The 62,053-nt window shown below is 44.6% G+C and overlaps 2 protein-coding genes and 1 non-coding gene across 7 annotated transcripts; all 3 read left to right on the top strand.

Moving 5' to 3' along the window:
- The first annotated feature begins 14,681 nt into the window (after window positions 1-14,681).
- Window positions 14,682-20,598, top strand: LOC129854914 (COP9 signalosome complex subunit 2). Of its 5 annotated transcripts, none has more exons than XM_055922086.1 (13): window positions 14,682-15,025; window positions 15,424-15,537; window positions 15,663-15,740; window positions 15,986-16,111; window positions 16,248-16,337; window positions 16,513-16,635; window positions 17,532-17,706; window positions 18,290-18,468; window positions 18,682-18,734; window positions 18,901-18,998; window positions 19,193-19,275; window positions 19,385-19,443; window positions 19,758-20,598. In XM_055922086.1, the coding sequence occupies exons 1-13, from the start codon at window positions 14,972-14,974 to the stop codon at window positions 19,900-19,902; spliced, it is 1,377 nt and encodes a 458-aa protein (XP_055778061.1). In that variant the 5' UTR covers window positions 14,682-14,971; the 3' UTR covers window positions 19,903-20,598. The 5 variants fall into 5 exon arrangements, with proteins under 5 accessions (XP_055778061.1, XP_055778060.1, XP_055778059.1 ...); XM_055922085.1 differs by having other exon boundaries at window positions 14,684-15,040; window positions 16,513-16,623; XM_055922084.1 differs by having other exon boundaries at window positions 14,684-15,040.
- Window positions 20,599-20,876: 278 nt separating this feature from the next.
- Window positions 20,877-57,778, top strand: LOC129854913 (centrosomal protein of 152 kDa-like). Its single transcript, XM_055922083.1, has 30 exons — window positions 20,877-21,248; window positions 21,485-21,600; window positions 31,243-31,352; window positions 32,803-32,875; window positions 33,027-33,188; window positions 33,444-33,668; window positions 33,881-34,037; window positions 34,246-34,386; window positions 34,711-34,850; window positions 35,741-35,941; window positions 36,297-36,444; window positions 37,014-37,105; window positions 37,457-37,626; window positions 38,078-38,246; window positions 38,436-38,603; window positions 39,306-39,436; window positions 40,003-40,131; window positions 40,487-40,625; window positions 41,365-41,550; window positions 45,108-45,286; window positions 45,485-45,611; window positions 48,534-48,665; window positions 49,148-49,852; window positions 50,049-50,124; window positions 50,887-51,051; window positions 53,299-53,389; window positions 53,510-53,592; window positions 55,377-55,533; window positions 55,665-55,768; window positions 55,925-57,778. The coding sequence occupies exons 2-30, from the start codon at window positions 21,514-21,516 to the stop codon at window positions 56,911-56,913; spliced, it is 5,436 nt and encodes a 1,811-aa protein (XP_055778058.1). The 5' UTR covers window positions 20,877-21,248; window positions 21,485-21,513; the 3' UTR covers window positions 56,914-57,778.
- trnat-ugu (transfer RNA threonine (anticodon UGU)) lies at window positions 37,894-37,968 on the top strand. The gene has a single exon. It is a non-coding gene; the product is annotated as a tRNA-Thr (tRNA).
- Window positions 57,779-62,053: the final 4,275 nt, after the last annotated feature.

Raw genomic sequence — 62,053 nt, 5'->3', positions numbered from 1 at the left:
TTTTAGTGGTGACATTTACATTAGTTATCTAAAATAAATGACGTTTAGCTAACATAATATAATTTAGAAGTATGCATTAAGGTGTCTGAAATAGAATAAATGTGGCAAAAACTAATGTAGACATTAATAAATACTTTTTTCAACGGTGGGAGGAGTGCCAAGAAAGTCAAAATGGGCTATATCGTCAAAATTCCTGAAAACAAAAATTTGCTTTAAAGTTAGGCATAAGATTAGCAGTGTGGATAAGGTTAGGTTTCCGTTTAAAATCTGATTTCACAAGAGAAATTGTAGAAATAGGCGGGGTTTATGACTTTCTGGCTGTGGCAACTAGTGACGACCGAAGTTAGTGTGTGTGTCGAATACAACAGGTGTAGTAGACCTTACAGTGAAATGCTTACTTACAAGCCCTTGACCAACAATGCAGTTTAAAAAATATGAATAAGAATAAGAAATAAAAGTTACAAATAGTTAAAGAGCAGCAGTAAAATAACAATAGTGAGACTATATAAAGGGGGTACCGGTACAGAGTCAATGTGCGGGGGCACCGGTTAGTTGAGGTAATTGAGGTAATATGTACATGTAGGTAGAGCTATTAAAGTGACTATGCATAGATGATAACAGGGAGTTGCAGTGGTGTAAAAGAGGGGTGGGGTGGGGGGGGCAATAGTCTGGGTAGCCTGGGTAGCCATTTAATTAGATGTTCAGGAGTCTTATGGCTTGGGGGGTAGAAGCTGTTTAGAAGCCTCTTGGACCTAGACTTGGCACTCCGGTACCGCTTGCCATGCGGTAGTAGAGAGAACAGTCTATGACTGGGGTGGCTGGGGTCTTTGACCATTTTTAGGGCCTTCTTCTGATACTGCCTGGTATCGAGGTCCTGGATGGCAGGAAGCTTGGCCCCAGTAATGTACTGGGCCGTACGCACTACCCTCTGTAGTGCCTTGCGGTCGCAAGTGCCTTGCGGTCGGAGGCCGAGTAGTTGCCGTACTGGGCAGTGATGCAACCAGTCAGGATGCTCTCGATGTTGCAGCTGTAGAACCTTTTGAGGATCTGAGGACCTATGCCAAATCTTTTTAGTTTCCTGAGGTGGAATAGGCTTTGTCGTGCCCTCTTCACGACTTTCTTGGTGTGTTTGGACCATTCTAGTTTGTTGTTGATGTGGACACCAAGGAACTTGAAGCTCTCAACCTGCTCCACTACAGCCCTGTCGATGAGAATGGGGGTGTGCTCGGTCCTCCTTTTCCTGTAGTTGACAATCATCTTCTTAGTTTTGGTTACGTTGAGGGATAGGTTGTTATTCTGGCACCACCCGGTCAGGTCTCTGACCTCCTCCCTATAGGCTGTCTCGTCGTTGTCGGTGATCAGGCCTACCACTGTTGTGTCGTCTGAAAACTTAATGATGGTGTTGGAGTCGTGCCTGTGTAACAGTATAACTTTAAACCGTCCCCTCGCCCGACACGGGCGCGAACCAGGGACCTTCTGCACATATCAACAACGGTCGCCCACGAAGCATCATTACCCATCGCACCACAAAGGCCGCGGCCCTTGCAGAAAGGGGAAACCGAAGCATCGTTACCCATCGCTCCACAAAGGCCACGGCCCTTGCAGAGCAAGGGGAAACCCTACTTCAGGTCTCAGAGCAAGTGACGTAACCGATTGAAATGCTATTAGCGCGTACCCGCTAACTAGCTAGCCATTTCACATCCGTTACACCTGGCCATGCAGTCGTGGGTGAACAGGGAGTACAGGAGGGGACTGAGCACGCACTCCTGAGGGGCTCCAGTGTTGAGGATCAGCGTGGCAGATGTGTTGCTACCTACCCTCACCACCTGGGGGCGGCCCGTCAGGAAGTCCAGAATCCAGTTGCAGAGGGAGGTGTTTAGCCCCAGGATCCTTAGCTTAGTGATGAGCTTTGAGGTTATTATGGTGTTGAACGCTGAGGTGTAGTCAATGAATAGTATTCTCACGTAGGTGTTCCTTTTGTACAGGTGGGAAAGGGCAGTGTGGAGTGCAATAGAGATTGCATCATCTGTGGATCTGTTTGGGTGGTATGCAAATTGGAGTGGGTCTAGGGTTTCTTGGATAATGGTGTTGATGTGAGCCATTACCAGCCTTTCAAAGCACTTCATGGCTATGGAAGCGAGTGCTACGGGTCTGTAGTCATTTAGGCAGGTTGCCTTTGTGTTCTTGGGCACAGGGACTATGGTGGTCTGCTTGAAACATGTTGGTATTACAGAATCAATCAGGGACATGTTGAGTCCCGCACCTTGAAAACGGCAGTTCTACCCTTTAGCTCAGTGAGAATGTTGCCTGTAATCCATGGCTTCTGGTTGGGGTATGTACGTACAGTCACTGTAGGGACGACGTCCTCTATGCACTTATTGATAAAGCCAGTGACTGATGTGGTGTACTCCTCAATGCCATCGGAAGAATCCCGGAACATGTTCCAGTCTGTGATAGCAAAACAGTCCTGTAGTTTAGCATCTGCTTCATCTGACCCACTTTTTTATAGACCGGGTCACTGGTGCTTCCCGCTTTAATTTTTTGCTTGTAAGCAGGAATCAGGAGGATAGAATTGTGGTCGGATTTACCAAATGTAGTGCGAGGGAGAGCTTTGTACGCGTCTCTGTGTGTGGAGTACAGGTGATCTAGAATTGTTTCCCCTCTGGTTGCACATTTAACATGTTGATAGAAATTAGGTAGAACTGATTTAAGTTTCCCTGCATTAAAGTCTCCGGCCACTAGGAGCGCCGCCTCAGGGTGATCGGTTTCCTGTTTGCTTATTTCCTTATACAGCTGACTGAGTGTGGTCTTAGTGCCAGCATCTGTCTGTGGTGGTAAATAAACAGCCACGAAAAGTATAGCTGAAAACTCTCTTGGCAAATAGTGTGGTCTACATTTTATCACAATATACTCTACTTCAGGCGAGCAAAATCTAGAGACTTCCGTAGATTTCGTGCACCAGCTGTTGTTTACAGATATGCACAGACCGCCCCCCCCCTCATCTTACCAGAGTGTGCTGTTCTATCTTGCCGGTGCAGCATATATCCCGCTAGCTGAATATCCATGTCATCATTCAGCCACGATTCCGTGAAACATAAGATTTTACAGTTTTTGATGTCCCATTGGTATGATATTCGCGATCGTACCTCGTCTAATTTATTGTCCAGTGATTGCACGTTGGCGAGTAATATTGACAGTAACGGCAGCTTTCCCACTCGCCTTCTGCGGATCCATAACGAGACACCCCGCTCTGTGTCCTCTGTACCTGCATCTCTTCCTCTTGCAAATAACTGGGATGTTGGCCTTGTCGGGCGTTCGGAGAATGTCCTGTGCATCCTGCTTGTTGAAGAAAAAATCTTCGTCAACATCCTTGAGATGTTGTAGAAACATCTCAAGGATGATCAATGCAAATAGGATTCACCTGAGCTTTATTTTAAGTCGCATAGCAAAGGGTCTGAATACTTATGTAAATAAGGTATTTCTGTTTTTACTTTTTATAAATTAGCAAAAATGTCTAAACCTGTCACGGTCGTCTTCTTGAATGACAGTGGACCAAGGCGCAGCGTATGCAAAATACATCTCTTTATTTTGTAAGAGAGGGAAAAAACACGAAACAAACACTATACACAAACTAACCAAAACAACAAACGACCGTGAAGCTACAAACGCAAGTGCACACACAAACTACTTACGTTCAACATAGACAATTACCCACAAATGCATGATGCCTATGGCTGCCTTAAGTATGGCTCCCAATCAGAGACAAATGAAAGACATCTGTCTCTGATTGAGACCCACTCAGGCAACCATAGACATACCTAGAAACATACACTCCACCATAGACACAGCTAGACTTCTATACTACACATAAACCGAACTACTCTAATAAACCCCCTAAACCTTACAACCACCCTAGACACTACAAAAAACACATACATTCCCCATGTCACACCCTGACCTAACTAAAATAATTAAGAAAACAAAGAATACTAAGGCCAGGGCGTGACAAAACCTGTTTTCGGCTTTGTCATTGTAGGGTGTAGATTGTTGAGGACATTTATTTTATTTTATACATTTTAGAATAAGGCTGTAACGTAACAAAATGTGGAAAAAGTGAAGGGGTCTGAATACATTCCGAAAATACTATACATTACTGTCACACTACATGGCCAAAAGTACGTGGACACCCATTCAAATGAGTTGATTTGTGTATTTCAGCCACACCCGTTGCTGACAGGTGTATAAAATCTAGCACACAGCCATGCAATCTCCATAGACAAACATTGGCAGTAGAATGGCCCGCACTGAAGAGCTTAGTGACTTTTAATGTGGCACTATCATAGGATGCCACCTTTCCAACAAAAGCTGTTATCGTGAAGTAGAAACGTCTTGGAGCAACAACGGCTCAGCCACAAAGTGGTAGGCCACACAAGCTCACAGAACGGGACCCTTTACAAAGACATGCTAAACCTTGGGGATATGGATTTTTTTTTGGTACTTTTGTGCAGTACAACTGTTTGCAACCACCTTTAAAAGAAGGTATAGATAATTGAACATATTTATATTTTTTATATTGTATTATTTATACCAGCATTTCTTTAGAAAATACACTTTATTGCAAATATATACTCTATAAAACGTACATTGGTCTATTGTGTTGGGCAACGGGTTTAATTAATACAGAGTGCTTGTGACTGTCACGATCATCTTCGTGAGAGAGAGTGGACCAAGGCGCAGCGTGTGCAAAATACATATCTTTATTTAGAAGAGGGAAAAACACGCAACGAACACTATTACAAAACGAAACAAACCATCGTGAAGCTAAAGACGTAAGTGCAAACACAAGCTACAAACGTACAACATAGACAACTACCCAATCAGAGACAATGAATGACAGCTGTCTCTGATTGAGAACCAATCTAGGCAGCCATAGACATAACTAGACAACTATACTCTACTCTGCCCCATACACATACAACACCCCTAGACACTACAAAACACATACATTCCCCATGTCACACCCTGACTTAACTAAAAAACATAAAGAAAACAAAGAATACTAAGGCCAGGGCGTGACAGTGACTCCTTACTCCACCCACTCCATTTCCTGCAATGCAATACACTGCATATGCATTGCATATTGGCTTACAGAAAAGGAGAGAAAAAAAAACGCATCTATGTGCCCGATGCCAGTCTACTCACTAAAATCCCTAGAATACTAAACAGATGAGGACAAAACGCTAGGTCATGTTTGCTACTGCCGCTTGAGGTTGACGTTTGAACAGTGGCACACATATCAGAACCATGGACAGCTGCCATTTTAGAATGGAACGTTGTCAGCCTATCTACAAATACGTTGCCCAAAAGCATATAAATGTGATTTCATCTTTTAGTCCACACACTGTTCCAGTAAGATCTTGGATAAAAATGTGAGAAGTGAGGGGTAATTAAGGTTTGAAATGTTCACTCGGAGGGTCTGGAGTCATTGTGCTCTTGTGTAGGGTGGCAGGTAGATTAGCTGTTAAGAGCTTTGGGCTAGTAACCGAAGGGCTGCTGTGTTCGAATCCCTAAACCGACTAGGTGAATAATGTGTCCATGTTTACTTGAGCAGGGCCCTGATTGCACCTGAAAGTACTAAAATGTAGTCTTGACCAAAATACCAATATCAACATGAGACGCAAAAACACAATGGACAAACCTGGTTTGTCATTACATGAAGTGCTAACAGACAGGCATACCTGTTTGAGGCCTGTGTCTAGATTAAAGTACTGCTGGCCTTTTGCTCTGTCCATTCCATTGGCACAAGTGCATTACACTGTAAATGCATTACTCTTGCACTAATCAAATCAAATCAAATGTATTTATGTAGCCCTTCTTACATCAGCTGATATCTCAAAGTGCTGTACAGAAACCCAGCCTAAAACCCCAAACAGCAAGCAATGCAGGTGTAGAAGCACGGGGGCTAGGAAAAACTCCCTAGAAAGGCCAAAACCTAGGAAGAAACCTAGAGAGGAACCAGGCTATGGAGATGCCAAATGGGCCTACAAGTAGCTGTTTAGTTGAGAAGCAAATTGCTTCAATGTAAACGATGATAGACCGTGCCTTAGCTTTATACATTTAAATCGCCCCTAGACCAGCCTTGACATGTGCAAAAATTTCTAATCAGGTCAACCACTTAACCTGACAAATACAATATTTGCCTCTAGGACTTGGGTTTTGGACTTGGAGAAATGTATCACTCTCAAATGAGTTATGGATGCAAGGACTGACCATCCATGATATTAAAATGATAATTTTAACCATGTTTTTGGGGGGCTTTACAGTATTTGTTTACATTTACTTTGTTTACAAAAATGTGTAGTTAAACAAGCTTACATGTTGGGTTTTGATAGGGTATCAACAGTTGAATTAAGCTCATGAAGACGCTACTGTGTAAGTAAACATCAGTTTGCTTTATCAGGTAATTCATTTGGAGAACATCTCACCATACCCAGTGATGGTGAGGAATCAAGTTTGGTGTGACAGGAACTCTCAAAGCAATTAACATACAAGTAGGACATGCATATGCTAATGATTAAAATGGTTCTTCAAGGTTGGGGCAGAGATCAAAGAGTTAAATCACTACCCAGAGCTGAGGGCAAACTCGGCTCTTGGTTCATTGTCCTCCACTGGAGCCAGAGTTAAGAACATGGTTACACTGCTTAATTGCTGCTGTTGTCTTCTGCTCTGCTGCCTGGACAGATACTAAAGTAAAGATCCCTCAAATCAATACGTTTTTGCTGTCCTTCATTATCTTACAACCGTATACGTCTGGAACAATATACTCTACAAGCGCTACACATTTCCAAAGAGGGCTCCTTTATTCATTTTGAAGTTATGATACATTTTATGAGCACCACCAACAGAGTGAATGGGAGAATGAATTGAAAAGCCAGCAACACTCTGTATTATTCAGTGCCCCATGAAATAACACCATATCTAGATTCTACAGGATCTACTGACTACTCCCAACCCCACTTTTACATCAGCACAAATAATAGTTGTATTTTTCCATATCTGATTTTTTGAAACAAAAATGACTTATTGTATTTGTTTATAAGCACCATACAAATTGACATTGATTAAAATGTAATATACTGTATTTTTGAATGCTTTATCCACCTTGCAATGTTTTGAAATGTGGGCTTTTATTTTGAAGGGCTCCTCATTACCATAGGAAAGTGACACTATCGTTAGTTCCGCTAGCAGTAGTGAGAGAAACGCACAGATTCTCCAGAGCTGCAGATGAGTCTACATCTACCTCCTTCACTTTAATGATGAGGAATGGTAAAAAAAACAGCTTGATTGCCATAGCAACATCAGGAAAACTGGGCTGTTGTGCTTCAAATACAGCAGTTTTGTAACATATTTTAATTGAGCCTCTCATTCTCCTTAATTGCCGGTGTGGTGAGATAAGTCGATCAGTTGGTATATGACGATACATGCGCTGCTCTGTAAGCCACGTCTATGTAGGAAGAGCAAGTCATGTTGCACTGGGACACGTTTTAATACAGTGAAAAAAGCCTCTAGTTTTACAACGGGTCCGCCATGGTTCTGTGTAGCCTAGTTATGCTAATATATTTGAGATCAATGTATAGACTACCACATTATGAGTAATAATACCCATAAAACCTAACGGTCAAACAAGGAAATGGTTCCAATAGTTTTTCCACCATTCATTTTCCCCATAGGGCATTTTAGAAATACTTAAGAAACTACACAAGACAAACAAAACGATTACAGATAACACAAAAAAATACAGAATATTGATCAAATATTGATCAATGTCATCTTGTCCAAGAGAGATTTACATGGTTATCAAAATGTCATGCCAGGGTAAGTCGACATGCAACACAGCCCTTATTTTGAGTGTTTATGAAATTCCCTATGGGGAAAAATGAATGGTGGAAAAATTATTAGAACCATATCTTTGTTTGACCGCTAGGTTTAATGGATATTATGACACCTCCACTGTGGGGCTCTATTGCAAGTTAATTTAGTCTTTGACTTAATAAGTAAAATATCTTTGAGTAGTAAACAGGGAAACAACGACGAGTCACAAACAGTTGGCAATAGAACATACCAGAGGGGGCGGGGGGGGGGGGGGGGGGGGGATCGTTTACTAGACAACCTAAATTATTGGGATCGGAATAGATTAAGCTTGTTGATAAAACAGACCATGGGATGCCTTTTTCACACAGAGATTTATTTGTCAAAGGTCCGCGGTAGATCAGTGTAAGCTATTCGATTATTAGAGACAGCGTTATCGTAGTGAATGTCATTTATTAATTTACTGTTATAGTATTTCTCAGTTGAAGCGATCATAGCTGCGGGAACTAGCGGTGCTGAGGGTGCTGCAGCACCCCCTGAAAAAATCAGAATAGAAAAAAACCTTTTTAACCCCCACAAAAGTAGTGCACTGGGCCTTTACTAGTCCTGCGTTAGAGGATCGAAAAAGCCTTCTGTAGAACAGCCAGTGGTGGAAAAAGTACTCAATTGTCCTACTTGAGTAAAAGTAAAGATGCCTTAATAGAAAATGACTCAAGTAAAAGTGAAAGTCACCCAGTAAAACACTACTTGAGTAAAAGTCTAAAAGTATTTGGTTTTAAATATATTTAAGTACCAAAAGTAAATGTAATTGCTAAAATATACTTAAGTATCAAAAGTAATACAAAATTCCTTATATTAAGTAAACCAGACGGTACAATTTTATTTTATTTACGGATAGCCAGGGTCACAGTCCAACACTCAGACACCATTTACAAACAAAGCATTTGTGTTTAGTGAGTCTGCCAGATCAGAGGACATGCTGTTTCCACAATGAAAAGAGGAAATATGTTTTTTCCCCATTAGGCCGATACTTTATGCGCTATAATTCTATTCAATAATTTGTCATGTACATTTGTTAACATTGAAAATAATTAATTGGAATGTTTTATTTTATTTTTGAGTTAAATAAATTCATTGTGTTCTTGTATTGCTGATGTATCGTTTTATTTTACATTTGTTTCTACCGACAAACTGAAACACCGTCATTTTATTTATTAATGTCCGCTGCTTTGGAAACAATGTTTTTCAATGGCAGTGCATTTTTATACAACTATACAGCTGTTCATATTGTGTTCATGGTCTGTTTCTGTGGAAACAAGGCAAATAGAACAGCCAGACAAAGTAAACAACATCCCTTCTTTGTAACGGCTCTCTTTCGGTGAGTGAGTTGACCAAGGCGCAGCGGGTTGTGAATACATAATTAACTTTATTTAACAAGACGAAACTAAACACACGAAGAACACTTGAATAATTTTAAAAAACGAACTAGACAGACCTAAACTATGAACTTACATGAAACGAGGAACACATACACAGGAACGAACGAGACAGTACCGTGTGGTGCAACAAACACAGACACAGTGACAATCACCCACAAACAAACAGTGAGAACACCCTACCTTAATATGACTCTCAATTAGAGGAAAACGCAAAACACCTGCCTCTAATCAAGAGCCATACCAGGCAACCCAAAACCAACATAGAAACGGAAAACATAGACTGCCCACCCAAAACTCACGCCCTGACCATCACACACATAAAAACCAACAGAAAACAGGTCAGGAACATCCCTTCTTAATCCTTTCAAACATACAACACACACAGCAATGTGCGTAGTGGGTAATACTTGTATGTCTCTATAGCACAGTCCCTTACTAAATGAAAACATCCGCACACTCACAGTACAAAGCAAATTCCCCTTCTTGTAAAAAAGTTAGTTCCTTGTTACAACCCTCTATTTTTTCTGTTTTCAAAATAGAAGGCTTTGATTTAGCCTGAGTGCCAGACTGTTTGTACTATCATGCCAACTCCTCATGTTTGGCTTGATAATGAAGCTGGCAAGAGCACAAACAGATCTGGGACCAGGCTATAGAAGGAGACAACAGATCTGAGACCAGGCTATAGAAGGAGACAATAGATCTGAGACCAGGCTATTGTAGGAGACAACAGATCTGAGACCAGGCTATAGACAACACATCTGGGACCAGGCTATAGAAGGAGACAATAGATCTGAGACCAGGCTATAGAACATGGGTGTCAAACTCATTCCACGGAGGGCCTAGTGTCTGCAGGTTTTTGTTTTTTCCTTTCAATAAAGCCCTAGACAACCAGGTGTGGGGAGTTCCTAACTAATTAGTGATGTTAATTCATCAATCAAGTACAAGGGAGGAGCGAAAACCCGCAGACACTCGGCCCCCCGTGGAATGAGTTTGACACCTGTGCTATAGAAGGAGACAACAGATCTGAGACCAGGCTATAGAAGGAGACAATAGATCTGAGACCAGGCTATAGAAGGAGACAACAGATCTGGGACCAGGCAATAGACAACACGTCTGGGACCAGGCTATAGAAGGAGACAATAGATCTGGAACCAGGCTATAGAAAGAGACAACTGGTCTGGGACCAGGCTATAGAAATCTTTGATTTCAGTCTTCAAGGAAGATGGCCGCGCTTCCACCAGGCTTGGTGACAAACAGACTGTGTTTCTCTAGCTCGGCTCTGCGTGGGTCTGGTGTGTAGTACAACTCTCTGACGCACTTCAGGAAAGACTCCACCTTGACAGTGGGGACCATGGAGACAGCACGGACCATGGAGACAGCACAGCCTCCCCAGCCTGCTCCGGTCAGCCTTCCCAGCCTGTTCCGGTCAGCCTCCCCAGCCTGCTTCGGTCAGCCTCCCCAGCCTGCTCCGGTCAGCTTCCCCAGCCTGCTCCGGTCAGCCTCCCCAGCCTGCTCCGGTCAGCCTCCCCAGCCTGCTCCCCCAGCCTCCCCAGCCTGCTCCGGTCAGCCTCCCCAGCCTGCTCCGGTCAGCCTCCCCAGGTCAGCCTCCCCAGCCTGCTCCCCCAGCCTCCCCAGCCTGCTCCGGTCAGCCTCCCCAGTCTGCTCCGGTCAGCCTCCCCAGCCTGCTCCGGTCAGCCTCCCCAGCCTGCTCCGGTCAGCCTCCCCAGCCTGCTCCGGTCAGCCTCCCCAGCCTGCTCCGGTCAGCCTCCCCAGCCTGCTCCGGTCAGCCTCCCCAGCCTGCTCCGGTCAGCCTCCCCAGGTCAGCCTCCCCAGCCTGCTAGTTCCGAGATCCCACCGCGCCTGACTGCCTGGAGTGGAGAGAGGAGACAGGAAGTACCGTAAGGTTCCATCAAACCGGCTACATCTGTGTCATCAGTGTATGTCAATCAATCAATCAATCAATAATTGAACCAAGTTTTATGCATAAAGGCCATTTATCATCAACAGTTGTCGCAAAGTGCTTTTACAGTAATGTTATGCACAATGCATATAAGTTGGTAGCATTCATTTGGCAAACAACTACGGGATAAGATTCAAGACAGTTTTCAAAATAGAAGGCTTTGATTTAGCCTGAGTGCCAGACTGTTTGTACTATCATGCCAACTCCTCATGTTTGGCTTGATAATGAAGCTGGCAAGAGCACATACAGATCTGGGACCAGGCTATAGAAGGAGACAACAGATCTGAGACCAGGCTATAGAAGGAGACAATAGATCTGAGACCAGGCTATTGTAGGAGACAACAGATCTGAGACCAGGCTATAGACAACACATCTGGGACCAGGCTATAGAAGGAGACAATAGATCTGAGACCAGGCTATAGAAGGAGACAACAGATCTGAGACCAGGCTATAGAAGGAGACAATAGATCTGAGACCAGGCTATAGAAGGAGACAACAGATCTGGGACCAGGCAATAGACAACACGTCTGGGACCAGGCTATAGAAGGAGACAATGGATCTGGAACCAGGCTATAGAAAGAGACAACTGGTCTGGGACCAGGCTATAGAAATCTTTGATTTCAGTCTTCAAGGAAGATGGCCGCGCTTCCACCAGGCTTGGTGACAAACAGACTATGTTTCTCTAGCTCGGCTCTGCGTGGGTCTGGTGTGTAGTACAACTCTCTGACGCACTTCAGGAAAGACTCCACCTTGACAGTGGGGACCATGGAGACAGCACGGACCATGGAGACAGCACAGCCTCCCCAGCCTGCTCCGGTCAGCCTTCCCAGCCTGTTCCGGTCAGCCTCCCCAGCCTGCTTCGGTCAGCCTCCCCAGCCTGCTCCGGTCAGCTTCCCCAGCCTGCTCCGGTCAGCCTCCCCAGCCTGCTCCGGTCAGCCTCCCCAGCCTGCTCCCCCAGCCTCCCCAGCCTGCTCCGGTCAGCCTCCCCAGTCTGCTCCAGTCAGTCTCCCCAGCCTGCTCCGGTCAGCCTCCCCAGCCTGCTCCGGTCAGCCTCCCCAGGTCAGCCTCCCCAGCCTGCTCCCCCAGCCTCCCCAGTCTGCTCCCCCAGCCTGCTCCGGTCAGCCTCCCCAGTCTGCTCCAGTCAGCCTCCCCAGCCTGCTCCGGTCAGCCTCCCCAGCCTGCTCCGGTCAGCCTCCCCAGCCTGCTCCGGTCAGCCTCCCCAGCTTGCTCCGGTCAGCCTCCCCAGCCTGCTCCGGTCAGCCTCCCCAGCCTGCTCCGGTCAGCCTCCCCAGGTCAGCCTCCCCAGCCTGCTGGTTCCGAGATCCCACCGCGCCTGACTGCCTGGAGTGGAGAGAGGAGACAGGAAGTACCGTAAGGTTCCATCAAACCGGCTACATCTGTGTCATCAGTGTATGTCAATCAATCAATCAATCAATAATTGAACCAAGTTTTATGCATAAAGGCCATTTATCATCAACAGTTGTCGCAAAGTGCTTTTACAGTAATGTTATGCACAATGCATATAAGTTGGTAGCATTCATTTGGCAAACAACTACGGGATAAGATTCAAGACGGATTCAAGAAGATGCTTACATGCAGATTACAGGTGAATTGCACAGCATAAAAAGCAGGAGGAAGGACTGTGTGGAGATTCACCGTCAGCTCTTACTTGTATTTAGGTTCTGTGTTGGCCAGGTGGATTTTCTTGGAATCATTGACAGTGACAGCAGCCAGAATACTCTGCTTAATAGCCATTGGGAGCACAGCATAACCACAGTAGTCAATGTGTTCTCCCAGCAGTAATGAATGAAGACAATGCTTGACATACAGTTACGGTTTATAGCCCTTATAAGGGATAACATTGATTTATGTTTTACTGTACATTACTGTCACAGTGAAATGCCTTCTGCTTATAGTAGCATCTATACATATGAACTTTGTTTACATACCTATTAGATTGACTCTTCCAGGAGCTCGTGCATAAAAGAGGAGATTCACCGTACTTTCCATACTTTTTCTCAAAGGCATCTTTCAGATTTTGCAACCTAGGAATACAACACATCGGGAAAATGAATGCACAATTCAGGGAGTGAGTTGAGTACAAAACTGTCTTACTGTTTCTTACTATACATGTATAATACATGCATTGATAGTTTTAGCAACTGTCATGACCAATATAGTATTTAGACAATTATCACGATCATAACTCACCTTTCATTTGCACTTATCAGAATCTTTGTCTTTGGAGGGTGCGCTGCCATTTTTTCAAACCAAATACCAGTTCTAACCGGTTGTTTTTAGACTATTGGTAAATCACCAAATCTAGCCAGGGTAGCCTACTATACTGAAGATAAAGATTGAAACGCACCAATACTAAACACAGCAAAAAAAAGAGAAACATCCTCTCACTGTCAACTGAGTTTATTTTCAGCAAACTTAACATGTGTAAATATTTGTATGAACATAACAAGATTCAACAACTGAGACATAAACTGAACAAGTTCCACAGACATGTCACTAACAGACATGGAATAATGTGTCCCTGAACAAGGGGGGGGGGGGGGGGGTCAAAAGTAACAGTCAATATCTGGTGGGGCCACCAGCTGCATTAAGTACTGCCGTGCATCTCCTCCTCATGGACTGCACCAGATTTGCCAGTTCTTGCTGTGAGATGTTACCCAACTCTTCCACCAAGGAACCTGCAAGTTCCCGGACACTTCTGGGGGGAATGGCCCTAGCCCTCACCCTCCGATCCAACAGGTCCCAGACGTGCTCAATGGGATTGAGATCCGGAATCTTCGCTGGCCATGGCAGAACACTGACATTCCTGTCTTGTAGGAAATCACGCACAGAACGAGCAGTATGGCTTGGTGGCATTGTCATGCTGGAGGGTCTCACAGCATCTCACAGTAATGGACATTGCAATTGCTTGCCCTGGCCACATCTGCACTCCTCATCTGCAGCCTAAGGCACGTTCACACAGATAAGCAGAGACCCTGGGCATCTTTCTTTTGGTGTTTTTCAGAGTCAGTAGAAAGGCCTCTTTAGTGTCCTAAGTTTTCATAACTGTTTTCATAACTTAATTGCCTACCATCTGTAAACTGTTAGTGTCTTAATGAACGTTCCACACGTGCATGTTCAATAATTGTTTATGGTTCATTGAACAAGCATGGGAAACAGTGATTAAACCCTTTACAAGGATTTTTACGATTTATCTTTGAAAGACAGGGTCCTGAGAAAGGGACGTTTCTTTTTTTGCTGTGTTTATCTGCTGACTTTTATACGCGGGACCTGGATATATTTTGAACTGCTGATCTACGACCAGCTCTTCCTACCAGAACCAAAACCACAACCTCAAACACCTTCATTTAAACAAAAAACTGTTTCTAGACCAGATGTTAACATATTCAGTGTAACGAAACGTAACAATACGGAAGAGTAGAGAAAAAAGGTTCCAGTTCATAGGAATCACGATTCACGCCGATGTTTACGCTGCGCAGAAAGGCATTGGTGGCGGATAACGTTGGAGCTTGAACAAACTGCGACTCTCTGCTGCCTACCGCTAGCTAGCTAGCATGATCCTCTCAGCAGTGCTCCCTACTTCTCTCCACACTCCCATTAAAAGAGTCACTCCAGCGATGCACCTACGCTTGTACCATTAGCAAGTTTGCTGTCGAGTTAGCTAGCTAGCTTTGTAGTCAAGATGTCTGATATGGAAGATGACTTTATGTGCGATGATGAAGAGGATTATGATCTGGTAAACTCCTCCGAAGTAAATATATATGGATATTGTAGCTGATTACCATATACATCGTATTTAGCTAGCTAGATAACCAGCGTTAACATTCCACGTTGCACTCCACTCCGCTAACTTTTGCTAGCTACCGTATTACTCTCAGCTACGTTACTGTAGCTGTTATTGGTGCTCGAATCATTGACAGCTAAATTGCGTAGTTTGTTAGCTAGCTTTGTCTGCAATTATTTGTTCACATACAGTTGCTATAACGTTTGCACCGTTATATGATCCAGCTGTTTGCTGTACAAATCACCATAGCAAAACAACACACATCATCATGAGCTAGCTAGCTGAATGTCAACACAACAGTGGGTGTTGATCTTGTAAACTGCATTGATGATGAATTGTGTGATTTTCAGGAATACTCAGAGGACAGCAACTCTGAGCCCAATGTTGATTTGGAGAATCAGTACTACAATTCAAAGGCCCTGAAGGAGGATGACCCCAAAGCAGCTCTCAGCAGCTTCCAGAAAGTTAGTTATCACACACACACACACACACACACACACACACACACACACACACACACACACACACACACACACACACACCATGTCAATGGCTGTCCATTTGTTAAATGCGTCTTTCTGAACCCCAGGTCTTGGAGCTAGAGGGCGAGAAAGGAGAATGGGGGTTCAAAGCTCTCAAACAGATGATTAAGATGAATTTCAAACTGGTATGTATTAGACATTAGTCTCACAAGTCTCCAAACATTGTCTCTGAAATATTACATGTATGCTACCTACAACTATTGTCTGACAGGCATACTGTAAGAGTAGCCTAGGTATTCATAAATATGAAGAGCCTACTTTATGTGACATCTCTGATCAAATGTGATAATATTTTGTAAAGAAATGCCATATTATGGGAGCATAAAATTGTATTTTGAATTACATTTCTTTAATTTGTCCCCCCCCGCAGACGAATTTCCCTGAAATGATGAACAGGTACAAGCAGCTGTTAACATACATCCGGAGTGCAGTTACACGAAACTACTCAGAGAAATCCATCAACTCCATCCTTGATTACATCTCTACGTCTAAGCAGGTATTGTTTGCAACATCAAATTATCAATCAATAAACAATGTTGATTCTGTGATCATCTGAGCTGTACAATTTTGGAAAACAGTCCAAACTGAATGTTTGAAGAGAAGGCAAATACTTTTTACATTTTTTTTTTAAGATGGACTTGCTGCAAGAGTTTTATGAAACCACATTGGACGCATTAAAGGATGCCAAAAATGACAGGCTTTGGTTTAAAACCAACACTAAGGTATGATTCATTTTAAAGATAAAAAAATATATAAAACTTTACATATGTCATTAATTCCATCCATAATATCATAATTAACATTTTATACAACGCAAAAACATATGTGGCATATAATTTATATGGAGACACTGACTTTGATACTTGTGTGATTTGGTTTGTCCTGTCTGTTGTTTAGCTTGGGAAGTTGTACCTGGAGAGAGAAGAGTATGGTAAGCTTCAGAAGATCCTGAGGCAGCTGCACCAGTCCTGTCAGGTGAAGAAACACTCCTCATCAATGCAATCAGAGGTTTTCACAGAGGTTTTACCACCAAATCTAATTCCGCATTATAACATCATAATGAAAAACATACTTGTGTGTTCTTAGTGACAGTAGAATGGAACTGTATTGTATCATTGTAGCCTGGTCCGAGTTTTGTTTGCGCTGTATAGACAACTTCTATAGCTGTTGTCATGACCACAGGAGTCAAGACAGCACAAACAGATCTGGGGCCGGGCTAGTATGGCTGTGGATTGTGGAAATCTAGAATTCCCTGTTCCTCCTCAAGTGTTTGTGGAATTATATCTCTAGTATTTGTTCTGTCTAGGTGTATAGACGGATGATTAGTATTTGTCCCATATTCTGTCTTGGTGTATAGACGGATGATTAGTGTTTGTCCCATATTTTGTCTTGGTGTATAGACGGATGATTAGTATTTGTCCCATATTCTGTCTTGGTGTATAGACGGATGATTAGTATTTGTCCCATATTCTGTCTTGGTGTATAGACGGATGATTAGTATTTGTCCCATATTCTGTCTTGGTGTATAGACGGATGATTAGTATTTGTCCCATATTCTGTCTTGGTGTATAGACGGATGATTAGTATTTGTCCCACATTCTGTCTTGGTGTATAGACGGATGATTAGTATTTGTCCCAATTTCTGTCTTGGTGTATAGACGGATGATTAGTATTTGTCCCATATTCTGTCTTGGTGTATAGACGGATGATTAGTATTTGTCCCATATTCTGTCTTGGTGTATAGACGGATGATTAGTATTTGTCCCATATTCTGTCTTGGTGTATAGACGGATGATTAGTATTTGTCCCAATTTCTGTCTTGGTGTATAGACGGATGATTAGTATTTGTCCCATATTCTGTCTTGGTGTATAGACGGATGATTAGTATTTGTCCTGTGTTCTGTCTTGGTGTATAGACGGATGACGGTGAGGATGACCTGAAGAAAGGCACCCAGCTCTTGGAGATCTATGCTCTGGAGATCCAGATGTACACGGCCCAGAAGAACAACAAGAAGCTGAAGGCCCTTTATGAACAGTCTCTACACATCAAGTCTGCCATCCCTCACCCTCTCATCATGGGAGTCATCAGAGGTAGACACATCTCTACCTTAACTATATAACCACATCTCTACACATCAAGTCTGCCATCCCTCACCCTCTCATCATGGGAGTCATCAGAGGTAGACACATCTCTACCTACGCCTTAACTATATAACTTAGGCTCCCGAGTGGCGCAGCGGTCTAAGGCGTCACTACAGACCCTGGTTCGATTCCGGGCTGTATCGCAACCGGCCGTGATCGGGAGTCCCATAGGGCGGCGCACAATTGGGAGCGTCGTCCGGGTTAGGGGAGGGTTTGGCCAGGGTAGTCCGTCATTGTAAAATAAGAATTTGTTCTTAACTGACTTGCCTAGTTTAAATAAAAAAATATATAACCCAGACACACATTCATGGGCTCTTTGTCAAGGGTTTTTTCCCTTTTTCTTGTGTTCTTGCTTCGTTCTCAAAACGCATTGGAGGAGAAGACCCAAGGTCCCTCCCCTCTGACCTAGTCCTCTAATGTATTTTAAGTAGGAGGCAAGTACAGAGGATCCTTTTTCAGGACCATGGATGATTTTCTAGGAAATTATCCCTGACCATGTTGTTTGGTCTCTCTCTTGTTTTGTTTTCTCAAGAGTGTGGAGGGAAAATGCATTTGCGAGAAGGGGAGTTTGAGAAGGCTCACACAGACTTCTTCGAGGCGTTTAAGAACTACGATGAATCAGGAAGTCCTCGACGGACCACCTGTCTGAAGTACCTGGTGTTGGCCAACATGCTGATGAAGTCTGGAATCAACCCCTTCGACTCACAGGAGGTATGAAACGTCTCATTAGTGATAAGAGATGAATCTCTCTTAGGGATGGTTTCCCAGACCCAGATTGAAAACGGAGGGCCCTGTCACAATATTATAACCTGCTAATTCAGTAAATGAAATGATATTTTAGTGAACATGGTGATGTGCTTTGTATTGGTGCATCTTTCATAATGTTTGAGTATCTTTACTCATGCTGACATTTGTTTCTCTTAGGCTAAACCCTATAAAAATGATCCAGACATTCTTGCAATGACAAACTTGGTCAGGTAAGACTGCATCTCATTCACTATTACAATCTAACCTTTTCTGGGAAGAGTTTGACTTTGGCTGTTTGTCTACACACTGTTTGTCAACATTTTGTTATATGAACACTGTCTGATTACTGAATGGAAACCAATGTTCTATTCTGCCCCCCCCACACTCCCCATCTAGTTCCTACCAGAACAATGACATCACAGAGTTTGAGAAGATTCTGAAGACAAATCACAGTAACATAATGGATGATCCGTTCATAAGGGAACATATAGAAGGTATGATCTAGACATCACTTTCAGACTGATGTATTTGGTTAATGTTACTTCGTCACAAAACACAAACGTATTAGTAAGTAGTAACATGCTTTATAAGCAAGTTTAAAAAATCCTTATGCCTAGTGGCATGTAAAAGTGTTACAGAAAATTCCTTCTATTTAATAATTTATTTCCTTGTTTTTTTTGTCTTTCAGAGTTATTACGAAACATAAGAACACAAGTGCTCGTCAAATTAATTAAGCCTTACACGAGAATACACATACCTTTTATTTCCAAGGTGAGATCACCACAAAGATCTGTCTCTGGCATTTTTGTTGTTGTTGTTGAAAAAGCAAATATTTTCTCTAAATTTGAAGGTCATTATAATATTTTTTGTCTCTTTTCAGGAATTGAACATTGATGTCTGCGACGTGGAAAGCCTTCTTGTTCAGTGCATTCTAGACAGGTAAATTGCATGTTACATCATTGTGGCTTAGCGGTCTAAAGGCACTGCATCTCAGTGTTAGAGGCGTCACTACAGACCCTGGTTCGATTCCAGGCTGTATCACATCCAGCCGTGATTGGGAGTTCCATAGGGCGGCGCACATTGGCCCAGCGTCGTTAGGGCTTGGCCGGGGTAGGCCGTTATTGTAAATAAAATAAAAATCTTAACTGACTTGCCTAGTTAAATAAAGGTTAAATAAAAAAAATAATGCACCACAGTTTTGTGAATTTACCATCATTGACTTTCTATTGAACTTTTCTTCTTATACCTGTCAGCACGATCAACGGCCGCATCGACCAAGTCAACCAACTGTTGGAGCTGGATCACCAGAAGAGGAACGGAGCCCGATACATGGCTTTAGATAAATGGACGAATCAGCTGAATACTCTCAACCAGGCCATCGTCAGCAAACTGGCCTAATCAGAGTAGTCAGTAGTGTAACTGAAAAGTTAACAATTCGATGGTGGGTTGTATTTCAACTTGAAGGAGCGAGTTAACCCAATTCATCTCGGGTTACAGTAGCAGTAGGCTACATTCATTATTGTCATCTATAGGATTGATGATGTTCAAAGCTTCCAATGGCAAACGTACTGTCACTTATTATGTGACTGATCATTTAAGATGGAGATCAGAGGTGCCAGTTGCCAGCTTGTGTTTCATGGCCTTGGGACAGTTTCCTGGGCACAGATAAATCCTAGTCCTGGATTTAGAAGCATGCTCAATGAGAATGCTTTTTGGGGTTTAGGTGTTGGACTATGCGTAATCTGTGTCTGGGAAAACGGACCTTGTGGCCTAAAACCAACCGATTTATATTAGAAAACGATGGCCATTGTACAGATAGAGGATTGTAAAATCCCACTTATGTACATTTCTTATAGTGAAAGGACATGTCTGTTCTCCCACTGTATTACCGCCTTCCATGGAAATGTGAAAACACCAAATGACTTCTAATATTATTAATGTTGAGCATGTTCTGTAAAATAGCCAGCGCTGTCTATACAGTATTTCATCAATGTAGGTTAATGTTTCATATGGTATGTTGTTTTGACTATGTTATCGAACAATTTGAGCTTTTCTGTTTTATTGATGAATAATAAACGACAAAATTGTACCTTCCTATGGTGTCACTTCTTAAATATTTTTAACATATTTTTGCTAATAACGTGGAGATAACTCATCTTCTGTAAATATCATGAATCAGCAACCATCTCTATAAATCGTCCCAAAGCACTATTTTCTTTTAACTCCAGGTAGGTGATTTGGTTGTCGGCAACAACAACTAAACAACCCATCTGTGTTTGAGCATGGCCATTGGTGGGGGTCGTTTGATGACGCGTGTTGAATTCACCAATCAGCGACGGAGAGTTTATGCCGCTGTTTGGGCGCGCGAGCTTTCAACGGGGCGGCGAGTCGAAACACAGGAAGTTCATTACTATTATTAGCCAGACAGATTGATAGCTAACTTTTGTTTTTCATGATATATACGCAGACGTTTTGTTCTGATTGGCAACTGTTAACAAAACTGTACTCTTGTCAGGCTAGTACGTTATTAGATAGCAGTGCCCGTCATGCCAGTCGTTCGATGCTTTGTTTGTTTTCTGGTAAATGGTTGCTATGTTAGCTAGCTGATGTTAGCTAACCAGTCCGATCATTTATTGCCCAGCATCATGTGCATCTGCTCTTTTATAACGTTTAAAATTAGATTTTTTTTGGTCCTCGCTGATAACATTTATCATCGGATATCCACTTGTACTTCAAATCAAAAGGTAAAGTGATCAGTGAGGTGACTGTTTTGATCACTCTTCAAACTAACTGTTTCTTCTTCTAGCTAACGTTACAACTAACTAATTGACTAACGTTAGCTAGCTCGGTGTTGTTTTGAGTCGTACTAAGGGCATAATGACAATGTTTCTGATACGAGGTGTGTGGTTTGTGTGAGCTCTCACTATCAATCAAATACACACCACGTCATGAACATCTGCGCTCTCTTGTGCCTTCTCAGCTCTTCTCTCAGTATTAGTACTGATCATCATGTCCATCGACTTTGATAGTGCTGCTCTGCAAACTCAACATGAGGAGGAGGAATACGATCCAGAGGACTATGCCCGAGAGCAAGAGGTACGAATTACTCTGTCATTCTCTCTCTAACACACACAGACCGTTATTTTTGTTGATAAACTTGCTTGTTGCTAGGGTAGTAACGTACCTCTGCAAGACCAGTGGATCAGAAAGGCACATGATACATATGAAACAGTGTTGCTATTATGTTTTCTGCCAATGGTTTCAGTGTGACCTCAATTCAGAGTGTTTTCGCAGATAGTAGACAGCTCTTGTGATGCCACTCCGTAAGGGCAGGAATCGTAGTGATATTTATAATAATCGTCCCATTTCAAGGCTTCCTTGTCTAGCTAAGATTATTGAATCCTTGGAGTAGGAAGCAGATTATTCAGTCGACCTTATTTTATCTGTTCGTGATCATGGTGATCTTATTTGTCGAAGTGTAGCTGCTACTATGAAACTTTGGCATGAGTAGGTGTACCAGTCAAAAGTTTGGACACCTACTCTTATTCTATTTTTACTACATTGTAGAATAATAGTAAAGACAAAACTATGAAATGACACATATGGAGTCATGTAGTAACCAAAAAAGGGTTAAACAAATCTAAATATATTTTCTATTTGAGATTCTTCTAAAGTAGTCACCCTTTGCCTTGAAGACAGCTTTGCACAGTCTTGGCATTATCTCAACCAGCTTCATGAGGTAGTCAGTTAACCCAGAGTTAACTCTGCTGCAGAGGATAAGTTCATTTGAGTTAACTGCACGTCAGGAATTGCAGCCCAAATAAATGCTCCACAGAGTTCAAGTAGTTAGAGGTCGACCGATTTAATTGGCAGGAGCCGATAAAGAATCGGTAATCGGCATTTTTGGATGCCGATGACATTGCACTCCACGAGGAGAATTTTACATAATTATGACATAACATTGGTTGTGCAATGTAACAGCAATATTAGACTTAGGGATGCCACCTGTTCAATAAAATACGGAACGGTTCTGTATTTCACTGAAAGAATAAACGTTTTGTTTTCGAAATGATAGTTTCTGGATTTGACCATATTAATGACCTAAGGCTCGTATTTCTGTGTGTTTATTAAAATTAAGTCTACTATTTGATAGAGCAGTCTGACTGAGCGGTGGTTGCCAGCAGCTCTTCGCAATATTTGAAGCACAGCGCTGTTTATGACTTCAAGCCTATCAACTCCCGAGATTAGGCTGGCAATACTATAGTGCCTATAAGAACATCCAGTAGTCAAAGGTATATGAAATACAAATGGTATAGGGAGAAATATTCCTATAATAACTACAACCTAAAATTTCTTAACTGGGAATATTGAAGACTCATGTTAAAAGGAACCACCAGCTTTCATATGTTCTCATGTTCTGAGCAAGGAACTTAAATTTTTTTTTTTTAACATGGCACATATTGCACTTTTACTTCCCAACACTGTGTTTTTGCGTTATTTAAACCAAATTGAACAGGTTTCATTATTTAGACTAAATGCATTTTATTTATCTATTATAATAAGTTAAAATAAAAGTGTTCATTCAGTATTGTGGTAATTGTCATTATTACAAATATATATATTTAAAAATTGGCCGAATTAATCCGCATCGGCTTTTTTTGGTCCTCCCAATAATTGGTATCGACGTTGAAAAATCATAATCGGTCGACCTCTACAAGTAACAGACACATCTTCACATCAACTGTTCAGAGGAGACTGTGTGAATCAGGTTTTCATGGTCGAATTGCTGCAAAGCAACCTACTAAAGGACATCAATAATAAGAAGAGACTTGCTTGGGCTGTGAAACACGAGCAATGGACATTTAGATTGGTGGAAATCTGTCGTTTGGTCTGACGAGTCCAAATTTGAGATTTTTGGTTCCAACCACTGTGTCTTTGAGAGGCAGAGTAGGGGAACGGATGATCTCCACGTGTGTTTCCCACCGTGAAGCATGGAGGAGGGGGTGTGGAGGTGCTTTGCCGGTGACACTGTCAGTGATTCATTTAGAATTCAAGGCACACTTAACCAGCATGGCTACCACAGGTGTTCTGCAGCATTAAGCCTTCCCATCTGGTTTGCACTTAGTGGGACTATCAGGTTTTTCAACAGGACAATGACCCAACACACATCCAGGCTGTGTAAGGGCTATTTGACCAAGGAGTGTGATGGAGTGCTGCATCAGATGACCTGGTCTCCACAATCACCTGACCTCAACCCAATTGGGATGGTTTGGGATGAGTTGGACCGCAGAGTGAAGGGAAAGCAGCCAACAAGTGCTCAGCATATGTGGGAAGTCCTTCAAGACTGTTGGAAAAGGATTCCAGATGAAGCTGGTTGAGAGAATGCCAAGAGTGTGCAAAGCTATCATCAAGGCAAAAGGTGGCTATTTTATTAACTTTTTTGGTTACTATGTGATTCCATATGTGTTATTTCTTAGTTTTGATGTCTTCACTATTGTTTTACAATGTAGAAAATTGTAAGAATAAAGAAAACCCCTTGAATGAGTAGGTGTGTCCAAACTTTTGACTGGTACTATATACATAATATCTGGCTTAACTAGCTTGTGGGTAGAAGCTGTTCAGGGTCCTGTTGGTTCCAGACTTGGTGCATCGGTACCGCTTGCCGTGCGGTAGCAAAGAGAACAGTTTATGAATTGGATTGACTTTGACATTTTTTTGGGATCTTCCTCTGACACCGCCTGGTATAGAGGTCCTGGATGGCAGGGAGCTTGGCCCAAGTGATGTGCTGGGCCATACGCACTACAACCCTCTGTATCGTCGTGCGGTTTAATGCCAAGCAGTTGTCATACCAGGTGGTGATGATGCAGGCATTCAAGATGCTTTCAATGGGGCAGCTGTAGAACTTTTTTGAGGATCTGAGTGCCCATGCCAAATCTTTTCAGCCTCCTGAGTGTGGAAGAGGTGTTGTCGTGTGTGTGTGTGTGTGTGTGTGTGTGTGTGTGTGTGTGTGTGTGTGTGTGTGTGTGTGCGCGCGCTGTGGACCATGATAGATCCTTAGTGATGTGGACACCGAAAAACAGTAGCTATGCCGACGCACTTAATCAGCATATTTAGTAACCACGCTAGTCAGGGCTCATCTGAAGTGTTGTTAATTAACTTCTCTTTGAAATGCACAGACTTTGCCAAGGTTGAGCATAGACAGTGAAATGTCTGATAGACCTCCCGGGTGGCGCAGTGGTCTAGGGCACTGCATCGCAGTGCTAGCTGCGCCACCAGAGTCTCTGGGTTCACGCCCAGGCTCTGTCGCAGCCGGCCGCAACCGGGAGGTCCGTGGGGCGACGCACAATTGGCATAGCGTCGTCCGCGTTAGGGAGGGTTTTGCCGGTGGGGATATCCATATCATATATATACATATATATACATATCAGTATGTAAAAAAATGTAATAAAAATGTATGCACTCTACTGTAAGTCGCTCTGGATAAGAGCGTCTGCTAAATGACTAAAATGTAAATGTAAAAAATGATAATTATTTTTTATTTTTTTAATGATTGTCAAACGTAGATAGACATGTTCTTCAGATTTACTGAAGAGGGTCTGGGTCGGTCTTCTCATCCGGCAAATGTGTCATGACATCATCTCTAATAGTGTGGTATTTTTAGGCAGAAATCATCTATGTGATCTGAATGGTCACACTGCCCCACTCTTTAGTAGTGTATTTGGTCAGTGGGTCAGTGGGAACCTCTTTAGTAGAGTATTTGTACAGTGGGTCAGTGGGAACCTCTTTAGTAGTGTATTTGTACAGTGGGTCAGTGGGAACCTCTTTAGTAGTGTATTTGTACAGTGGGTCAGTGTGAACCTCTTTAGTAGTGTATTTGTACAGTGGGTCAGTGGGAACCTCTTTAGTAGTGTATTTGTACAGTGGGTCAGCGGGAACCTCTTTAGTAGTGTATTTGTACAGTGGGTCAGTGGGAACCTCTTAGTAGTGTATTTGTACAGTGGGTCAGTGGGAACCTCTTTGTAGTGTATTTGTACAGTGGGTCAGTGTGAACCTCTTTAGTAGTGTATTTGTACAGTGGGTCAGTGGGAACCTCTTTAGTAGTGTATTTGGTCAGTGGGAACCTCTTTAGTAGTGTATTTGTACAGTGGGTCAGTGGGAACCTCTTTAGTAGTGTATTTGTACAGTGGGTCAGCGGGAACCTATTTAGTAGTGTATTTGTACAGTGGGTCAGTGGGAACCTCTTTAGTAGTGTATTTGTACAGTGGGTCAGTGGGAACCTCTTTAGTAGTGTATTTGTACAGTGGGTCAGTGGGAACCTCTTTAGTAGTGTATTTGTACAGTGGGTCAGTGGGAACCTCTTTAGTAGTGTATTTGGTCAGTGGGTCAGTGGGAACCTCTTTAGTAGTGTATTTGTACAGTGGGTCAGTGGGAACCTCTTAGTAGTGTATTTGTACAGTGGGTCAGTGGGAACCTCTTAGTAGTGTATTTGTACAGTGGGTCAGTGGGAACCTTGAGGAGGGTAAGCCCTTAGGATGTAGCCTGGCGTTTTTGTGTTTCTAACACACTGCCTGCTCCAATCAGATGTCAGTGTGTTACTCACCTCTCAGCCATCTGCTCTGCTCAACCCTGAACCTGTTATCTGTGCTGTGCTGGGATATTATTGACCCAGGCAGGCAGCGCAGGTGAAAGGCTGTCAGCCTGTTGTCATAGTGAAGCTAGCTCTGCTCTGTATTTTCTCTCTTTTTTTTTTCTTTTTTTTTTTTTTAAAGTTAAACTTCATAATGTCTCTCTCACACTCTCAGTGGTGTGAAGCTAGAGCAGGGTTACATTCAACTAGATTTGACTAGACCAGACCGCTCACTCTATGAATTATAAAACAGTAGAGTTGCATTTTACTAGACTAGATCAAGCATGGCTGGATTATTGAAGCCCTGACTCGACTGGATTTTCATTGGATTAACATTGCGTTAAAACACTGGATTTATTCTACAGGGGACTGACTACGTTTTTGCTTCTATGCTGTACGTACAGGAGGCTGTTCTGCACAACAAGTCAGTCATGTGAAAACAGTTGGTCTGCTCCAGTTCACCAGGCTGTATGATGTGTGTGTGTGTGAGAACCAACAATAGAGCCATCTGACTGGGAACACAAGGCTAGCCTAGAACATGTCTGGCCGCATTGCCTTCGAATGTTTCATCGTCGCACAAGAATGATCCTCTCTGTGTGATGAGACCAGACTGGAATCATGTGGCTCAGGAGCTGAAGTAAATGTGTTTCCTCACTTCTGTTGATAACTCCCTGACTGGGACATTTAGTGAGTCCTGCTCTGGTTGGGGATATGCGTACTATGATTGAGGACACAGTGGAAGATGTGAGGCACATTCAACAGTCCTTATGGGAAGTAAGTAGCTGTCTGCCTTTTCCTGTTCCCTTCACTCAGGCTACTTCAGGCTACAGTTTACTTCAGGCTACAGTCTACTCAGGCGACAGTCTACCTCAGGCGACAGTCTACCTCAGGCGACAGTCTACCTCAGGCGACAGTCTACCTCAGGCGACAGTCTACCTCAGGCCACAGTCTACCTCAGGCCACAGTCTACTTCAGGCTACAGTCTACTACAGGCTACTCAGGCTCCATACTGAAATGGCACCTTATTTCCTGTATAGTAAGTGCATTACTTTTGAGCATGGCTGGTCAGAAAGTAAGTTAACTAAAGGGAAAAGGGTGCGTTTTCAGCCTTACTCTACACTCAGGGCTCCCTGTCGCTCTCGGTCGTGTAGAGCACGTGTATTTATGTTGATGGGTGTCAGGGAAACCTGTCGTGGGAGTCTGTTCGCCTGGGCATGACGCCTGACATAGTGAAGAGTTGCTGTGTTTCTGTTGGACATTAGGTGAGGAGGAGCTAAGCTTTTTCCTCCACGCTGGCTTGTTTTTCCTCGACGCTGGCTTGTTTTTCCTCGACGCTGGCTTGTTTTTCCTCGACGCTGGCTTGTTTTTCCTCCACGCTGGCTTGTTTTTCCTCCACGCTGGCTTGTTTTTACTCGTTGACTGCTTGTTTTTCCTCCACGCTGGCTTGTTTTTACTCGTTGACTGCTTGTTTTTCCTCCACGCTGGCTTGTTTTTACTCGTTGACTGCTTGTTTTTCTCCACGCTGGCTTGTTTTTCCTCGACGCTGGCTTGTTTTTCTCCACGCTGGCTTGTCTTTCCTCCACGCTGGCTTGTCTTTCCTCCACGCTGGCTTGTTTTTACTCGTTGACTGCTTGTTTTTCTCCACGCTGGCTTGTCTTTCCTCCACGCTGGCTTGTCTTTCCTCCACGCTGGCTTGTCTTTCCTCCACGCTGGCTTGTTTTTCCTCCACGCTGGCTTGTTTTTCCTCCACGCTGGCTTGTTTTTCCTCCACGCTGGCTTGTTTTTCCTCCACGCTGGCTTGTTTTTCCTCCACGCTGGCTTGTTTTTCCTCCACGCTGGCTTGTTTTTCCTCCACGCCGGCTTGTTTTTCCTCCACGCCGGCTTGTTTTTCCTCCACGCCGGCTTGTTTTTCCTCCACGCCGGCTTGTTTTTCCTCCACGCCGGCTTGTTTTTCCTCCACGCCGGCTTGTCTTTCCTCCACGCTGGCTTGTCTTTCCTCCACGCTGGCTTGTCTTTCCTCCACGCTGGCTTGTTTTTCTCCACGCTGGCTTGTCTTTCCTCCCCGCTGGCTTGTCTTTCCTCGACGCTGGCTTGTCTTTCCTCCACGCTGGCTTGTTTTTCCTCCACGCCGGCTTGTTTTTCCTCCACGCCGGCTTGTTTTTCCTCCACGCCGGCTTGTTTTTCCTCCACGCCGGCTTGTTTTTCCTCCACGCCGGCTTGTTTTTCCTCCACGCCGGCTTGTCTTTCCTCCACGCTGGCTTGTCTTTCCTCCACGCTGGCTTGTCTTTCCTCCACGCTGGCTTGTTTTTCTCCACGCTGGCTTGTCTTTCCTCCCCGCTGGCTTGTCTTTCCTCGACGCTGGCTTGTCTTTCCTCCACGCTGGCTTGTTTTTCCTCCACGCTGGCTTGTTTTTCCTCCACGCTGGCTTGTTTTTCCTCCACGCTGGCTTGTCTTTCCTCCACGCTGGCTTGTTTTTCCTCCACGCTGGCTTGTTTTTCTCCACGCTGGCTTGTCTTTCCTCCCCGCTGGCTTGTCTTTCCTCCACGCTGGCTTGTTTTTCCTCTACGCTGGCTTGTTTTTCCTCTACGCTGGCTTGTTTTTCCTCTACGCTGGCTTGTTTTTCCTCTACGCTGGCTTGTTTTTCCTCTACGCTGGCTTGTTTTTCCTCTACGCTGGCTTGTTTTTCCTCGTCGCTGGCTTGTTTTTACTCGTTGACTGCTTGTTTTTCTCCACGCTGGCTTGTCTTTCCTCCACGCTGGCTTGTCTTTCCTCCACGCTGGCTTGTTTTTACTCGTTGACTGCTTGTTTTTCCTCCACGCTGGCTTGTTTTTCCTCCACGCTGGCTTGTTTTTCCTCCACGCTGGCTTGTCTTTCCTCCACGCTGGCTTGTTTTTCCTCCACGCTGGCTTGTTTTTCTCCACGCTGGCTTGTCTTTCCTCCCCGCTGGCTTGTCTTTCCTCGACGCTGGCTTGTCTTTCCTCCACGCTGGCTTGTTTTTCCTCCACGCTGGCTTGTTTTTCCTCCACGCTGGCTTGTCTTTCCTCCACGCTGGCTTGTTTTTCCTCCACGCTGGCTTGTTTTTCTCCACGCTGGCTTGTCTTTCCTCCACGCTGGCTTGTCTTTCCTCCACGCTGGCTTGTTTTTCCTCCCCGCTGGCTTGTTTTTCCTCCACGCTGGCTTGTCTTTCCTCCACGCTGGCTTGTCTTTCCTCCACGCTGGCTTGTCTTTCCTCCACGCTGGCTTGTCTTTCCTCCACGCTGGCTTGTCTTTCCTCCACGCTGGCTTGTTTTTACTCGCTGACTGCTTGTTTTTCTCCACGCTGGCTTGTCTTTCCTCCACGCTGGCTTGTCTTTCCTCCACGCTGGCTTGACTTTCCTCCACGCTGGCTTGTCTTTCCTCCACGCTGGCTTGTTTTTCCTCCACGCTGGCTTGTTTTTCCTCCACGCTGGCTTGTTTTTCCTCCACGCTGGCTTGTTTTTCCTCCACGCTGGCTTGTTTTTCCTCCACGCTGGCTTGTTTTTCCTCCACGCTGGCTTGTTTTTCCTCCACGCTGGCTTGTTTTTCCTCCACGCTGGCTTGTTTTTCCTCCACGCTGGCTTGTTTTTCCTCCACGCTGGCTTGTTTTTCCTCCACGCTGGCTTGTTTTTCCTCCACGCTGGCTTGTTTTTCCTCCACGCTGGCTTGTTTTTCCTCCACGCTGGCTTGTTTTTCCTCCACGCTGGCTTGTTTTTCCTCCACGCTGGCTTGTTTTTCCTCCACGCTGGCTTGTTTTTCCTCCACGCTGGCTTGTTTTCCTCCACGCTGGCTTGTTTTTTCCCTCTAGCTGGCTTGTTTTTCCTCCACGATGGCTTGTTTTTCCTCCACGCTGGCGTGTTTTTTTTCTCCACGCCGGCTTGTTTTTTTCCTCCACGCCGGCTTGTTTTTTCTCCACGCCGGCTTGTTTTTTCTCCACGCCGGCTTGTTTTTCCTCACGCCGGCTTGTTTTTCCTCACGCCGGCTTGTTTTTCCTCACGCCGGCTTGTTTTTCCTCACGCCGGCTTGTTTTTCCTCACGCCGGCTTGTTTTTCCTCACGCCGGCTTGTTTTTCCACCACGCTGGCTTGTTTTTCCACCACGCTGGCTTGTTTTTCCTCCACGCTGGCTTGTTTTTCCCCCACGCCGGCGTGTTTTTTCTCCCCGCGCTGGCTTGTTTTTTCTCCCCGCGCTGGCTTGTTTTTTTCTCCACGCTGGCTTGTTTTTTTTCTCCACGCTGGCTTGTTTTTTTTCTCCACGCTGGCTTGTTTTTTTTCTCTACGCTGGCTAGTTTTTCCTCGCGCTGGCTAGTTTTTCCTCCGTGCTGGCTAGTTTTTCCTCCGCGCTGGCTAGTTTTTCTCAAAGCTGGAGGTTATTTGCTTCATACAGTTTGTGTCAAATCAGAAATGACTACAGTGAAAATGAAAAAATGCTTTTCACATGTTGGATTTTGGAGGAGAGATGCACTTTAAAAATTGGCATTTGTTTGTTTAGAAATAAATACCCCTTTTAAGCAGTGCTGTGAACATAACTCCTGGCTGAGGGAATTTGTTGAACTATTTGAGTGGTTGCCCCCACTGTTTCCCTAGACTGTGTCACCTTCGTTACAGAGTTATACAGTAACTACAGCACAGTGAGCCATATCCACTTGTTGTGTTTCTTCTCTAGCTCCACAAGCTGCCGACTGACCTGCCTGATGACGTGTTGTTTCTTCTTCTCTAGCTCCACAAGCTGCCGACTGACCTGCCTGATGACGTGTTGTTTCTTCTTCTCTAGCTCCACAAGCTGCCGACTGACCTGCCTGATGACGTGTTGTTTCTTCTTCTCTAGCGCCACAAGCTCCCGACTGACCTGCCTGATGACGTGTTGTTTCTTTTTCTCTAGCTCCACAAGCTGCCGACTGATCTGCCTGATGACGTGTTGTTTCTTCTTCTCTAGCTCCACAAGCTGCCGACTGACCTGCCTGATGACGTGTTGTTTCTTCTTCTCTAGCGCCACAAGCTCCCGACTGACCTGCCTGATGACGTGTTGTTTCTTTTTCTCTAGCTCCACAAGCTGCCGACTGACCTTCCTGATGACGTGTTATTTCTTCTTCTCTAGCTCCACAAGCTGCTCACTGACCTGCCTGATGACATGCTGGAGGACAGCAGAGACTCCTCCTCTCCTGAGCTGGACTGCTCTGCCTGCAGCAACCCAGACACACGGAACAGGTAAGGTTATTTACTTTTGAGACAGAGATGAAATAGAGAGGGAGAGAAGTAGCAGCAGAGGGAGAATAGTAGTTGCGGCAGCAGCAGCAGAGGGAGAATAGTAGTTGCGGCAGCAGAGGGAGAATAGTAGTTGCGGCAGCAGCAGCAGAGGGAGAATAGTAGTTGCAGCAGCAGAGGGAGAATAGTAGTTGCGGCAGCAGCAGCAGAGGGAGAATAGTAGTTGCAGCAGCAGAGGGAGAATAGTAGTTGCGGCAGCAGAGGGGGAATAGTAGTTGCGGCAGCAGAGGGAGAATAGTAGTTGCGGCAGCAGAGGGAGAATAGTAGTTGCGGCAGCAGAGGGAGAATAGTAGTTGCGGCAGCAGAGGGAGAATAGTAGTTGCGGCAGCAGAGGGAGAATAGTAGTTGCGGCAGCAGAGGGAGAATAGTAGTTGCGGCAGCAGAGGGAGAATAGTAGTTGCGGCAGCAGAGGGAGAATAGTAGTTGCGGCAGCAGCAGAGGGGGAATAGTAGTTGCGGCAGCAGAGGGAGAATAGTAGTTGCGGCAGCAGAGGGAGAATAGTAGTTGCGGCAGCAGAGGGGGAATAGTAGTTGCGGCAGCAGAGGGGGAATAGTAGTTGCGGCAGCAGAGGGAGAATAGTAGTTGCGGCAGCAGCAGCAGAGGGAGAATAGTAGTTGCGGCAGCAGAGGGAGAATAGTAGTTGCGGCAGCAGAGGGAGAATAGTAGTTGCGGCAGCAGAGGGAGAATAGTAGTTGCGGCAGCAGAGGGAGAATAGTAGTTGCGGCAGCAGAGGGAGAATAGTAGTTGCGGCAGCAGAGGGAGAATAGTAGTTGCGGCAGCAGAGGGAGAATAGTAGTTGCGGCAGCAGCAGCAGAGGGAGAATAGTAGTTGCGGCAGCAGCAGCAGAGGGAGAATAGTAGTTGCGGCAGCAGAGGGAGAATAGTAGTTGCGGCAGCAGAGGGAGAATAGTAGTTGCGGCAGCAGAGGGGGAATAGTAGTTGCGGCAGCAGAGGGGGAATAGTAGTTGCAGCAGCAGAGGGAGAATAGTAGTTGAAGCAGCAGAGGGAAATAGTAGTTGCGGCAGCAGAGGGGGAATAGTCGTAGGAGCAGGAGCAGCAGAGGTGGAGTATGGATTTGTACTCACACAGATGGGGTAGTATATGTGCACCAGCCTGTGGCGTTGCCCGCTAGGCCAGCCTGTGGCGTTGCCCAGCCGGTGGCACAATACACACGGTTGAATGTTGGTACATTTAGGCTAATAGCCATCATGGGATAATGCAGAACACACATTTCCATTTGTACATTCATGGACATTATTTTTTAACAAAGTAATCCAAATTTTCTGTTTTTCTCAAACAATAAATAGTTCAATCAGATGAGTTGTATGTTTGTATCGATGATCATTCCATACACCTTTTTAGTAGGACTTATTTTTGTTGTATTGATTTCTCAGATCACAACAGCCGACGTGGAATCACCAACAAACTGAATGGTCCGATCACCAAACACCTGCCTCACATGAAGAAGTAAGCGTTTCAACAACAATACCTTCCTTGTCAGTGTTGAATGTGTGATCTGGGTTCATATCCAGGTCTTGTGATGAGTGTAATATTTAGGGACGTGTTATTTCCAACATATTTTATAAGGGAAATATTATATTGTCCTTGTCCTTTGCAGAACTATGAGAAGGACTATGACCACGGCTCCTACCATGAAGAGTACCCCTACGAGGAGGCTGCTGTGGTTGGGCAGCTCAACGGCCATGCCAACCATGCCAGTGTCCCCCAACAGGGCCACCCCCAGGCCTGGAACCAGCAAGGACTGACTGAGTACCAGCATGTACGTCATGTTTTTAACTTGAAATGCCCTAATAAATCATCAAGACGAGTCCTGAACTAAAAGGATGTTGGAAGGATCTTCATCTCCATTGGAAATGCTTCTTAGGTTTATCTGTGTCTGGGAAACCAGCCCCAAGGTTTTTAGTTATGAGCCAGAGACATGTCTATTCTCTTCAAATGCAGCCCTTTAGGATATTTCAGTTGCAACTGAAGTCACGCGTGGTTAAAAAAACACCTTCATGTCCTCTCCAAACAGGAGGAGCAGCAGTATGGTGAGGGATACACATACACCAGCGTGGGTACTGAGCAGTCTGCAGCAGCCGGCCCTGATTTCTCCACGGAGGAAGGGGGGTATGGCGATGAGCTGTACCCACGTGGAGCTGTTCTCCCTGGGGTGGAGTACCAGAGAGTAGTGGGGGGCCGTGGGGACGAGCAGCACTACGCTGGTGGGGATCAGAACAGCACCAGGAAACATGTCCAAGTGAGTGAGGTCATATTTGATTTGATTTGATGAGTCGATTTTTTTTAAATTAAAAAATAAAACGTTTTTAAGGACAGTAATGTGACTGTATGAAATGTGTCATTTAACAAAATGAGAATCGTGTTACCAGTATTAATGCATTGAAATCCGTTAGTCTCCGGGCCGATCAAACTGATTTATTCTCTCACTGTTGTTATGTTGTCTTCCTGTAGAAGTTTGACAGCGGGGGCTCAGGAGACCATTATAAGGCCAACTACAACCCCTACCAGCCTGCCGTTCAGCCCAAGATGTTCAACTCGGAGGTCCCCCACCAGCACCTCGACGACCACTATGACCAGCTGCAGAGAGACTTCCTGGACTCGGCACAGAGTAAGTCTTTTCACATCGTCTTTGTTGGATGTTCATGATCTTTTGACAGTTGGCCAAAGAATTACATGAATTATTTACATTTTATTTAAAATTTTTGTTGTTGTTTCTGATATTTTACTTGGATATATGGAAAATTTGACCGGTTCTGTTGTTGTTGTTTATTGATAAGATAGGAGATACATTTTAATTGTTGTTACGTGTGTCCCAGGTACTGCAGACACTCAGCAGCTAGCCCAGCTTCAGATCCTCAACAAGGCCCAGCTGAGACAGATCGAAGACCTGGAGCAGAAACTGGAGGATTCAAGACGCAATATGAGATACCTGGAGCATCAGTTTGCCATCGTGAGAGGTGTGTGGACACTGAAACCACATGCTAGCATGCTAGCTAGCTAGCTCAGTCTACTGACCCACTTCATGAACTGTCACGAGCATGTGAAGTGGAAGTGAAAACTCACCCGTAACATGTTTCCCTTAGATCTGAAACCTAAAAAGACGACTGACGCTCAACGGAGTGACGGACTAGTCTCTTGCTCTGTTGGCTAAGATGGGGTTGGCTTTGAGCGGTGTGTTTTGGTGCGGAAGGTCGTGACCTCTAGGTCGTCTCATGGCAGAACTGAATGCGCTCTGTTACACCTAGATGTTTCTCTCTCCTGTTTTCCCCCTCTCCTCCCAGATGAGAAGGAGGGTCTGGCGGTGAGTCTGAAGGAGTCCTGCAGAGTGATGGAGGAGGCCAAGGAGAGAGAGGTGCTGCTGCAGACTAGCGTTACGTCTCTGGAACTGCAGGTTCAGGCTCTTACCGACCGAGATCATGAGGTACGGTTTATGTCTGTTGATGTTACCATGACGATCGTGTATTTTTGGGTTGGATTACACCTGGGTTGTAGAACACCCTGCACCTGATGGGGGACCTGTATTCAAATTCTAGTCCGTTGGATTAGGGCTGTGGCTGTCATGACATTTTGTCAGCCGGTTATTGTCCTGGTCTCACGGTAATTGACCGTTAATTAACAAACACATTTAGCATCTACAGGCCTCCACACACAGCCTAAACACCACTAATGCTAATGAGTCGGCCTACCGTATTTTAGTCATTTAGCAGACTCTCTTATCCAGAGCCACTAACAGTAGTGAGTCATTTAGCAGACTCTCTTCTCCAGAGCCACTAACAGTAGTGAGTCATTTAGCAGACTCTCTTATCCAGAGCCACTAACAGTAGTGAATCATTTAGCAGACTCTCTTATCCAGAGCCACTAACAGTAGTGAGTCATTTAGCAGACTCTTATCCAGAGCCACTAACGGTAGTGAGTCATTTAGCAGACTCTCTTATCCAGAGCCACTAACAGTAGTGAGTCATTTAGCAGACTCTCTTATCCAGAGCCACTAACAGTAGTGAGTCATTTAGCAGACTCTCTTATCCAGAGCCACTTACAGTAGAGACACCCTCCTGTAGGTTTTGACTCCGAACCTACAGGAGGGTAGCTCTCCAGGAACAGGGTTGGAGAGCCCTGTTATAGACACTATGGTTGCCCCCCCCAATTCTCTACCCTTCTCCCAAAATGTGCTCCTTTTCATGGATTTAACAATGTTGGGAACCTACCTCGACTCAAGCTTTCGCCAACGCTTGTAGAGCAACGATGGGGAGTGTGCAGTGCACACTGGGAGAGGAGGTGAGAATAAGTGTGTGTGTGTGTGTGTCCCTCTAGAACACCAAGAAGCAGCGTGTGGCGGAGGCGGCGGTGGACAGCATGCAGCAACAGATGACAGAACTGTGTCGGTCAGACAGTCTGTCTAGACTCCGAGAGCAACACGACAGAGACCTTACAGTGGTCAGAGAGCAGCACGACGCCAAGCTGTTGGTGTTACAGCAGAGACTGGACACCTGCAATCAGGCCCTGGTAGAACAGGTCAGGACCCAGTGGAATTGACGTTGACCTCATATTAACCAGTAAACATGATCACTTAGCGTTTGTTCTTTGGTATCACATTTGATTATCTTGGTTATTTTGATTATCTTGGTTATTTTGATTATCTTGGTTATTTTGATTATCTTGAGCCAATGAGACATTGTAAGAGGTTCATACATGCTTATGACAATGTAATGAATGTATTATAACCGAAGGCTTTAAATGAATCCGTGGTGAAATTTGCTGTGTTGGTCCTGGGTAATCTCTGGTCACGATAGACTGTGAACCTAAGAGTTGTCACATTGCTGTCAGTGAATCCCAGACTAACCACTTCAGTGGCTGTGGTATCATCCAGGCGGAGGTGATTCAGGGTCTGCGTGACCAGGTGAGGCAGCAGGAGAGACGGAGAGAGGAGGAGCAGGTAGAGAGAGCAGGAATCATCAACACTCTCACACAGCGCCTACAGGAGAGCCAACAGCAGTGTGCCAAACTGCTACAGACTGGTGTGTGTCCGTGTGTGTCCGGTCTGTGTCCGTCTGTGTCACCACCTTGCGAAATGCTTGTTGATATCCATCACCTATTTGTCAAAGCCCCCTCTGTCCATCACCTGTTTGTTAAAGCCCCCTCTGTCCATCACCTGTTTGTCAAAGCCCCCTCTGTCCATCACCTGTTTGTCAAAGCCCCCTCTGTCCATCACCTGTTTGTCAAAGCCCCCTCTGTCCATCACCTGTTTGTCAAAGCCCCCTCTGTCCATCACCTGTTTGTCAAAGCCCCCTCTGTCCATCACCTGTTTTTCAAAGCCTTCTCTGTCCATCACCTGTTTGTCAAAGCCCCCTCTGTCCATCACCTGTTTGTCAAAGCCCCCTCTGTCCATCACCTGTTTGTCAAAGCCCCCTCTGTCCATCACCTGTTTGTCAAAGCCCCCTCTGTCCATCACCTGTTTGTCAAAGCCCTCTCTGTCCATCACCTGTTTGTCAAAGCCCCCTCTGTCCATCACCTGTTTGTCAAAGCCCCCTCTGTCCATCACCTGTTTGTCAAAGCCCCCTCTGTCCATCACCTGTTTGTCGTTCAGGTTCAGTCCAGGAGATGGGCCAGCTGCAAATGAAACTACAACAGACTCAGTCAGCCAAGACCATGAGTGACAACATGAACAAAGCCTTGCAGGTATTCCTGTGGTTTGTATCCAGAAATGTAGAATATTTAAAAACAATGTGTGTCACGCAAACACTTGTTTCTATTTCACTTGTTGAGTTAAATGTAACTAAATAATGTAAACGTATCATGTAAAACCGCTCTCTTTGGTTTCTACAGCAGATCAACCTTTAATACCTGTTATAAGCATTCATGAGACTTTATAATGCCTACTTTAGTGGTTATAACACGTCTCTCACCTCTTGGTTTCTACCGGAGCTGACGGGGAAAATCACTATTTAATACCTGTTTATATATAAGGCTTTATAATGCCTTATTATAGCAGTTATAATACGTTATGTCCCCTTTTTTTCTCCACCTCAGGAGGAGTTGTCTGAGCTGAAGGAGCAGATCTGTCTGTATGAGTCTGCTGTGAAACATGGAGTCCTCTCTGTTGAGGTGACCAGGGGAGATGTCTGGGAGAACCAGCTGTCTGACTCCTATGTAGACCTGGGGATCAAGAAGACTCACTGTAAGAACGGACAAATTCACAGGTACGCAATGTAACAATTGACTGTTGTACCCTTAGACATGAACTTCATTGTATCTATTTTTGTTTCAGTTTCACGGTTGAGGTCAATTCCATTTCATTTCAGTCAAATTCAGGAAGTTAAGTTCAGGAAGTCACTAAATGAGAAGTTAAAATGTCAGTTTATTTTCCTGAATTGAAAAGGAATTGAGGCCCCGGCCCTGTTCAGTGTTTTAAGCTCCAGACTGCCAGTCTTATCTATTAACAGATTTTTTTCAGGTGTATTGTTAGTGGTCCTGAATGGCTCAGTTGGTAGAGTATGGTGCTTGTAACGCCAGGGTTGTTGGTTCAAATCCCGCCAGGACCACAAACATAATACAAACGTCTGCACTGTCTGTAAATTGATTTGGATTAAAAGCGTCTGCTACGTGGCACGTGTATAATTTCACGTATAATGTTTTCCTTCTGTCCCGTAGCACTCCTCTGGTGGAAATGTCTGAGCCCAACTCAAAGCTGCCCAGAGAGAAGGAGGACGGGGCTGTGAAGGAGCTCCGGGCAGAGTTACAGCGCTGTCTGGCCAGTCTGAAGGGGAAGAGGCAAAGGATCGGTCAGCTACAGGACCAGCTACGGGACTCACAGGGACGGGTTAGTGAGGGGATTTTATTTCAGGTCGCCCTTGCAAAAGACGTTTTTCTAAACTCAAGGCTCTTTCCTGGATAAATCGACGTGAAATAAAAAATAATTTCCCTCTTCTGCTTCATCCTCGAGTGTATAATTAAAACTCACATAGTCAAAGTTCCTATTTTCTTTGTTGTCCGAATCCCATCCCTGCAGGTGGACCAGCTACAGACCAAGCTAGACCAGCTACAGACCAAGCTAGACCAGCTACAGACCAGCAACACAGCAGAAACCAGACCAATGGACACACATCCAGATGTAGCTTCCCAGAAAGAGCTGTCCAGGCTGCAGGAGGACAGGCAGCGCCTGCAAGAACGCCTCGAGGTTATTCCTCATTTGATAAAAGATTCTAGAAGACTTTTCACACTATTAAGCTGCGCCAAGCTGAGCTCAACCAATCTGTGACAAGCCCAGAAAGTGTAGTTCTGGTTTGACACGTTAGTGTGAAGATGGTATCTCTGTTTGAACTGAAGTCCCAATACATGACAACTCAGTTGGTAGAGCACGGTGCTTTTGCAACGACAGGATACAAAACATTGGATGTAATAAATGTATCACTTGTCACTTTAAACAATGCCACTTTTATATAATATTTACATACCCTGCATTACTCATCTCATATGTATATACTGTACTCTATACCATCTACTGCATCTTGCCTATGCCGTTCGGCCATCGCTCATCCATATATTTATATGTACATATTCTTATTCATTCCTTTACACTTGTGTGTATGAGGTAGTAGTTAGATATTACTGCACGGTCGGAACTAGAAGCGCAAGCATTTCGCTACACTCGCATTAACATCTGCTAACCATGTGTATGTGACCAATAAAATTTGATTTGATTTAGTGGGTTCGATTCCCGGGACCAGCCATATGTATAAAAAAAAAAAGTATGATTCCATTTGAGTTGCTTTGGATAAAAGTGTATCCTAAATGGCGTTAATATTATGATTTATCAACATGCTTTTTCCAGCACACACCTCTGTGTTACATTCTCATAGTTGTCTGTCTCCCTTGCCAGACGCTGGAGATGAAGAACGTGGAGCTGAAGCAGAGGGAGGAGAAAGTGAAGGGGGCCAACTCTGAGCTGTGTACCAAGATGAGAGAGATGATCCAAGAGCTGGACCAGGAGAAGCAGGAGGCTGCTCAGAGGTTAGTCTGGGGTGTTTTGGTTGGCAGATATGTGTAGGTCTGTGTCCTGGCATCCCTAGAGAGAGAATAGTTGTATCTATATATAGCTGGTGTGCTGTATAACACAGAGAATAGTTGTATATATATATATAGCTGGTGTGCTGTTTAACACAGAGAATAGTTGTATCTATATATAGCTGGAGTACTGTATAACACACAGAATAGTTGTATCTATATATAGCTGCTGTGCTGTATAACACACAGAATAGTTGTATCTATATATAGCTGGTGTGCTGTATAACACACAGAATAGTTGTATCTATATATAGCTGGTGTGCTGTATAACACACAGAATAGTTGTATCTATATATAGCTGGTGTGCTGTATAACACAGAGAATAGTTTCCTAATGTATACTAGTCATCATATGGGAAAATGAGCGACTGTGCAGGTGTGTAATGACTCATTGGATGACTGCTCTGTCTGTGTGTGTGTGTGTGTGTGTGTGTGTGTGTGTGTGTGTGTGTGTGTGTGTGTGTGTGTGTGTGTGTGTGTGTGTGTGTGTGTGTGTGTGTGTGTGTTGTCCAGGTATGAGCGGACCCAGCAGCAGTTCAGAGACGACGTAGTGAACCGTGTTCGTTCAGAACTCACCCTGGAACACACAGCTCAGATAGATGACATCACGGCAGACCACCAGCTGCAGATACAACAGCTACAGTAAGGGCTCCTGTGTGTGGCTTCACAACGGCTTGGCGCTGGGGTCAATTCCCGCAGTGATCGCATACGACTTACAGGAGCAATTGAGGTTAAGTGCCTCGCTCAAGGGCACATCGAGAGATTTCTGATCTAGTCAGCTTGGAGATTCGAACACCAGCGACCTTTTTGCTCTTAATCACTAGGCTACTTGCCGCCTGTAAGTCGCTACCTGCCGCCTGCATGTAAGTCGCTTTGAGTAAAAGTATCTGCTAGGCAGCATATAAACCATACTCTGCCATCTCAGTCAGGAACCGTTTTTTTAAGAGGTCTCCTGTATAACCTCGTCTACAATGACAATCCTTTCTTCTCTGGTTAGAGCCAAGCTGTGTGAGGTGAATGGAGAGATGGTGGCAGTACAGGAGTGTTACATCTCACTATGCAAGGACAAAGACAGGCTGGAGGAAAACCTGCAGGGAAGAATGGAGGAGGAGCAGAAGATGAAGAGGGAGAATGAGGTATATAGTCTAGTACACACACACACACACACACACACACACACACACACACACACACACACACACACATTTTATGAAGATGCTATATGAACAATAGCCTGGTCCCAGATCTGTTTGTGTTGTCATGTGGATTTAGCTATAGAGCACAAACAGGTCTGGAAACGGGCTCGGAACCCTGGTGCAGAGAATGGCTTTTTATTTATTGCGAAGGATTATTTTTATAATTATTTTCTATATAAGACAACAGATAAGAAGTCTCCAGGAGAGAAAACCGCTTCAAAACTACGAATAGATAGTCCCACTCCACACAGTCGAAGGCCTTCTCTGACTGCATCCAAATAATAGACTGCAACGGGCTGCTGCTTAACAGCGTCAATATGTAGTTAATGACAGACATTGTCCGAAGATGGAACGTTCCCGGAGGTGCCCCGCGGCTGGGGCGTTCCCGGAGGTGCCCCGCGGCTGGGGCGTTCCCGGAGGTGCCCCGCGGCTGGGGCGTTCCCGGAGGTGCCCCGCGGCTGGGGCGTTCCCGGAGGTGCCCCGCGGCTGGGGCGTTCCCGGAGGTGCCCCGCGGCTGGGACGTTCGCAGGGGGCCCCGCGGCTGGGGCGTTCCCGGAGGCTCTTTACCCATTTTTAGAAGGGAAATAAGGGCTGTTTTCTGATGTCTGTGAAAAGTTCCCACCTCAAACGAATAATTAATTGAAAAATGTAATTTTGATGATTTGTATCCTTTTCTCAGCTGGAAACTCTAGAGGAGAACAGAGCTGCTCTGGAGAAGCTGAGGTCAGACCTGGAGAGCCAGCATCAGGAGAATGTCACCAAGCTCAGAGCCCTGTGGTCTGAAGAGAAGGACAAGGAGCTCAGACAAGAGGTCCAAACCCAGCTGACCAAGGCCAAGGCTACCTGGAGGGAGGAGAAGGAGGAGGTAGGAGTTGTCTTGTGTTCCATCTGTGAGCTCGTCTTGCTTTATGAACGGATCAGTACTGCCACCCCATGGACAAAAAAATGTAATCAAAGTTTATTTGTCGTATGCACAAGATACAGCCAAAGACGGTACAGTATGAAGATGGGCAGAAACTGCTTCTCCAATATAAATCCCCAATCACCTTTTCTAGGCGACGTTAGCTAGCTAAACTCATGTGCAGAAACACGTCATCTGGTCTAGCGGTCGTGTCGCGAAAACGTGTCAACTTGTCACTTTCACAAAGTTGTAGTAATAACAGGTTCAGCTACTTAGACATTGACTCCAATCTGTAGGGTGTGCCTTTAATCTGTAGGACGTGCCTTTAATCTGTAGGGCGTTGCTTTAATCTGTAGGGCGTGCCTTTAATCTGTAGGACGTGCCTTTAATCTGTAGGGCGTGCCTTTAATCTGTAGGGCGTGCCTTTAATCTGTAGGGCGTGCCTTTAATCTATAGGGCGTGCCTTTAATCTATAGGGTGTGCCTTTAATCTATAGGGCGTGCCTTTAATCTGTAGGGCGTGCCTTTAATCTATAGGGCGTGCCTTTAATCTGTAGGGCGTGCCTTTAATCTGTAGGGCGTGCCTTTAATCTGTAGGGCGTGCCTTTAATCTGTAGGGCGTGCCTTTAATCTGTAGGGCGTGCCTTTAATCTATAGGGCGTGCCTTTAATCTATAGGGCGTGCCTTTAATCTGTAGGGCGTGCCTTTAATCTGTAGGGCGTTGCTTTAATCTGTAGGGCGTGCCTTTAATCTGTAGGGCGTGCCTTTAATCTGTAGGACGTGCCTTTAATCTGTAGGGCGTGACTTTAATCTGTAGGGCGTGCCTTTAATCTGTAGGGCGTGCCTTTAATCTGTAGGGCGTGCCTTTAATCTGTAGGGCGTGCCTTTAATCTGTAGGGCGTTGCTTTAATCTGTAGGACGTGCCTTTAATCTGTAGGGCGTGCCTTTAATCTATAGGGCGTGCCTTTAATCTGTAGGGTGTTGCTTTAATCTGTTGGGTGTTGCTTTAATCTATAGGGCGTGCCTTTAATCTATAGGGCGTGCCTTTAATCTGTACAACCTAAGGAATAATATTTGACTTCTCCCGTTGACTTGCCAAACCCTAAACCTCGGTCTTGTCTGTCGAGTTTGCTTCGCAACCCGTTCCCGGAAGTATCGTGATGTAGCACCTCTGGGTTTGAAAACGCTGACACAGCGGGGTGTAAAAGATACAATGAAATGCTTACTTGCGAGCTCTCCACAACAGTGTTGTGAAGTGTGTGTATATATACTGAACAAAAATATAAACACAACATATAACAATTTCAACGATTTTACTGAGTTACAGTTCATATAAGGAAATCAGTCAATTGAAACAAATGAATAAGCCCTAATCTATGGATTTCACATGACTGGGCAGGGGCTCAGCCATGGTTGGGCCTGGGAGGGCATAGGCCAACCCACTGCGGAGCCAGGCCCAGCCAATCAGAATGAGTCCCCCCTCCCCACAAAAAGTCTTTATTACAGACAGAAATACTCCTTAGTTTCATTAGCTGTCCGTGTTGCTGGTTTCAGACGATCCCGGGTGTAGAGGTCCTAGGCTGGCGTGGATACACGTGTCCTGCGGTTGTGTGGCCAGTTGGATGTACTACCAAATTCTCTAAAATGACATTGGAGGTGGCTTATGGTAGAGAAATTAGCATTCAATTATCTGGCAACCGCTCTGGTTTACATTCCTGCAGTCAGAAGGTCAATTGCCCGCTCCCTCAACTTGAGACATTGTGTTGTGTGACAAAACTGCACATTTTAGAGTGACCTTTTATTGTCCCCAGCACAAGGTGCACCTGTATAATTGATCATGCTGTTTAATCAGCTTTCCTGATATGCCACACCTGTCAGGTGGATGGATTATCTTGACAAAGGAGAAATGTTCACTAACAGGGATGTAAACAAATTTGTGCATAAACATTGGAGGGAAATAAGCGTTTTGTGTGTATAGAACATTTCTGGGATCTTTTATTTCAGCTCATGAAACATGGGACCAACACCTTTACATATTGTTTATATTTTTGTTCTGGGTGTGTGCACACACACACAATGCTTTCGCAAAGTATTCAGACCCCTTGACTTTTTCCACATTTTGTTACGTTACAGCTTTATTCTAAATTGGATAAAATACAAATCCTCATTTAATGTACACATATTACCCCGTGACAAAGCGAAAACAGGTTTTTAGAAATTTTTGCAAATGTATTAAAAATAAAAAACATAACCTTTTATTTACATACGTTTTCAGATCCTTTGCTATGAGACTTGAAATTGAGTTCAGTTACATCCTGTTTCCATTGATCATCCTTGAGATGTTTCTACAACTTGATTGGAGTCCACCTGTAGTAAATTCAATTGATTGGACATGATTTTGAAAGGCACACACATGTCTATATAAGGTCCCACAGTTGACAGTGCATGTCAGAGCAAAAACCAAGCTATGAGATCGAAGGAATTGTCCATAGAGCTCCGAGACAGGATTGTGCCGAGGCACAGATCTGGGGAAGGGTACCAAAAACATTTGTGCAGTATTGAAGATCCCCAAGAACACAGTGGCCTCCATCATTCTTAAATGGGAGAAGTTTGGAATCACCAAGACTCTTCCTAGAGCTGACCGCCCGGCCAAACTGAGCAATCGGGGGAGAAGGGCCTTGGTCAGGGAGGTGACCAAGAACCTGATGGTCTCTCTGACAGAGCTCTAGAGTTCCCCATGTGGAGATGGGAGAAGCTTCCAGAAGGACAACCATCTCTGCAGCACTCCACCAATCAGACCTTTATGGTAGAGTGGCCAGACTGAAGCCACTCCTCAGTAAAAGGCACATGACGGCCCGCTTGGAGTTTGCCAAAAGGCACATAAAGACTCTTAGACCATGAGAAACAAGATTCTCTCGTCTGATGAAACCAAGAGTGAAGCCACTCTGCCCATCTTCATACTGTACTGTCTTTGGCTGTATCCTGTGCATACGACAATGTACAAGCTACTTTATGGGACCCATAGATAAATGTAGAAAATCGGCGATCTAAATAACCGTTCTAGCAAAGCGACCGTGTTATTTTTGGGGGGAAGCGGGATTTGAGTCTTGAGTTCGTACGTATAAAGTTTTGTATGTGAATTTCTCTATTTCTTTCTTTTCCCCCCCCAAACTCACTTCACTCGCACGTAAACGGGAGGCTTGCGCTGCTGATGCTAGCACATGCGCAGATGAAATAACCCGCTCCAACACCTACTAAGCTGTTTACGTGTCCTAAGAATTTGAAAGATTACTTAGAAAACCAGGTCTTTTTAATCCGTGTATGTTTTCTTCCAATTTTATGATTTTACGCAGATAAGCTTTGTATGCTGTTTACATGAGTAATGGCATACTCTGCCTTCTGCCGTAATCAGTTTTATGTCTAATTATTAGTGTTCATGTAAACATACTCATTGTTCCGATCACATCCTGGATAATATATCTCTATGGTCCCCCCCCCCCCCCCCCCCTCCCCCCTGTGAAGATGGACAGGTCCTGGACTCGGAGGCTGGAGGCAGCCGTAGCAGACGCCAGAGGACCGAGAGCCACAGATACCCAGGAGTCTCAGACGGACCTAACTGAGGAGGAGAAGGCCTGTCAGACACCCAGCCCTGAGAGGGCCAAGGCTGCTCCAGGCTGCACTATTGAGGAGCTGGACACCAGGTATTTTACATTCTATTCTGTTGAAATGATTGTGATTTTTTTTTTTGTAGGATTTATTTTCTTCATGATAATCTATGGTTGTAAATTGTGTACAAATCAGTATGATTGATTGACTTGCTTGACTTAAGCCCTTGGCTCCAATGAGAAGCATAGGATGTATATGACTGTGAACAACCAATAACCATTACTACTACACAGGCTCCGGGAACAGAGGCTCCAGCTGCAGCGAGAGGCAGACACGGCACGACGCAGAGCAGTGGAGGATGCTGGGAAACGAGTCCAGAAAGAACTACAGGAGAAACACTTGGAGGACATGTCCAAACAGGTCAGGGGGAGGGACCATTCAAGTCTTCTGAATCCTATGTTTTCATCTTTTAGTTATACAGGTGATCACATCGCCATGTTTTTGCATGCGAGACCTATCCACTTGTGAGGTGTGTTAATGTGAAATCAAATGCCTCTGCCGTGACTTTTCTGGGTCAGTAGTATTGATGGTGCTTCTTGAGTATGAGGTGTTGTAGAGTGATCCCTGGTTGGAGCCTGGGACAGAGGGGAGGGATCTACTCTGTAACATGGGAGACTAGGTCGGGACAGAGGGGAGGGATCTACTCTGTAACATGGGAGACCAGGTCGGGACAGAGGGGAGGGATCTACTCTGTAACATGGGAGACTAGGTCGGGACAGAGGGGAGGGATCTACTCTGTAACATGGGAGACTAGGTCGGGACAGGGAGGGAGGGATCTACTCTGTAACATGGGAGACTAGGTCGGGACAGAGGGGAGGGATCTACTCTGTAACATGGGAGCCCAGGTCGGGACAGAGGGGAGGGATCTACTCTGTAACATGGGAGACTAGGTCGGGACAGGGAGGGAGGGATCTACTCTGTAACATGGGAGACTAGGTCGGGACAGAGGGGAGGGATCTACTCTGTAACATGGGAGACTAGGTCGGGACAGGGAGGGAGGGATCTACTCTGTAACATGGGAGCCCAGGTCGGGACAGAGGGGAGGGATCTACTCTGTAACATGGGAGACTAGGTCGGGACAGGGAGGGAGGGATCTACTCTGTAACATGGGAGCCCAGGTCGGGACAGAGGGGAGGGATCTACTCTGTAACATGGGAGACTAGGTCGGGACAGGGAGGGAGGGATCTACTCTGTAACATGGGAGACTAGGTCGGGACAGAGGGGAGGGATCTACTCTGTAACATGGGAGCCCAGGTCGGGACAGAGGGGAGGGATCTACTCTGTAACATGGGAGCCCAGGTCGGGACAGAGGGGAGGGATCTACTCTGTAACATGGGAGCCCAGGTCGGGACAGAGGGGAGGGATCTACTCTGTAACATTGGAGCCCAGGTCAGGACAGAGGGGAGGGATCTACTCTGTAACATTGGAGCCCAGGTCAGGACAGAGGGGAGGGATCTACTCTGTAACATTGGAGCCCAGGTCGGGACAGGGGGGAGGGAGGGACATTGGCCCTAACTGACTATAACAGAGTTGGCTCCATATTCATAGAGCGTCTCAGGAAAGTAGTTCTGCAGCGTAATCATTAGCCCAAAACCTTTTGCTATGGAAACCGTTAACTCCAAACTGAAAACAAGTTTCCTTCGAACACATTCAGGTACACTATAGATACAAAAGTATGTGGACACCCCTTCAAATTAATGGATTCGGCTATTTCAGCCACACCCGTTGCTGACAGATGTGTAAAATCGAGCACACAGCCATGCGATCTCCATAGACAAACATTGGAAGTAGAATGGCCCTTATTGAAGAGCCCAGTGACTTTCAACGTGGCACCGTCACAGGACGTCACCTTTCTAATAAGTCAGTTTGTCAAATATCTGCCCTGCTAGAGCTTCCCCGGTCAACTGTAAGTGCTTGTTATTGTGAAGTGGAAACGTCTAGGAGCAACAACGTCTCAGCCGTGATGTGCGGTAGCTCACAGAACCAGATCTCCGAGTGCTGAATCACGCAGCGAGTAAAAATGATATGTCCTCGGTTTGCAACACACACTACTGAGTTCTAAACTGCCTCTGGAAGCAACGTCAACACAAGAACTGTTCGTCACCATTGGACTCTGGACCAGTGGAAACGTGTTCTCTGGAGTGACGAATCACACTTCATCTGGCAGTCCGACGGGTAGATCTGTGTTTGGCGGAAGCCAGGAGTGCGCTACTTGCCTGAATGCGTAGTGCCAACTGAAAAGTTTGTTGGAGGAGGAATAATGGTCTAGGAGGACAGCTAGCTTCCGTCCTCCTCTGGGTACATTGACTTCAATACAAAACCTAGGAGGCTCATGGTTCTCACTCCCTTCCATAGACTTACACAGTAAAAACGGTGCATTCGGGAAAGTTTTCAGACCCCTTGACTTTTTCGTCCATTTTGTTATGTTACAGCCTTACTCTAAAATGAAGAATGATGAGTTGACATATTCCTTATAGCTCCTTAATAAATTTAAGCCCGGTGTTGGCAACATTACTTCTGATCCAGAAGGTGGCAATGAAATCCCTCCCAAATGACTTGACTGACCAGTTAGTTAACTGACTACTTATAGCTAATGATTTTAAGCAGAGTGTTGGGGGCTGTTTTTCATGGTTCGGGCCCCTTAGTTTCAGTGAAGAGAGATCTTAACACTACAGCATACAATGACATTCTAGACGATTCTGTGCTTCCAACTTTGTGGCAACAATTTGGAGAAGGCCCTTTCCTGTTTCAGCATGACAATGGCCCCGTGCACAAAGCGAGGTCCATATAGAAATGGTTTGTCGATCGATGTGGAAGAACTTGACTGGCCTGCACAGAGCCCTGACTTCAACCCCATCGAACACCTTTGGGATGAATTGGAACGCCGACTGCGAGCCAGGCCTAATCGTCCAAAATCGGTGCCCAACCTCACTAATGTTCATGTGGCTGAATGGAAGCAAGTCCCACATCTAGTGGAAAGCCTTCCCAAAAGAGTGGATGCTGTTATAACAGTAACGGCGGGACCAACTCCATATCAATGCCCACGATTTTGGAATTAAATGTTCGACGAGCAGGTGTCCACATACTTTTGTTCATGGTGTGTATGTCCTTCCCAGTTTGCTTCCTTTTTGGTTCCTAGTGAATACACCCCCTGATCTAGGATCAGATGCCTCCTGTCCATGTCTTCTTATTCATTCTGATCTAAAAGGCAAAACTGATCCTAAATCAGCACTCCTCTACTCTAAGACGCTTGGTGAATGTGTCTCTGATTGTCTCCTACAGGTTGAAGGAGCAGTAAGCAGAGCCTACAGCCGCTGGCTCCAGGACCTCCCCTCCCTGCCGGAGTACAAGGCAGCGCTCCAGAGAGAACGAGAGAAGTGGGAGAAAGTACAGGAGCAACACGTTCAACAACAGGTACAATTGACTGTTTCACTGTGTTTTACTGTGTTCTTGTCTGAATCAGTTTGAATGTTGCTAATATTGGGGATACTATTCATCTTTGTCGCTAAGTTATACAGTATTTAACATCAACCCTGGATAAAATACGTCTCTCTTCGTTGCTAAGTTATACAGTATTTAACATCAACCCTGGATAAAATACGTCTCTCTTCGTTGCTAAGTTATACAGTATTTAACATCAACCCTGGATAAAATACGTCTCTCTTCGTTGCTAAGTTATACAGTATTTAACATCATCCCTGGATCAAATACATCTCATCTTTGTCGCTAAGTTATACAGTATTTAACATCTAAACAATGGACGAATTGAAAGATTAGCGGTCAAATGGTCCTTTTAACTAACTTAATCCCAGTAGTCAGATGGTAACAAAACGTAGCACTTCTTCTGCTTCACTCCAAAGCATCTTGTAGTTCTACTTTCTCTCTGATTGTGCCAGGTGTCCCTAGCCCTGAGAGAAGCAGAGGAGAGGCTGAGGAGTTCGGAAGAGGACGAGCAGGGAGGAGCAGGAGGAGACCAGAGGGTTGAGGAGCTCCAAGAGGAGGTGCGGCGTTGGAGGCAGCTGGAGGAGGACCTGAAGACCGAGGTGGAGGAGGTGGCACATCTGCAGAGCCAGGTGGATGATCTGCAAAGCCAGCTAGACCATGAGAGGGAGGAGAAGGCTGCCCTGCTGAAAGCCGAGCTACTTGCAGCCAGAGCCTCCTGGAACAGAGAGAAACAGCAGGAGATCTCCTCCCTGCAGGCCTTCCAGGAGGAGAAGCTGAAACAGGCGCAGAAGGATGTGCGGAAGGAGGCGAATGCGGAGGCGGAGCGCCAGAGGAAAGAGCTCCTTTTGCAGAAGGAAGCTGAGCTGCAGCAGGCTCTGAGGGACCGAGAGGAGGACTGGAAGAGGCAGGAGGATAGAAGGGGCAAGGAGGAGAGGAGGCAGGGCAGAGCGGAGGAACGGGAGGAGGTGCTCCAGGAGCTTAAGGCTGGGCTGAAGGAGGTGCAGTCTGTGCTCCTCAGAGTAGGAGCCCACAAGGATAACGGAGGAGAGGTGGAGGGGAGGAGGAGAGCCAGTGGGAGCATCAGGGAACTCCTCATGTCTACCTGTAAAGACCTCCTCCTTAAAGCTGTATCCCAGGCCAAGAAGGAGTGGAAGAAGGTGGCTGTCTCTCTCTTTCTCCTTCTCTCTCTCTCTCTCTCTCACATTCTACCGACAGTGTGATAACTAGTATCATTAGACTTTAGAGCCGTGACATGGAAGCAGGGGTTTTGTATTGTGTAAAACATTGATAGTTTAATCTCGAGGTGACTCTCTGACCTGGTCTGACTAATACTCGTTTCATGTTGTTCTCCAGATCAGTGAGGAGAGGCTTGGCCGGGTGCTGAAGGAAACTCGGGAGCGTCATGAGAAAGAACTCAACCAGATTCATAGTATGTTTCTTCTCAAGTCTTTTCTATTCACTGATGTACTGTGAATGGAATGTGGCAGACACTGTTATCCACAGAAACCCACTGTTATCCACAGAAACCCACTGTTATCCACAGAAAAACCCACTGTTATCCACAGAAAAACCCACTGTTATCCACAGAAACCCACTGTTATCCACAGAAACCCACTGTTATCCACAGAAAAACCCACTGTTATCCACAGAAAAACCCACTGTTATCCACAGAAAAACCCACTGTTATCCACAGAAAAACCCACTGTTATCCACAGAATGTTATCCACAGAAACCCACTGTTATCCACTGTTATCCACAGAAACCCACTGTTATCCACTGTTATCCACAGAAACCCACTGTTATCCACAGAAACCCACTGTTATCCACTGTTATCCACAGAAACCCACTGTTATCCACAGAAACCCACTGTTATCCACAGAATGTTATCCACAAAAACCCACTGTTATCCGCAGAAACCCACTGTTATCCACAGAATGTTATCCACAGAAACCCACTGTTATCCACAGAAACCCACTGTTATCCACAGAATGTTATCCACAGAAACCCACTGTTATCCACACAAACCCACTGTTATTCACAGAATGTTATCCACAGAAACCCACTGTTATCCACAGAAACCTACAGTACAGTGTGTATATGATTCCATGCTGAATTGAAGTCCCAATTTGAGTGAGAGAGAAAAAGGAAAAGAAAAGTCAGATTTTAATATGTTGTTTTTCCACTTATTCAGGCTCCACTGCTCAGACGGAAGAGGGTGGTTGTGGGAAGCAGTGTGCTGAGACCGTGTCCGAGCTGCAGAAGAAGAGTCGGGACCTCCAGAGGCATCTAGAGAAGGCCTGCAGACAGCTACAGATGACCGTCAAGGACCACAAGGCCTCAATGCAGTGCCTCAAAGGTAACAAACTCCCTGTTGAATCCCAAATCTATCCATGGCTCCTATTCCTTAGTCCAGTGGTTCTTCATCCTGGACTTGGGGACTAAAAGGGGTGTACATTTTTTGTTTTTGCCCTAGCGCTACACCGCTGATTCAAATGACCAACTTATTATAAAGATTATTTGAATCAGCTCTGTAGGGCTATGGGTAAAAATCGAAAGGTGCACCCCTAAAGGGCCTCAGGACCAAGTTTGGGAAACGCTGCCTTGGGTACTTGGGAGTCGTCTGGAGATCTAACAAGACTCGATAGGTGTACACTATTTGGAAAATCTTTCGCCTGTCAAAGAGAAAAGGAGAAATATGACCATATTGCTTGCATCATTCAGATCTGAAAGAATTGGTTAGACGTGTTCAGGTGATAGGAGCTAGGGGGTAAACTACTAGAATGGCCATGACGGTCATTCTGAACGGTTTTGATATTTCCATTGATATTCCATAATAACTGGCTAAATAAATGCATTTATTATGTTAAAATAGGGCCTAAGAAACCTCTGGAAACCAAATGTGTATTCCAATCAGTCAGAAAATGTATTGATTTGATCCAGAAGCGGGTAGACTGTAACTATTAAAATAAGACGGTGTATTTTCGGGCTGTAAGACAACAGATGCTCCCACTAAAATATATTGAAACTAATAATAATATTAGTTGTGGTCTAACGACAACATTTAAATTGACACTAGTGTGATGGGAGACAATCTAATCAAATAGAGAATGAAGAGACTGATGAACAGAGATGGGTACGGCGCTAAGGAAATACCACTTCTTCCATATCGTCCTACAGAGGTCCCCGTAGGCCAGACGTTCTGATTGGTATACCCTATCAGAGGTCCCCGTAGGCCAGACGTTCTGATTGGTATACCCTATCAGAGGTCCCCGCAGGCCAGACGTTCTGATTGGTATACCCTATCAGAGGTCCACGCAGGCCAGACGTTCTGATTGGTATACCCTATCAGAGGTCCACGCAGGCCAGACGTTCTGATTGGTATACCCTATCAGAGGTCCCCGCAGGCCAGACGTTCTGATTGGTATACCCTATCAGAGGTCCACGCAGGCCAGACGTTCTGATTGGTATACCCTATCAGAGGTCCACGCAGGCCAGACGTTCTGATTGGTATACCCTATCAGAGGTCCACGCAGGCCAGACGTTCTGATTGGTATACCCTATCAGAGGTCCCCGCAGGCCAGACGTTCTGATTGGTATACCCTATCAGAGGTCCCCGCAGGCCAGACGTTCTGATTGGTATACCAATCAGAGGTCCCCGCAGGCCAGACGTTCTGATTGGTATACCCTATCTGAAGGAGCCGATTCCAAAGTTTCTAATAAACCTATTTTATTTACCAAACAACTCTACAAATTGCTTGGATGGTCTCTGTCAAATATCTCATTGTTAAAATACCCGAGTCTTTACTAGCGACAATCAGCAAAAGCCATTTGGGGGAAAAATATCCTTTCTGTTATATTCCATTATAGTCTTACTGTAAAATATGTGTTTTAGTGTGGTAGGGCAGGGGTATATAAGCCTGTGATGACTGCTAAATCAATAAGTTAATTTCATTAGCATGGCGCAGCTATAGCCTCTGATATTAAGTACAGATGAATACAACCAAAACATGCTATTCAGTTCTTTTGAAATAAATTGTATTGTTTTAATGTTTTTTTATGACCTATTCTAAACAAACTATTAATGGATTTCTATGTGATTGTGTATGTTAAATGGATTTCTATGTGATTTGTGTATTTTAAATGGATTTCTATGTGATTGTGTATTTTAAATGGATTTCTATGTGATTGTGTATTTTAAATGGATTTCTATGTGATTGTGTATTTTAAATGGATTTCTATGTGATTGTGTATTTTAAATGGATTTCTATGTGATTGTGTATTTTAAATGGATTTCTATGTGATTGTGTATTTAAAATGTATTTATTAGATTGGTGGCTATTTGTACTCGTCGAGACCCGGGGGTATTCTACATATTTAGAAAAAGCCAGGGACGGGTTCAAGGTTTTTATTGAAATTAAGTTATTGAAATTACAAAATTGAAAACTGTCAAATTGACCGTTTTGGCGGTTCTAGTGTTGAGGTTCACAAAAAGGATTGCATCAAGTGATAAATTGATCATCGATTGCCTGAGTCTAATTCCGTGTCCTTCCTTGCCCCCCCCCCCCCCCCCCCCCCCTGCCCACCTCCCTCCCTCTATTTGTAGATGAGCACGAGGTGGCCCTACGGAAAGAGAAAAAGGACAACCTGCTGAAACTTGAAGAATTGAAAAGCTCTGCAGCCAAAGAATCCTCTGTGTACGTAAACAATATATATATATTTTTGTTGTTGACTCATCCATAATGAATATCTCTAGTCGGATGCGAAGTCACTGTTAACCAAATTAATATTTCTAAATGAATAAATGTCCACTGCAGGGGTACAGACATAGAGCAGAGTCTCCATGCTGGCCTTGAAGAGATGAGGGAGCAGTACATGACGGCTGTTGAGAAAATCAGAGGTGAGTGAAATAAAGTTTAGCTACAAAAGGCTGTAAGGAAACCCACCCCAGTTGACGTGTGAATGGTCTTAGACGACGGACATGCTGCAGGTCTCTCCTTATGTACCGTGATGTTTCATTCTCCAGGTGACATGCTGCAGGTCTCTCCTTATGTACCGTGATGTTTCATTCTCCAGGTGACATGCTGCAGGTCTCTCCTTATGTACCGTGATGTTTCATTCTCCAGGTGACATGCTGCAGGTCTCTCCTTATGTACCATGATGTTTCATTTGACCAGGTGACATGCTACAGGTCTCTCCTTATGTACCGTGATGTTTCATTCTCCAGGTGACATGCTGCAGGTCTCTCCTTATGTACCATGATGTTTCATAATCCAGGTGACATGCTGCAGGTCTCTCCTTATGTACCGTGATGTTTCATTCTCCAGGTGACATGCTAAAGGTCTCTCCTTATGTACCGTGATGTTTCATTCTCCAGGTGACATGCTGCAGGTCTCTCCTTATGTACCGTGATGTTTCATTCTCCAGGTGACATGCTGCAGGTCTCTCCTTATGTACCATGATGTTTCATTCTCCAGGTGACATGCTAGAGGTCTCCTTATGTACCGTGATGTTTCATTCTCCAGGTGACATGCGGCAGGTCTCTCCTTATGTACCGTGATGTTTCATTCTCCAGGTGACATGCTGCAGGTCTCTCCTTATATACCATGATGTTTCATTTGACCAGGTGACATGCTGCAGGTCTCTCCTTATGTACCATGATGTTTCATTTGACCAGGTGACATGCTGCAGGTCTCTCCTTATGTACCGTGATGTTTCATTCTCCAGGTGACATGCTGCAGGTCTCTCCTTATGTACCATGATGTTTCATTTGACCAGGTGACATGCTGCAGGTCTCTCCTTATGTACCGTGATGTTTCATTCTCCAGGTGACATGCTGCAGGTCTCTCCTTATGTACCATGATGTTTCATTCTCCAGGTGACATGCTGCAGGTCTCTCCTTATGTACCATGATGTTTCATTCTCCAGGTGACATGCTGCAGGTCTCTCCTTATGTACCATGATGTTTCATTTGACCAGGTGACATGCTGCAGGTCTCTCCTTATGTACCATGATGTTTCATTCTCCAGGTGACATGCTGCAGGTCTCTCCTTATGTACCATGATGTTTCATTTGACCAGGTGACATGCTGCAGGTCTCTCCTTATGTACCGTGATGTTTCATTCTCCAGGTGACATGCTGCAGGTCTCTCCTTATGTACCGTGATGTTTCATTCTCCAGGTGACATGCTGCAGGTCTCTCCTTATGTACCATGATGTTTCATTCTCCAGGTGACATGCTGCAGGTCTCTCCTTATGTACCGTGATGTTTCATTCTCCAGGTGACATGCTGCAGGTCTCTCCTTATGTACCATGATGTTTCATTTGACCAGGTGACATGCTGCAGGTCTCTCCTTATGTACCATGATGTTTCATTTGACCAGGTGACATGCTACAGGTCTCTCCTTATGTACCGTGATGTTTCATTCTCCAGGTGACATGCTGCAGGTCTCTCCTTATGTACCATGATGTTTCATTCTCCAGGTGACATGCTGCAGGTCTCTCCTTATGTACCGTGATGTTTCATTCTCCAGGTGACATGCTGCAGGTCTCTCCTTATGTACCGTGATGTTTCATTCTCCAGGTGACATGCTGCAGGTCTCTCCTTATGTACCGTGACGTTTCATTTGACCAGGTGACATGCTGCAGGTCTCTCCTTATGTACCATGATGTTTCATTTGACCAGGTGACATGCTACGCTACCTCAAGGAGAGTAAGGAGCGAGCAGCGGAGATGATCCGTGTCGAGGTGCTGAGAGAGAGGCAGGACACAGCCAGGAAGATGAGACGCTACTACCTCACCTGTCTACAGGAACTTCTAGAGGACGGGGGGAGGGCCACAGGGTATGCTGCATACACCTGCATACACCTGTCCAATCCTCTCAGATCTCTACTAGTGTCCAGGGGGGTGATTTGGGATTAAAGGTTTATAGTAAGGCTAAGTGTATCCTCCCTTTTCTTTCCTTCCCCTTCAGGGCTGAGAAGAAAATAATTCACGCTGCGAGTAAACTGGCAGCCATGGCCAAAGTGTTGGAGACCCCTACCAAGAGGAAAACGGGAAAGAGCCACAGCTTACCGGGTAAGACCGTGTTGATTTTAATATAAGATGAAAATAAATAGGGTACAGGATCGTCAAATGGAATCGTCCTTCTAGGGAGTTTGTGACAACTGTTGATGTAAAAAAATAAAAAAATAATCTGATTTGATTGTTCCAAATGATTTCTTGTATCAACAGGCTCGTCATCAAAGACAGAGGCCGCTCCTGACAACCATCCAGGCAACGCTTCAGGTTCCCCTTCTAATAAAACCCGATGTCCAGCAAGCCACTTCCCTGAGTTCACCATGTCCAGTGGTGATGAGGGGAGGATCCTGAAGGCCAAGACGTACTCTGACCCTGACTCCAAAACCACCTCAGCTGCAGTCAACACCACCTGGAATACTAGGCCTGTGAGTAAACCCACCCACCTGAACCTCCTGACCAATGGAAAGGAGAACGGAGCCCCTGCAAACATGCTTGGGAAACCCCATGTCTCTTCAGGACTCTTCCTCTCACTTCCTCCTCACAAATCCTCTCATCAAATTGGTAAAACCTCCCTCGACTGTTACCGTGGTGATTTTACTAACGTTACTCTGAGGACCCAGACCAGCAGGGAGCTGTACCTGCAGGGGGCGGAGTCGGGGAGATCAGACGATGACAACTTCCTGTGTCACCGTAGTAACGCTAAACCCTTCCTGGTCCAGGAGGAGCTTCCCGTTAGAGACGAAGGAGGATCAAGCGATTGGAGTTTGTCCAGTAATGGGTCCCAAGATGGCCGCCACGTCCTCGCAGTTTCCTCTCACCCAGGCAGAAAAATGGAAACTGTGAAACGGTTCCCTTTGCGTGGATCTTCTTCAGCTGATGACCTGGGTGATTTCGATAACCTCGCCACTGACAACTCTGACGTGACAGTTTACAAAGACTTTGTCAATGTTCAGTCTTGCGCCAAATCCTCGACTTTCCCCAGTGTCCCGCCTCAGACCAAAGCTTTAACTCCGTCTGTCCCCACTATGAAGACTGGTAGTAGTAGATCAGGTCACAGAGAGCCTGTCCCTGGCTCTGAGGGGGACTGGCAGAATCAGAACCAGCTCCAGAACAGGCTGTGTTCTACGAGTCTGTTCTCTGAGCTGAAGCGGAGTCAACAGCAGGACGGTGGTTTTGACGATCCATTCTCTCATCGGAAATAAGAGCTAACAGTCCTAAGACTCTGTATGATCCTGTTCTTATAAAGGGAGGAAATGGAGCAAGTGGAGATTTCAGTGAGTCTTGAATTTTGTATTTTAGCTTTACATTTACATTATTTGAGTCATTTAGCAGACGCTCTTATCCAGAGTGACTTACAGGAGCAGTTAGGTTTAAGTGACTTGCTCAAGGGCACATCGACAGATCTTTCACCTCGTCGGCTTGGCGATTGGAACGATCTTAACCGCTCGGCTACCTACCGCCCCACATGATATGATGTGGGAAATGACTGAGGTAATCATTACGCCGAGGTAATCATTACGCCGAGGTAATCATTACGCCGAGGTAATCATTACGCCGAGGTAATCATTACGCCGCGGCAATCATTACGCCGCGGCAATCATTACGCCGAGGCAATCATTACGCCGAGGTAATCATTACGCCGAGGTAATTCTAAATTGCCACAAACGTGTACAAGTAAACCTCGTGTTCATGTGTGTTAGGACCAATAGCAATCTTAGGTTGTGGTGTGCAGTGAATGTGCCTTCAAGAACGGATGGATACGTAGTAGGATACAAGCCTTGTGTGACCCTGGCTTCTTTCTAGTCAATGATTTCCACGTTTCTAAAACGTTACACTTCTTCTGTCTTGTGTTCTTTTTAATGTTTTTTTATCTGTACTGAAGGATTTATTTTATTTTTGTTTTTCTAAATTAAACTATTTTTTATATCAAGGTTTTGAGAGATGCTGTGCATGTAACAAAATACACTTCTTTATAATAAAAATGATGTTGCTTTAATCTAATTTATAATAACTTTTCGTTTAGATCTTAATGATGTGGACTGTAATAAAAAGGGTTCTATTAACTCATCAACAGTTCAAAGTCTCTATTTCCCATTAAAAAAATGGCAATGAAAGGCATATTGCACATCCTGGTGTCTTCGACATGCCTACTGTCAGTGGTGGGGGGGGGGGGGAGAAAGTACTCGATACTCATACTTGAGTAAAAGTATAAAGAAACTTTCATAGAAAATGACTCCAGTGAAAGTCAACCAGTAAAACACTACTTGAGTAAAAATCTAAAAGTATTTGATACTTAAGTATCAAAAGTAACTGTAGTTTTTAAAATATACTTTAGTATCAAAAGTATACATTTCAAATTCCTTTATATAAACTAAACCAGACATGATTTAACAAACAAAGCATGTGTGTTTAGTGAGTCCGTCAGATCAGAGGCAGTAGGGATGACCAGGGATGTTCTCTTGATAAGTGTGTGAATTAGACCATTTTCCTGTCCTGCTAAACATTCAAAATGTACTTTTGGGTGTCAGGGAAAATATATGGAGTAAAAAGTACATTTTCTTTAGGTATGTATTAAAGTAAAAGTTATATATATTTTAAAAAATGACTTACCCTCTACAGGGGTGGGCTATTCCAGTCCTTTGGGGGCCTGATTGGTGTCATAGTTTTGCCCCAGCCCCAGCTAACACACCTGACTCCAATAATCACGATATTCAGTTTAGAATGCAAGTTGATTAATCAGATGTGTTTTGCTAGGGATGGAGAAAAAGTGTGTCACCAATCAGGCCTTCGGGGAGTTGCCCACCCCTGCTGTACGGGATCGGTGTCCCTAAACCGGAACAGTTGTTGCTCAATATGCGATAATGTGACTAGAATGATGTTGTAAATGGCCAACTTTCCGGGATATAGACATGTCTTATATGGGCAGAAAGCTTAAATTATTGTAAATCTAACTGCAGTGTCCAATTTACAGTAGCTATTACAGCAAAAAAATACCATGCTATTGTTTGAGGATAGTGCACAACAACAAAACACTTATCATGGCAACTGGTTTGATACATGCACCTCTGAAGGTAAATAATGTACTTACATTCAGTAATCTTGCTCTGATTTGTCATCCTGAGGGTCCCAGAGATAAAATGTAGAATAGTTTTGTTTGATAAAATCCATTTTAATATTCAAATGTAGTAACTGGGTTTTACATGTAAACCGCTGCTGATCCCAGCCTATGGAGTTAAAGTGAGGCTTTTATTGCTCAATTTAATTGATGCTGATAAAAAAAAATATATAAATCCATAGGCCTAATGGACACATGCTCAAACACACACTTTTGATAGGGGTAATCTGTAGTTGCTACATCCATTTTTGGACTTATAAATTATATATCCATTGATTTCTTGAAGAATATAACTTAGAAATGCCTTATGAGTTTAGTTCACCTGTCACACTCCATGAGAAACTCAAATATAAGCTTGTTTTTCTCCTATGTTTATAAACAATGTAAATGTTAACAAAACACACTGTATAGCCTCAAAGCATGATTAAAACTATCATGTTGATATCATGGATGGTCAGTCCTTCCATCCATCTCTCTGTCTATTCATTTGACAGGGGTTACATTTCTCCAGGTCCATCCATCAGCTTTCTACCAAAACAGAGGCGGGGCTGCCGTTTAATTATTGTTTCATCTGTGGATTTGTCTTTTTAAACAGCTGCATATTATCAAGATATCAAAGTGTCACCAAAACAAAAAGGTAAACAATAGGCCAATAGCAAATGCAGCATATGGCATTCATTTTCCACATGTAAAGAGCACTTTTCAGGAGTGCTCAAAGCATGCCATTTCATGAGCGCAGCAATAATTTTTTCCATCTTGAATCAACGAGCCCAATCAGTCCTCCATGACAACACAACCATAAACAACAGAGTAGGGCTGGCTAATTAGTCCTTCGTTTTGGGGTTATGCTCAGGTAAAACAATTTGTCTAATCTATACTTCCATATTTCCAAGTCCTGTTCTTGAAGATAAAGGGGTATTACATTTATTGGAATGACTGATAGACTTTTGGTTTTTAATGTAAAGATATAATTTACTATTATATGTAGTAGACAGAAAAAGGGTTGGAAGAACATTGAATAGTCCTGCAGTGTACAGCTACACATCAGGCACAAGAGGCAGGCCACCGCCCGCAGCATCTCATTGTTAATGTAGTTGGAACAGCACATGGTATTTTTTGAAAAGCACATAATGAAAACTGTTGTTACACCTATGAGAAGGCTACCTACATAAAGTACTTTACATACATAACACATTCATAAGCAGTACATACTGTATATTTTGTGTTGTAGATATGTGCTAGTAGAGTAGTGGCCTGACGGCACACACTTAATATGTTGTGAAATGTAAACTAGTGTAACTGCCTTTAATTTTGCTGGACACCAGGAAGAGTAGCTGGTGCCTTGACAGGAACTAATGGGGATCCATAATAAACACCAGGAAGAGTAGCTGGTGCCTTGACAGGAACTAATGGGGATCCATAATAAACCCCAGGAAGAGTAGCTGCTGCCTTGACAGGAACTAATGGGGATCCATAATAAACACCAGGAAGAGTAGCTGCTGCCTTGGCAGGAACTAATGGGGATCCATAATAAACCCCAGGAAGAGTAGCTGCTGCCTTGGCAGGAACTAATGGGGATCCATAATAAACCCCAGGAAGAGTAGCTGCTGCCTTGACAGGAACTAATGGGGATCCATAATAAACACCAGGAAGAGTAGCTGCTGCCTTGACAGGAACTAATGGGGATCCATAATAAACCCCCAGGAAGAGTAGCTGCTGCCTTGACAGGAACTAATGGGGATCCATAATAAACCCCCAGGAAGAGTAGCTGCTGCCTTGGCAGGAACTAATGGGGATCCAAAATAAACCCCCAGGAAGAGTAGCTGCTGCCTTGATAGGAACTAATGGGGATTCATAATAAACCCCCAGGAAGAGTAGCTGCTGCCTTGGCAGGAACTAATGGGGATCCATAATAAACCCCCAGGAAGAGTAGCTGCTGCCTTAGCAGGAACTAATGGGGATCATTAATAAATAGAAATACTATACCGACACACTCAAACTACCTATCTGCCTATGCCAGAACATACTTGATCATGATCCAGGTAACTCCAGCTTGCCTCTAGCTTTTCTAACTCTGTTAGCTGGCACCAGATGTATTTGTCGGACCAGTTGCAGTTTTCATTAAGAAATCTGAGCTGAAAAGACATTGTGAGCCAGAACATGTCAGCCTGATAAGTGTGTGAAGCGGTCATGTGTCCTTTGCTTTACCTTTTTGAACTGGATCATCATAACTGATTATTGGCATATCTGACTTCCTGGAACTGTCTCTCACCAGTGTTCTACTAATGGAGGATCTGGGGGGGCTTCAGCAAGGCTGGAATGGGCCAGATTTGTCTTTGTGAAGGATGCATGAAGGAAGCCACCATACAAGGTTGTCCTGGAAGAAAATGTGCTTCCTTCTGCTCTGACAATGTTCCCCAACTCTGAGGATTGGTTTTTCCAGCAGGACAATGCTCCATGCCACACAGCCAGGTCAATCAAGGTGTGGATGGAGGACCACCAGATCAAGACCCTGTCATGGCCAGCCCAATCTCCAGACCTGAACCCCATTGAAAACCTCTGGAATGTGATCAAGAGGAAGATGGATGGTCACAAGCCATCAAACAAAGCAGAGCTGCTTGAATTGTTGCGCCAGGAGTGGCATGAAGTCACCCAACATCAATGTGAAAGACTGGTGGAGAGCATGCCAAGACGCATGAAAGATGTGATTTGAAAATCAAGGTTATTCTGAACTCTTCCTAAGTTAAAACATTAGTATTGTGTTGTTTAAAAATGAATATGAACCTTATTTTCTTTGCATTATTCCAGGTCTTACAACACTGCATCTTTTTTGTTATTTTGACCAGTTGTCGTTTTCTGCAAATACATGCTCTAAATTACAATATTTTTATTTATGGAATTGGGGAGAAATGTCAGTAGTTTATAGAATAAAACGAAAATGTTCATTTTACCTAACGACATACATATAAATAGTAAAACCAGAGGAACTGATCATTTTGCAGTGGTCTCTTAATTTTTTCCAGAGCTGTGTATATATATATATATACAGACACACTCTACCGGTCAAAGGTTTTAGAACCCCTACTCATTCAAGATTTTTCTTTATTTTTACTTTTTTCTACATTGTAGAATAATAGTGAAGACATCAAAACTATAACATAACTCATGTGGGAACCAAAAAAGCGTTAAACAAATCAAAATATATTTTATAGTTGAGATTCTTCAAG

This window comes from Salvelinus fontinalis, chromosome 5, assembly GCF_029448725.1.
Source record: "Salvelinus fontinalis isolate EN_2023a chromosome 5, ASM2944872v1, whole genome shotgun sequence".
Classification (NCBI taxonomy): Eukaryota; Metazoa; Chordata; class Actinopteri; order Salmoniformes; family Salmonidae; genus Salvelinus; species Salvelinus fontinalis.
This window is presented reverse-complemented; position numbering and strand designations above follow the sequence as displayed.

Excerpts from the sequence above, each read along its gene's own strand:
- LOC129854913 (XM_055922083.1), top strand. The coding sequence starts at position 21,514 with ATGTCCATCGACTTTGATAGTGCTGCTCTGCAAACTCAACATGAGGAG. Across the intron at positions 33,669-33,880 it reads GCACCAGGAAACATGTCCAA|AAGTTTGACAGCGGGGGCTC; the intron begins GTGAGTGAGGTC and ends GTCTTCCTGTAG. Across the intron at positions 35,942-36,296 it reads ATCAGGCCCTGGTAGAACAG|GCGGAGGTGATTCAGGGTCT; the intron begins GTCAGGACCCAG and ends GGTATCATCCAG.
- LOC129854914 (XM_055922084.1), top strand. The coding sequence starts at position 14,972 with ATGTCTGATATGGAAGATGACTTTATGTGCGATGATGAAGAGGATTAT. Across the intron at positions 16,338-16,512 it reads GGTTTAAAACCAACACTAAG|CTTGGGAAGTTGTACCTGGA; the intron begins GTATGATTCATT and ends TCTGTTGTTTAG. Across the intron at positions 18,469-18,681 it reads ACCCCTTCGACTCACAGGAG|GCTAAACCCTATAAAAATGA; the intron begins GTATGAAACGTC and ends TGTTTCTCTTAG.